This window comes from Cyanistes caeruleus, chromosome 1 (assembly GCF_971803275.1).
Source record: "Cyanistes caeruleus chromosome 1, bCyaCae1.hap1.1, whole genome shotgun sequence".
Classification (NCBI taxonomy): Eukaryota; Metazoa; Chordata; class Aves; order Passeriformes; family Paridae; genus Cyanistes; species Cyanistes caeruleus.
This window is the reverse complement of record NC_141701.1, coordinates 44401649-44473737: the sequence shown is the minus strand read 5'-3', so window position 1 is coordinate 44473737 and position 72089 is coordinate 44401649. Positions and strand designations below refer to the sequence as shown.

Here is a 72089-nt window from a genome sequence, read left to right as displayed (position 1 = left end):
TTTCAGTGTGAAGACTGTTATTTCTGTATTCTATAGGCACTGCTGCTGACAGGTCTGTGATGAAGGGTTCACTGTCTATGCTTCAAAATCCTTTCCTGAAATTAAACTATTAATCCACAGGGAAACTTCCAAGCAATATTGTGTTGCTTCTTTATTGTCATATTATGCTGCAATAAAGAAGGGAAACTCCTGTAAAAGTAAATTCTTTGCTTTGCTCAAAACCTGTAATTTCCACTGGGGAGCAGCTGTTTTGTGGAAATACTTGCTTCAAATAGTCTTTCTGCAGAATTTTTTTACATTCAAGTTGGACTTGTTGAAATAAAAAATATAGTAATAGATTTTCATTTGCTGATGAGTATCCAGTGAAGTGGCTTAATGTAATTATTCCTTCCACAAGGACCTTAAAGATCATTTAGTCCAACCATCATGCCATAGGCAGGGACAGTTTCCACTAGACCAGGTTGTTCAAAGTCACAATATAGTCTTGCTTTAAACACTTCCAAGGCCAGGGCATTCACAACTTCTCTGTGCAACATGTTCCAGTGCTTCAAAAATATCCTCATTGTATCTAGCCTGAATCTCCCCTCTTTCAGTTTGAGGCTGTTCTTCCTTGTCCATGTAAAAAAAAACATCTCCATCTCTCCTGAGGCCAGCTTTAGATAGTGGGAGGTGTTTTAAGGTCTCCTCAAAGTCTTCTCTAGTCTGGACAACTGCAGCTTTCTCAGCCTCTCTTCATAAGAGATTTGCTTCAGTCCCCTGATCCTTTTCCTGGACCTCATCTGGATCCACTGCAGCAGGTGTCCTTTTGTTGGGAGTCCCAGAACTGAGTGTATCAGACTTTCATGCAATAACAATTAGGGAAGCAGTTTATTTATTTCAGTTGATCTGTTACCTTTGAGTTAAACAAAATTTCCAAAAGGAAATACATGAAAATGCATGAAACAGGTTAAACAATGCTATTTTCACTAGAAAAACTGTGTTATGATGATAAGATTTGTTATTCCCCCAGACCTTGATTCACCTTGACTTTTTTAGAGCAATATATTGAAATCTTTTCCCAGAATCCCAACTAAGATTAGAAAGAGGATCTATATATTTAAATTAGAGTTGGTTACTGACACTCAGTGAAACAGCTGAATATAAACAACTGAAATAAAGTGGTTAGCCTAACCAGTATTGCAAAGATATGCATATCATGAGAGACAGGGATGGTAGTTGAAACCCAAGGAAAATTTAATTTTCAATACAATTCCAACATGTGCTGTTTCTATTTAGCTCTTCCACTGATAAAAATTTTATGAAAGTAATATATTGTATGGCTCTGTCTTCTAAAAAAAAAGTTTAACCTGGAGACATACATTTGGCAATTCAATATTTGTGGGCTGAGTAATAAGAATAGGCAGTGATTAGTTTCTGAAATATATTTTCAAAACTTTCTAAAACTATTGTAATTATGGAAGTGATAAAAACACTGCTGATTTGGCACAATTCCAAAATAGTTTAGAATATGCATTCTAGATTTGATCTTAAATTTCTCCCATCCTGGCACCTGGGAGGTAGTTTTATCTTACAGAATATTGTTCTTCAGTGGAAGTTCATTCCAATCAAATAGAGAGGGACACTAGATCATATCACCTATTAAATTATCATGAAGAACATTTTTGTCCCTAAATACCAGTTTATCATATTTTTTGCTCCTTTATTAGAAGATTCTGCTCCATATGGCAAATGTTATGGGTATTTTAATATTAAATGAACAGAAGATGTTCTGTTTATGAAGATGGATTTAAAAAATCAGTATCATTTGCTTTGCATTGAGAGATTTGGAGGCAACAGAAGTAATTATGAAACGCATGGAAGGCACTGAATGGCTGGTAAAACACTCATTTAAAACTGTCAAGATGCAGTACACAGAAAATTCTACTTAGTCCTTAGTTTTGCAAATAGCATAGTGTGAATAATAATATCAACTTTATCTAACTCTGGAAGGATGAGGAATATGGAAGCAATCTCTTGTTGCTCACTTGATGAGATGTTACTGAAAGATAAACAGTCTCGCATCCATGAAATGGAATGCTACTAAAAATGTATTTTTATATTGAGAAAACAACAATTCATTTTGGAGAGGTTTGACATCTGGATGCATAACAGGGAACTAGTTCTCAAAAGGGAAGTTCTTGCTGTGTTCTGAGTTTTTGATTTGTGAAAAACTGAGAATTAAAATGGTCAGAAGTCACAGCAACTCTGAACAGATATCTTCTTTCTTCAAAGTCTCCAGTGTCTGAGTAAGAGACAGTGAGCTGCCAAATAATGGTTTCCCTTGAGAGAAACCCTAAACCAAAACATAACAGTCAGTGTCAATCTTTTATTAAGATTAAATAACTTCTTTTTACAATGCTTGCCAAAGCAAGCTTTGACTTCCAAATATGTATGCAAATATATTGCACAAGCAGATGAAAATAATATATTCTCCATACTTCTTTTGCTCCCTACAAAAAAATCTTTTTTCAGCATGAAAGGACCAAGTTTCAGGCTCAGTTCAGCTATCCATCCTCCACTTGCTCAGGTGTACAGAGCTGGCCCTGGGAGTTGCACTGGCCCAGTGGCAAGGTAGGAGCAAAACCAGATTTTATCAGAGAGCTGGGCAGGCTGGCACACATATTCCTCATTCCCTCTGCAAAGGAAACAAGATACTAAAGGCAGGAATTAGCCAAAGCTGGTAGATCACTGTAAGTCTGATGTTATCACTTCTCAGGTTGGCCTCAACAAAGAAGGGAAGACAAATTTGGTTGGGGTTTTTTATGTTTTTTGGGGTATTTTGGTTGGGGGTTTTTTTGTTTGTTTTTTAAATGGGAGATTAGAGAGTTTGTGACTAGATTGTTTGACTCAACAGCAGGGTGCAGGCTCTCCAGTTTTGGAGAAACTTTACTTTCTTCATCAATATCACTCCTGGTCCTGGGAGACTGGGGACAGAATTAAGACATCCAAGTTCTATGATTAAACATACAGTCTAGTCAAAAATCTAAGATGACTTTGGAGGAGGATACTGGAGCTCATGATACAGCAGGATGGTCATTAGCAGAAAATCAGAGCTTACATCATGCAAATTCATTTGGTTAGTGTCCAGGAATAGCTGGCTAATGCCATTATAAATAAATACCACTTTGGCTGTTTCTTGATTAAGGCAAGCATAAGTTTGTACTTGAGGATGATTCATAGTAGATAAAAGTACCCTTACAACAATCATACCCACAACTATGAAAAAGCTCTGCCCTGTCTCTGTGATCATGGTTAGAGGATTTCTGTTCTTGAAACTTTTCAGCATATTGGTACTGAAGTGTTAAATCATCCTCATGGCCACTCTGACACTGTTATGTGGGATTCCCATTTATCCTGTCAAGGATTATGCTAGGCTTCCCCACCTAATCATCATTAGGCTGGCACATTAATTTCTTCTGAGATTGCTAGTAATCTCTAGAGGTTTTGCTTTCCTGTAGGGAGTTCCCTCCCTTAAACCATTCTGAACTCAGGTCTGGCATTTTTCTTCTCTTTCTGTGTCAGTTTATATTTCATAAAATCAAAATGTTTTCTTATGGGTAGGCTTTTTTTACCAAATGCACTCCATCATGTTGAATTCCTTATTTATCATACCACCAATGTTGTATGATAACAATGTTTGTGTTACATGCAAATTAACTCAGCAATATTTACTTCTAAATAATTTTGTTTTCCCTTACTGTTTGTACATAACTTCCTTTAGACTTTTTTTTTCCTTAACTTTAGTTTAGATTTTAGCAATACTTGAACAGAAAAACCCAGAAAAAAAGAATTATAATTATTTGGATTTATCCTGTGTGAGCACTGTGGCCATTCCTGCGTAGTAGCTGTTGTATTATAAGGTAATAGTAGGCAAGGGTTTCTTGCTGTGAATGATACATGCTGGAAGTCTGTTTTCTTTAATAGAAGACTGCAGTTCATGGAAAGGTTTAGTACCTGTAGAAACATTTATTCAGTAATTGTGTTTTCTTCAGTAGTGGTACCTGTGGTGTTCAGTAAATCATCTTCTATGTTTTTCTAAACCATTTAAGAAAACCATTAAAATAAAGCATATTTAACATTCTAGTTAAGCAATTTTTAAAAAGAGAAGGGAGATTTTCAAAATGGGTTATTTTTTCAAAGTTTTTAAATTAATGCATTCATTGTTTAATTTCTGGTAATGAAGAACCCAACCTGAACTTCTAAACACAGTAAATTTGCTCATAAGTTGTAGTAAAAGATAACTTCAGCATCTCTTGAATAGCTGATATATGTCATATATTAGGAAAAAGAAATCATAGGACCAGTGGTCTTTTATAGTTTAATAGGTGGAAACTGATTATGCTTAATTACCCATAATATTCAATAAGAATACAAGCTTTGTGTTCCCAGCTGGACCAAAAAGCAAGGACTAAACACCAGTGATTTCTTTTAAAAACAGAATTCTGTTTTTAGGAAAGAAATTCTATCATCACTGTAAGCTCATATTGAGAAGTTGCTTATCAACTTCTGCCAACTCTTTTTCTATAAAGAGAAAGCTCCACTTGTTTGCTTCAAGTCCCTTTGAATCTTCACTTGTGAAAATTCTTTGTGTTGTCTTTGGTTTACAGAAAAGTCGTCTTTTTTCTTCTCCTTATTTACTTTTTTTTAATTATTTTTTAAAATTTCTTTCCTCTGGAGATTGGCACTCCCAAAGTTTGTTTCTTATCATCTAAGACTTGAGTTGACCAAACTTTGTCATTTAACAGCTCTGCAGCTTTTCCAGTGCACATAGAGAGAGCTTGTCAAGAAGCTGTGGTTTTGTTCATCACACTTCTTTGGAAACTATCTTGTCTGGCTTTGAAGCCTGCCTCTCCCTGGGTGCTTTTTAAAAAAACTTCATTTTTAAGTAAGTCAACACTAAAAGAAAAGTTTGGAACAACAACATCATTATTATTATTATTATTATTATTATTATTATTATTATTATTATTATTATTATTATTATTATTATTTTAAAGTATATTTTCAGTTTTGTGCCTCCAGAAATCATTAAGGGCTTAACTGAGCCCTTAAGGTACTGGGCCATGCTGGAGATGGTGTGGATTCACATTCCTCCAGCAGGCACTCTGGGAGGCATTCTGCCTCTGGTAAGCACAATACCCTGTACAGCTATGGAGCACTGCCTGCTGCTCCCTTCCCTAATTGCTGCTCTCTCCCACAGCCAGCAGCTTCTGATGATTATTGAGTGGAGACCGTGACCCCATTTCTTCTGCACCCCTTTTAGAGCTGCTGCTGCTAGTAGCACTAAACAGAGGCTTTTTTATGGTTTATTTTTATTGTACATAAGGTACATGTCAGAGATTTGCACTGTTGTGGTTCCCTAAAAGGCAGTTCCTAAGAGCTTAGCTGATTCATTAGGGCATATATGTATTATTAGAGATTTAACTCTAGTACTAAAATAATTAGAGCTTACAAAACAGGAATGCAAAAGAGCCAAAAGATTTATTATTTTCCTTTTCCCTGCTCATTGCCTTGTAAGAAAAACAATATGGAAAATATCTGTGCTTTGAAAGCTTTAGGGTTTCTGCTTTCTGGGTAGGCATGGGGTTAAGTAACTTCTGAACATTCTCAACCTTTTTGATGAAATTTTCTAGATGATGATGCAAGCTGGGCTTTTTTGGGGTTGGTTTTTCTGGGGGTTTTTTTGGTGTTTTTTTTTAGTTCAACAGTAATGAATAAGGGTGTCTCTTTTTAGGTACTTTAGTCACCAGCCGCTAAAGAGGAAAAAAGTTAAGATTCAAACTGAAAGACTGTGTTTCTTTTCAAAGGCAGCAGAATTTAATAATCTTTTAATTCAGAAAATACATAATTCCTCTTCTGCTTAGAGGAAAAAAAGCTCTGTGGAAATTGATCAGAAAACAGCTGAAAATAAATAAAACCTACCAGATTTGGAGGTTTTGTTTTCTTGTGGTGGTTTCTTTGCTTAGTTTGTTTGGGTTTTTTTAAAGAGATTTGGGAATGTTCATTAGCTTTCCTAGTGCTTGATGTTTATTCATATTCTTTATCTCTTCACACAAAGGTCTATGGCATAGTTCAATTATAAACAAGAAAAAAAGGACTGAGGTACAAGAAAACTTAGCAGAGGCAAAATGTGCTTTAAGGACTTATTTTGTTGCAAAGAAAGAAGGGCTTAACACACAGCAGTATTGTGAATATTTCAAAGGGTGTAAGAATTTTATGATCAACTTTGGCATGAAAAAGAGCTAGATAAAAAAAAAAATAGATTTTACCACAGAAAATACTGAAACAAATCAATATAATATTATGCCCCAACTAGAAAAATAATGAAATCTCTTTCCCTGCAAGGAACTGTCTTTCAAAAAGAAACTTGTTTCCCATGGGAGATTATTTTTTATGTCTTTAAAAAAAAAATAAATAAATAGAAGAGAAATAATTGTGGAATATTTCTATATCAAGGAGCATCTGCAGAGTGGTGGTGGAACAGGCTGATGATCCAGCATTCAGCATTCATGGAAATGGTGCCAAGGCTCAGTTCTTTGCCCTTGCACAGGTCCCTTCTCAAGGGCTGCCAGTTGCTGCAAGCCCATGGTGTGCATTACACAGAGTCAGTGCAAGCAAGCACTTTGTGAATTGCCATGACCCAGGGAGAGAAGTGCCCTTATGGAGTTTTGTAGCAGAAGCAGTTCTCTGTCTTAGCTTGTAAGTGGCTGAAAACTGACTTTGAACTGTGAAGGGATGTTTGCTGGTATAGGAATGATATCCTCAGAGGAACGGTTCTCTTTGAGTGTAAATGATTGTTTTAATAATAGATTCAAGTTCTCCTCAGAAAAGATATTTTAGAACAAGTTAACTAGCTTTGAAGTCACAAATAGATACATTTTTGGATCCAGGTGTTTAATGTGGAATGTGCATTTAACATGGTAGATGTAGAGATAATTGAAAAAAAAATTAATTGCTCCCTTAAATCTTAAGTTTATGAGCAAAGTTGGTCAAACAGTTTTTCAGCATAATACATCACTTTTAATTTAGTGAGCCACTCTGCAATAATTCATTATGGTTCAGTTAACACTAGAGACGATAACTTTCTTCTCCCATGTGACTACTTTACTGCAATGATCACTTCTTCTAGAAACAGACATATTTCAAGGAGAAGCTATCAGATCTAGGATCCTTTTTTGGGGAACAAGAAAGGGGAAAGGATGAAGAGAAAAAGCAGGTGGCATAAATGGCACAGAATGAAGCAATTTCAAATTCAATTTTCTTGTTCCATCTCTTTCCCAAGTCGTTTCTTGAATGCATAAATATTTATTTGTGAATAAATAATAGTAAAAGGGAGAAAAGAAAGAGAACTAGACCTCATCTATTACCACAGGAGGATATCAGAATATGTATCCAGATTAAGGCTCCTTCTTTACCTTAGAAGAACTATGGGTAATGGCAATGAAGGAGTCAAACTCTCTCAGCAAATTTCCCAGTCTAATGTCCTCATGGAAACTGAAAAACTTTTGTATTTTCTCATCTACTTGCTTTCTAACATATACATTGGTATTATTTTCTAATATCAGAGGATATTTATTATGGGTTTTAAACATCCAGTCACTGCAATGTCAAAAAATTTATGTACATTTGAAGTTCTTATTGAAAGGCATGATTGGAATTTCTTTGTTAAAAATAATAAAAAAACACCAAAAACCCCTCAAAATAATTGGTCATTCATCAGCACATATAAAGCTAATGAAAATAACAAAACAAATAGTATTTCCAACTATATATGTGTCATGAAAATGTTTTACAATTTGGAAATAAAATTTAAGGACTGGAGGAAAATATGAATAGAAATAATTCTCATTGTTGTTTGCTTAAAGTCCTGAAAAAATACCCTGATTTTCTTCACCCTCAGCAAATTAACAGTATCTGCAGAGTGGTGAATGAAGATATTCAAAAGGTAGAAGATATAGAAACATATTATTCTTTTATGTAACAATTATTAAAAAAAAGAAAAAGCCACTTAAATATATAGGAATACATACCTTATTACATTTGCATATGTGTGTGTTTTTTCCTATATGGAGACTACACAAAAGTGAAACAAATATTGGGAGACTAACTGAATGAAATAGTCCCTTTGTATGGGGATAAAAAGCAATGGGCATAACAGAGTTCAGCATTGCACTGAATGTTTCTATCACAATTTTAAATACATATAACCATAGTGTGTTATTAAAACTCATATAAAACAACTATGCAGAAATTAAACAAGCGTGAATTTGTGATTTAAATGAGTCTCAAGAGCAGAAGGCCTTGTCTATGGTGGGTGCCTGGTTCAAATTAAGATTTGCCACACACAGATGGATTTAAGTGCATACACTATTATCCATCAACATCTCAGTCCTTAGCATCCTATGTCTGCACACTGGAAGCCTCTATGTGCAAATCAAATAACAAAAAGATATTTTAGGGTTTTTTTAAATATTGCTAGAAGGAAATTATAAGGAGTTTTTTCTGCTATAAAACTACTTTAAATTTTATTTTGGAATAAATTTCAGAGCTGAGACCCATCTCCTGGTTTCCTCTGGGATAATACAGTAATTTTCTCCACAGCTTAAATTAATGTGACTTTGGAATAGAACCTCCAGTAAATCATCAGAGAAATATTATCTTCAACTGAGGTGAGCCAAATTACCTCAAGCAAGAATCTTTTGCAGTGTGGATGAAGTTACAATTTAAATGCAATATCCTACCAATGTTCCCAAACTAAGTGGATAGAAATTATAGAAATAACAGCTGACATTTAGATCCTTATTTAGGAATGCACTGGAGGCAGGTTGCTCTAATTCTAGATGTTGTAATTGCTGTAATTGACAGTCTTGTGGTTTGTGGGTAATGTTTTGTCCTGTGAGAAGTAATGTTTAGTTGTGGTAAACAACAATATGTCTGTCTGAGTTCATGGAAACCCATACCACCTCCCAGGGCTAGATTAACTATATCAAGGGGGCTTGTATAGCCACTGGATGCCACAGTACCAAGCTTTGTTTGGAAGTCATGGAAGTAGCTGCTGCCTGTAAAGGACAGGATAAGCTTTAAGAATACCAAGGAGAGAGAACACTGAAACTTAAATTTAAGAAAATAAAAAAAATAAAAAAAATTCCCAACAAACAAAAACTAAAATCAACATTCAACAAGCTCCCTCAAACTTACTTAGCAGTGTTGAATGTTTTATTTGCATGGCCATCTGCTTTCTGCAGAGACCATCTCTGCCCTTAATAGTTCATACAGAAGATCAAAGAGTTAACTGTTGTTACCCCTAGTACATGAAAAGTGCTGGATTTTAAATGTGAAGGCATTCCTCCTTAAGAGCTCCATATTTATATGTTGAGATTAAACTAAAGTAGCATCACCATCTGTTACTGCGCCATGTTGTGATTCCATAACACCAGCACAGTGTCCTAGGGAGTGTCAGATAGGAAAACAGGAGGAGAAAGAGGAGAGATGCAGTCAGTATAGCAAAAGTACAAGTTCAATAAACCCAAAGCATGTTGTAATTTAAAGGCAGTCTTTTAAACTGAACTTAGAGCATCATGCTTACTGTGCTCTAAACCTTTACTCACAACCTTTGCAATAGCTGCTGGTCTGCATTAACATAAACACGTCTCTGCCTTGTTCATTGTTCTTAAAACTGATTTTTGTATAAGGCCAAGTACATGACAGGTGTCTCAGAAAGCCATGCCTGTAAAATTTTCATTCTACTTATTTTAATTGCCTCACCTAAAACTTCAATTCATGTTACTTTAGAATGTTGCTGAATTATGTAGAATACTTTATCATATTCTAGAATTTTTCATTAGATTGCATAACTAGAAAGAAATCATATACATACCATCAAATTCTAATGCTAAATAGATACTGTGGATAAAAAGAAATTGAGCAAAATTATCTGGTTTAATACCATTAGGTATATTGTGACCATAAGGGATGAATTGCATACTATTTTTTGTCTTTTTTTCTTTGCAAAGGATATATTTTAACTTTTTAAAAAGCATAATTTTATGGACATTGCAAGACAATTTGTAAGACAATTGCATCTCTTTCCCTTTGCACTGACGGAGGTATAAGGCTTCTAGCAATCCTTAGGACAGAGAACAGTGGATGAAAATCTGCCCAGTGGAAAAGGAGCTTGGGGTGCTGGGTAACAGCGGTTGAACACAAACCAGAGTGTGCCAAGGTGACCAAAAAGGCCAATGGCATCCTGGCCTGCATCAGCAATAGTGTGGCCAGCAGGATCAGGGCAGTGATTGTGCCCTGTACTCAGCACTGCTGAGGTCACACCTTGAATCCTGTGTGCAGTTCTGGGCCCCTCACTACAAGAAGGACGTTGAGGGGCTGGAAAGTGTCCAGAGAAAGGCAACAGAGCTGGGGGAGGGTCTGGAGCACAAGTCTTATAATGAGTCTCTGAGAGAGCTGAGGTTGTTCAGGTTGGAGAAAAGAAGGCTCAGGGGAGGTCATATCACTCTCTACAGCCATCAGAAAGGAGGGTGTAGGTGGAGGTCAGTACCTTCTTCCAGGCAACCAGTGACACAACAAGAGGACACAGCCTCAAACTGCACTAAAGGAGGTTGAAGTTGGAAGAATTTCTTCACTGAAAGGGTGTTTCAGCATTGGAATGGACTGCCCAGGGAGGTGGTGGAGTCACCACCCCCAGAGAGGTTCAAGAAATGCCTGGAAATGGCACTCAGTGCTGTGGTTAACATGGTAACATTTGGTCAAAGGTTGAGCTTGGTGATCTTGGACATTTTTTCCAACCTTAATGATTCTGTGATTCCATAGTACTTAAGATGGATTTGAATGCTGTCTGACTTCAGGTAATATTCTCTGTGTAGAATCCCCAGGTGGTCCATAAAAACAGTAAAAAGTTTGTTCAGTGCTGAAAATGATTACAGTCAATCCTGATCTATAATGTTCTCCATGCCACTCTTTTATGCATTGTATCCAGGGACAGTGTGCCAAAACGAAATGAGTGACATATATGACAGGAGGATATGTGAGCGAGAAGAATCAGCCTCAGTTTGGAAAAAAATCTCAAATTTACTTAGTGCTTAAAACAGTATGGTGACATGATTTTGCTATTTTTTCATCTCTGTGCTTTAAATAGTAAATGAAATTTTAAAAAGCATCCAGTGATTGATAAAGGAAATGGTAGTGAAAGTCAGAAGCACATGAAAGCTATCATGAAGCAAACATGAAGGAAATTATTACAGTAAGTGTTTGTTAATAGCTTTGATGTTAATAGCATTTGAAAAGAAGAAAGTTGCCAGTGTTCAAATTCTTATGTTCACCCTGATTATACTTTTCTAGCGGCCAGAAGGATCTACATAACAAGCTTTAACAAGCTCTGTGAAGTTTACCTTGAAATAAACTACATCTAAATTACCATCAGCTTAGGAACCTGGAATAGAAACAACTTCTGAATTGATTTGGATAACAAACCTGGAAGTATTTTCAGCTTTAAGAGTCTCAGTTGGCACCTGGGCAGGAAGACACAGGAGAAGAAAACACAAGAATAAGTTGAAACAGAATTGCCTACCAGGAAATCTGCTTGCACAGGTCACACTTTGTTTAAGGGTGAGGACCTGACAGGGACTCCCCATCCTTGGATATTAAAAACAAAATAGAAAAAGTATAGTTTGAAGCATGCTTTTACAGTGAGTATCCTGCTCATTCCAGGTGGAATCTAGCAGGTTGCATGTCTGAATCAGGATTTTTCATCACAAGCACCATTCTGAAATAAAGAGCATTTTCCTTTGGACTTCTACTACCATGGGTTCATCTGATAAAAAGCTTCAGTAGACTCTGTGCAGGCTGCCCTGACACAGTGCCCAGCAGGGAGTATTGCACCTACTTTGACCACATCTTCTAACTGTTGGGTTTCTGATGAATATCTCTAGCCATTCGTGAAACCTCCTACTAAAAGGTCAGAAACTGGAGGAGCTGGAGGAGCATCAGACTTTTTTTTTTTTTTTTTTTTAAGCAATGTATCTTTTCTGTTTGAAGTTTAGTTTGTTGTTTTTGTTTTTTTTTTTAAAGTCCCCACCAGCAGCCTAGGGTTTGAAAGCAACCTTAAAATAAAAAATTCAAAATAGTATGCAAATTTTGAGGAAGAAATGTGGTTGCTCTTCTGCCTTTGATTATGTTATTTAAAATAGATATGGGGAAATATCTGTGTTTTAAATGAAAATATCTTATTATTTTCTAGGACAAATACTTAGGTTACAATGAACTAACTTGTAGGAAATAAACCTTTCCGTAGCTTTTCCAACCTGCCAGGAAATTCAGCAGCCTGCTGCTCTAATTCCTCTGAGGTGTCCCTGAATTAAATGTTTTGCCTTAGTTTTGCCAACAGAACACATGCCAAATCACAATCAAAGAATTAGGAGATTTTTCTGTTGTATTCCAGGTGCACTTGAATAAAAGAATGGGGATTCTGCTTCAAGTCCTGATTCTGAACTTCTAGAAAAAGTTTTTCCAAAAACTGAGAGTGACTGCAATACTTCATAACTCCATTAGAGAGATGTGTTGTGGATCCCTTAAAAAGGAAATAGTAAATATCTACTTGTTTGGCCAATATATCAGGTAGACACAGGAAACAACTATCAGAGTTTTGCAGATGGATCATTTCTTTTCTATGTTCTTTGAAGTCAGAGGTTTAAAAATGAAACAGAAAGCATGGTTTCATGATATTTTCCTAATGGACATAATACATCTCTCTCAATTGTAATGTCAGAAATTTAAGCGAGCTGGCAGCCAATGCGCCAGCATAAAAAAGTGATGGGTTTGCCCTCCTGTCCATCACCAAAACAAAGCAAAAAAAATCTCACTCTTCTAAAATCTTACAGCTCTACTGCATTAGTTAATCTCTCCTCAGGTAAGTGTCTGATAAAAAAATCCTTAATATAAAGAATGTAATGAAGTAGTCCACACATACGTATAAAAGGTAAATCTAAGGATAATGGCTTTTAAAGATTAAAATATTTGTTTACAGATATTGACTCAGGAACTATAAATCTGTCTCTGTAAGGAGCTGACTGTAGTCAGGAATAAAAAACCAAGTCAGAAATCATTTAGTAGATGTCTGGGTTCCAGCAGTTTATTCTGTACATTATGGAGGAATAAAGAGCTGCAGTGAGCCTTTAAAGGTTTTGCAGCAGGAGCTGAAGGATTACACTGAAATTTTTAGCATTGATGTATCTGATACTATAATTTTTTTTAATTTTCCATATGATGTTAATGTGCTGTTCTTTACTCTAAACATAAACCTTATTTTTCCTTCTATTTTTCGTTCTTTTTTCTTTTTAATATCATGTTACCAATTTAAGGTGGTTAAATTTTAGAGGCCCAGCTGGCACAACTAGCTTGATGTCAAGAGTATATAATTAAAGTAGAACTTTGGTCTGCACAATCTTGTAGAATAACTAATATATTTCTTGTATGATTCAGCCATTATAATACACATAAATATCTTTATCTGAAGCATATCTTCAAGTAGCTTGACTGGAGTCCAACCTGCTAGTGGTTCAGTAGTGAATCCAAGAAATTTTGTACAAAAAATATGCTTTGTCCCATTATCTTCTTCATAAATCAAATAAAAGCAAATGTAGTGTTGTCAGAACAGACTCCGTTTTATCAGGTGTGGTCTAGTTGAACAAACACCACAATTATTTATTTCTGCTATGCAGCCTCTTGGTTTAATTGCATACTAAGTTTTAAAAGCTATGTCAGTTAATTCAAATGTTTGACCACTTCTGCTATGTCTGAACAGAAATCAGATCTTCCTGTAAGAAACTCAACACCAGGGAAAAGAAATTATCTGAACAAATCCTCTCCACATTTAAATTCTAACCAGAGAAAAAGACTGCTTTTTTAGAATGCCTTTTGCAGTTTTCTTTATTTCTTATCAGTTTGCAGTAATAAATGTGCATTTTATTTATTGTGTCCTGTCATAGTTTCTCTCTCCATCTTCCAAAAGGAGAACTGCAATTTATAACTTACCTCCAGACCACTTGCCATAGGGCTTACACTCAGACTAGCCAGTTCTGATCATTCAACAATGTAAGGCAATCTTGGAAAAACAGGTAAGGCTTTGACTACAGGGAAATTTTTTCTTTTTCATTTTTGTTCCCTAATTGATGATTCTTTCCTGAGCATCATAGGCCTAATCCTCTCTCCTGCCTCATCAATTTTGCATTGCTATAACATACTCTTTTGATGGTGCAAGTCAGAATTAATTCCAATTGGAAATTAATTTTTTTTCATATTTACATTTTTTTCATCTGATAGTTTGCTTTCTTCTTTCATGAAAAGCTGTTACTTCAGTGCCATACATCTGACAATCTGTTTAATTGTTCAGTTGAACATGCAGAGGCAACACAAATGGGGCAGTGGGAGTCGACAGACTTCCACTCATGCCCAGAATAACATATGGAACATATGGATCGTCAAGAGAGTTGAGAAGCTTTCATTATTTCCTGTTATCTGTTATCTGTCAGTTTTCACATTATAGGAACAGCTCATATCTAAAGCCTGTTTTGGGGGCTTTTTTAGTTGCGGGATTAAATTCAGGTTGTAGCTCCCGTATTTGCAGCCACTCAGCAGAAGTGTTTATGTGAAGAGCCCTTTGTGGACTCATCCTGGTTTGACTAGATTGCTACTGGAAGCTATCAAAGAGCCATAAAAACCTCAGCACTGGTTTTGCCTTTCCTGTGGGCATTGACCAACATGACAGTTGTTTCACTCCACAGCTGTAGCTACAGCTTTTCTCTTTCAGCTCCCCAAACCACTCAGAGCAGGAATAGCAAAACCTGTCTGCTCTGACCTGCAAAGCTTCTCTCATTTCTTGCTGTCTTTGTGCTCAGGAGAGGATCTAACACTGGTGCAGCCTCTGAGGAGAATGGCTGACTCCAGAGCAGAAGTGCCCAAGCCAGAAAAACATTGATTTCTAACATGTGGATCTGAAATCTAATCAAATTTCAATAATATCAGCCCATGACCTTTTCTCTTATTAGTGAATTTATGCACAGCTTAGTCTCTGACTCCCTAAGCACTTTCTGTGTGCCGGTGTTGCCTTCAGAGTAATTATTGGAAAATTTTGAGTGCTAATTGAGCATGATTGAATTTTGATATAACTCATGTGTACTGTATGTGAGAAGAAAAAGGTGCTTGTGTTTTTCTCAGAGTGGTAAGGGATTGGGAAAGCAAGATTTACCACAAGACAGAGAATTCTGATTTTTCATGATCTAGATATTTTTAATATAGTTCCATTACCAGGAGTCTGGTGACATAGCTCTATGTAGAACAGTACATGTTTCACTTAAAATCCATTAAATGCATAATCATAAGACTCCTTGCAGGACTGAACTGAAGCTCAGATAACACTGCCATTGATGAACCCCTCTATTTTCAGGTGTTTAACACAGTAAGTATATTTTGCTTCTGGTAGAAGCTTGACTAATTTCAAAACATAAAAAATACATTTTATAAAATTAGTTTTTACACTTTCTGAAAAATCTTGGTATTCCTTTCAGAAATAATACAAAGGTGATGTCATAGAATACTTTGCTGAGCATTTTGATGCTCAATCTGTGATCAAAGCTGTTGCTTTCTTTCACCCTTTTTTTCTTCAGAGATTATTTTCTCTTAAAACTGATTATTTTTGCACCTACTGGTGAAGATGCTTTAGTTTCACCACTGAATGCACATATTGGTTAAGTAAATTAATGTGATTTAAAATAAAAAAAAATTATGTTTTTTTTTCAAACATTCTCAATGAAACAAGAATTAGAAATAACAGTTTAATTCCCACAAAGTAAAATAATGAAAACCACTTTTGAAAGTATCTGTAAACAATCTATTTGTCTAAAATAATTTAGGAACACAAACTGATTCACAAGGTGTCTTTTGCCTAGTTTCTTTGAATTTTAGCTTATTAGCTAAATCTATGTTAGGTGCTCAAATAGCTTAGTTAATTTTTCCATGTGAACATTCTATTCTGTTTTCATTCTTATTTCAGATGCTTTGAAATTTGATAATATTTTTTCCCTTGCAATAAAGTTACTTTTAATTTGAAATAAGGGTGAATGTAGATAATAAATTTATAATTTTATAAATTATGAAAAGCCCAGGCTTGAACAAGTTTTTTAGTATAATCAAGCCTGAAGTGTGGATGAAAATATAAACTTATAGTGGTCTTTTCTAACATATAAGATTAATAACTAAACGGATAGATTTTAAAATACAGCAATAAATGTTATTTGTGATTCAAGATTCCTTTTTGTCCTTGCAAGTTAAATATCTAATTTATGAATGTAGGATTTTTAGCAAAAAATAATTACTAAGTACTTTAATTTTAAAGATTATTTTTCTAGGCAGACTACAGGTTCATCTAACAGAATGTATTATGGAACTCTAGTATTTAAAATTTCAAAGATAAAGTCAGCTGAAGCTCAGTCTCTCAAAAATTTGTTTTCCATTCTCTTTAAGGACAACATATGAATTTTTGTAAGAAAAACAGATGCTCTCTTCTTCTGCAAGTTGCAAAAGAGATAATGATTGTAAGAGAAGTGCTCTAAACCATCTCTTCAGAAATTTAGAGTGGATAAGAATTGCATATATACCTAAGAGTACGTGTATACTTCTAAAGAAAATTATTTTAAGAGCCTGTAATATGAATTTTTAAATCTTACAGCAATTGTAATTAGCAGACTGAAAATTACATGGATCATTCTTTTATAAGGTCAAATTAATCCTAAAGCTTTGTTTGGATTATGAGGAGAAATTTAATAACATCAGCAAACATGAAGAAATGTGAAGGTGGAATCTTTTCTATTTATTCACTTTTTCTTAGTTTCCACTACAAACTCAAGAAATACCCAGCTCCTACCTAAAATGCTGAATGATAGACATCCTTTGCAGATGAAGAATCTGTCAATAGAACATCTCACACTAATACTTTCATTTAACACTTTTTAATCTATTGGTACTCTGCTAAGACTAAGATTCCTGCAGCTTTATTTGTACTCCTGCATTTGCCACGAGCAATTCGTACCAGGAGGGCATTCAGTGTTTCTGACACCACAAGATGAAGAAAGTACTGAAGGCTAACTAAAATAAAAGGCAGGGATATTTGTCATATGTCTAAAGCTCTTCAACCAGGTGTAATGAAATTCTTCAAAAGAACCAAAATGCTTCAAATACATAGAAAAACTGTCTATAAAGGATTGGATTTTAGATGTAAACTGTGCTGTCCTTTGTCTTTCTCACATAATACAATTTAGTATTCCTCACACTAGCAGTGGCGCAGACAAGAAGCTTGCCTTCATCAGAAGATCTTAGAAGCATTTTTCCATCCAGTGAGGGATTATGGTTTTTTGTTGTTTTGTTTTTTTTTAACATGTGTATCTCATTTTTAAGTATATCAATACTTGATAGTGCTCTGGTGTAGCTTGGAAAAAAGAGGTGTAATTTCTCCTTATGGCAAATTTGTGATGACACCGAGCAAATTCTAGCACCTCTCCAGTGACCATCACTTACAGTCCATGACATGCAGGGGATGAATATTCTGGAGGATGAGCATTTCCATGATTTCACATGGTGAAGAGGCTGAAATCTGACTGTTTCAAACACATCAGAACTCAAGATTTTTTGCATCTTGCAGGGGTCCAAGGGAAGAGTAGTGTATCATTCATTAACGTGTAGATGACAAGGAGAGAAGGCAAAGTAACTATTCCTAAATGTAACTACAAAGAGTGGGATGAAACAGCATACAATCATTTTCTTAAGCCCTCGGGGAAAAATCTGAACTTGTATGACACAATAGAAAATATCATTGAGATGCAATTGATCCAAAAGCTTTGAGGTTTTGGGAATATAGTGTTATTAGCATCAGATAATAATAATGTGCATAGTATTAATATTCAATAGATGTTACAAAAATAACATTTAAAACTCATCATGAATTATTTGAGAACTTTAAACTTTAGGCACAGCCCCTTTCTATAGTGCTTTGTGCATCTAAATAGTGCTGCAGCTGGTTGCTGGATCAGATTGCACGTCTGGTAAAACAAATTTTCATAGCAGGGTATAACTGAACATAGAATCATAAAATAGTTTCAGTTAGGAGGCACCTTCAAAGACCTTCCAATAAAGCAGGATGATCAAAGCCACATTATGTTCAAGACAGGCCTTGAACAATTTCAGGGATGAGGCACCCACAGAATCTCTGGACAATATGATCCATTGCTTGCCACCTTAACCTTAAAGTTTAAAACCACTGCTCATTGACCTGTTGCTCCATCTGTGTTGCAGAGCCCTCTAATAGATTGGAATGCTTCACTAAGCTCTCTCTGGAGCCTTCTCCAGACAGACCAACCCCAACTTGTGCAACCTTTCCTCATAGGAACAGTGTCCAAACACTCTGCTCTTTCTTGTGGCTCTGCTTTTAAAAGGTCCACATCTGTCTTGTACTGGGAACCCCAGTGATCACCCATTCTATAATATTTATTAAGAGCCTTTGTTTAGTTTGCTTATAGGACAAAGGCAATGTTCTTATGTTATTAAAAAATATATATATATATATAAAAGCTCAATTATTTCTAGTAGCTAGTTACCTCTACAGCTGACAACATTCCTGCTGGACAGAAAATAAAAACCAGTAGATATCACCTGGGGAGGTTCCACAAAACTTTATCTTTACCATGCCTTTTAGTACATTTCATTTTCAGATAAATGTCAATTTATTTTCCTTAGGTTTACAGTGACCTTGTTATATTTTAACAAAATATTGCAGTATCAAAATAACTTCAGAAATACTATATCAAAGCCTTTGTTGTTAATTATTCCAGTGCTATAAAACAACCATCAACTAATGTGAAAAAGGTCCTGTTGCCCAATCTGATTAGAGAAAATAAAAAATTTCCCTAATTAGCAAAAAAACCCCAAAGATAAAACAACCTCCTAAAAACTGCTGTTGTCTATCGCCAAAGAAAATTATTATTTCCTTTTTCATTTCCCTTACAGTAGAAATAACTTTTCTAGTCAAGAATGCCTAAGAAGGAGAATTTCTCTTTACTTTCTCCAAATAAAAAAAGATAAAATAAATGGATATATTAAACTATGCCAAAATAAAACCTTATGAAAAGACCAGTACTACAATTTTTAAAGTTTACCTTTATGAATTTATAAAGTATCTTTAAATATATATGTATATTTATTTTTGTAAAGAATTCAGTAGGCTTTTGAAGAAAGATGTTTTTTCTAAAAAATGCAGAAGCAGAAATTATATATTTTAAAATATAAAATATTTAGTTTATGTTCTACTATCATTAGATCATCTCTAGTTTTCTGTTTAAGTAGGGGAAAAAAAACCCAACCAGAAAATTATTGTATGTCTTCATGAAATAATATTATTTGAGCTACATTTTGATATCACATTAGTCAAAAGTTCCAGTGTTTCTCTGCACTGCAAAGAAGTCTCCTTTTGAAAATTAAAAACAAATTCGAAGGAAATTGAAAAGACTCAAAGAGAAAAACTGTAGTAGTACTCAGAGCTTGTAAGATACCTAAGCTATCAAGAAATTAAAAAAAAAAATAATATATTTCTCACCAGTTCACTTTTATCATTGTCCTAGAAAAACCCAGACACAGGGAGCTGCTGACCTATCTCAGCAGCTACCCAAGGCTGAACAAGCATGGAAATGGAGCCTTGCTGGCCTTCTTTTCCAGAATCCTTTGGAGTCCAAAGATCAATCCATTAAGGTGGAATACATATCTGTTTCTTGTGTTTTCTTTTAAAATGGAATTTTTTGCAAGAGAATTTAGGGGAAAGTACTAAAAGAAAGCAGCCCACACTTTCCTAGGCACTGCCCAAATGTCTGAAGTTAACACCCCATGTTACTGGTTACCTCACTGATAGCTGGATCACTGTGGAGTCAGCCAAGGATTGTTGGTAATCACACACTGAGAAGGAAGAGGATGTGGCTAGAGAAGCAGTTCCTACAGAGGCAGGGCATCATTTTTCTGGGATAAATTTGCTTGTTCTAGTTTCTGGGGATAAGCACAACTCAATACTGTGCAAGTGCACACTTGCTCAGAGTTTAGACCCCAGGACCCTGGATACCCCAGCCCCAGCCAGACTTATATTAGAGCCAGGATCGGTGTTCTCCTTTTTCTTTTATTCTTTCCTTTTTGTCTCCCTCTCTTGAATTAATCTCTCTCTTTATTCCTATTTACCCTACCCCTTTATCCAAAATCCACAGCCGTATGCTTATACCAGGATGTCAGGGATCAACTTCCATGTCAAGAGTGTAATTTTTTAAAAATACTTCATAAGATTATGTGGGGGAAAAAAGAAAAAAAGAAGCCTCTCACTTTTGTAGTTCCTCTCAACCACATGCATCCACGAATCTTGGGTGTTCCCTGCCCCAAAAGGGTGGGACACCACAATTTGTGTCATAGAGGAAGTCACCGCTTTTGGCAGAGCTTGAAGATACCTGAAGGACTCTGCAATGTCTATACAGGATATATAGAATGTAGTTAGGTGCATTCTGTGTTTCTCCCCTTGGTATGTAAACCTCAAAATCTGTAGCATAAATATGGAAATTGAAAGAAGATGAAGATTTCTTTATTTCAGAGTGTACAATTCTGTCTTGCTATGGCGGTTTATTGGCAATGTCCTTCTGAGAAAAAAAATTACATAAGAGATATTACATCCAAAAGACTTCATTTTTTCACAAGAATTTCAGTTACTCTGGAATACTTTGATGTCTTAATTTCTGTGACAAGTTGAGCTATGCTTTCCCAGCAGAAGGAGCAGAAGGTCTGGAGCAACAAGGCTGCCTTTCCTTTTGATTACTCCAAGTGCTGTATTGAAATAACTTTAATGCTAAGTACACATTGAAAAATTGTTGTTTGAGCTTAGCTTTTTTGGAAAACAAACAAATCTTTTAAACATCACCTTTGTACATAGGTTAACATTAAATAAATTGTAAACTCCTTTATAAGGTATGGTTGCATAAATTGAATTCCTCGAAAATAAATTTTAAAAAAATACTAAGTAAGTTAAGTAGTTTAATGGGTTAAATCTCTTTACACATTATCACTCCAAAGTCAATCTCCTGTTTCCCCTCTGGCAAAATCACTATTCTTAGCTTGCTTTTCTAAGAGTTGTTGGAGTTTTCTCAGTCTGGAGGGAAGTTGAAGGACTAAGTGATGATTGGGATGGGTGACAGATGATTCACTTGTTTTACTCTGTTTGAGGCCATCCCCAGTTAGCACAGAAGATTATATATTGCATTTGATGTTGTACAGTGAATTACAGACCTGCCAATAAGTTATTAAGAGTTTTCTGAGCTGTTTGGAGGTTAGGGTATTTTCTGTCTCTTGTGTTGAGTTTTAAACAAGCCACCCTCTCCTGGCAATGTCCCTCCCATATCTATTCCCCCATGCCAGTGAGCCTTAAATCACTAACCATAAGATGTTATATCCCATTGCCTGTCCTCATTTTCTCATTTTGTGATTTTTTTTTTCACTAAGTGCAAATATCCTTAGGGCATGTTATTTCCTTTCTTTGCTTTCCCCAAGTGCTTTAGCCTTATTACTTCAGAGAAAGATTTTTTCACACCCTCCTCCTCTAGTTCTGCTTGCTTAAATCATGAAGCTGTACTTTTTCTTTCAGAGGATGTGCTTACTCTTTCTCTACCATCACAAACTGCCCCAGACAAACATTTATTTTCTTTTTGCAATATAATTGCTGGATAGTTCATTTTCTTCCAGCACTTTAGCTGGTTAATTTTTTCTCATTAAGGATTCTGAAGAAACCTTTCTACTTGCTTTGTGATGTCTGGAAAACCAAAGAATTATTTTTTTCCCTGTCTCAAGGACATGCAGTCTATCAGTCTTGGCACAAATTCATATTAGATTGTGTGTCTGAAAATATTGCACAAGATCTAATTTTTTATTCTGTTTTCTTTTCCTTTTTTATTTTTCACTTTCTTCTCTCAGGAGACTCCTGCATTTCCAGAGTAACATAGGGGAATATATTCCTACATTTTGTGCTTATTTAGCAGACTACTTCACAAAAGAAATTTCTTGAAATTATTATTGTCCAAGAAGTGCCTCATTGAAAGGTTAGAGTCTTGGAGGAATCTGCAAAATCTTCTGACTTTTTCCATTCTAAACTCTGGGTCAAAAAATACATAGTTATAAACAGTAATACATAGTGATATCTGCATAGTCCAACAGTTTCCTTGGGTTTCTGATATCATTACAGAGATTAAATGCTAATTCTGAATTTTTGTGTAAATGGAAATGTTCTGCTCATTTAATTTCTTTGGTCTATAGTGCTTATAAAACAAAGCAACCAGGCATAAGGATATTTTATTATATATGGTATATGGCATGACTTAGAAAGTCCCAAGACAAAGGCAGTATTGCTAAGATGTTTTTAATAATGCCAAGATGCTTATTTTTCTCTGAATTCTGACCATCAGAAAATACATTAGCAGAAATTCAAGTGTTTTACAGTATTTACCAGTTTCTGCTGGTTTACACACAGCAAGCAGTGAATTTTTTTCCTAACCAAGTTAAACAGTTGTTTAAGGAACAATCCAGACCTTTTAATTCCCTAAACATTGCCAGTGAGTTGGTTAGAAATGTTGCTGAGCACCTTCACAAAGTCTGTGTAACAAAATGTCACTGAAGAAATTCCTCCTCTGCTGAGTGTAATGATCTCTCCTTTTTACTACCTATCTCACAGGTAAAAAGGGTTTCTTCAAATATATTGATGAGGTCAGAAGAGATTCATGAGGGAGAAAAGCTCCCTGGAATAGGCCATAATAGGACAGGAAAGCACAAATGACATGCCACTGTAGTCAGCACTGAATAGAGAATTATGACAGAACTGACTACTTTAAAATATTGTTCTTGTCAGCTCTTCCTGCAGATATGAGAATAAAACTCCAAAAGAAGTGAAATATGGAAACTTTTTAAGTAACATTCAAGCACTCTTAAATTTTTTTTTGTCCAAAGCTTACCTATTTTTTAAAAAGTACTGAAATAAATTCAGTAACTTTTTTATCAGGAGAAATAAATGGGAAAATCATTGGAAAGAAAAGAAAAATAGAGTACATAAGAGAGAAAATCATAATTTTTAAAAAGTTGATTTTTTTTTCCAATTTTCTGAAATTAAAATAAGAATACCAGTTATGCTTCAACATCTCATTTTGAGGAGGTGATGTCTTGGTAGAGTAATGAGCTTTTTCAGCATCATGTGCAAGTCACTGATCTGTCTCAAAAGCAAAGGAAATTAAGAATAATGTTGTTTGTGCAGTTTATTTATAGGTTATCAGATTACACATGTTCAGGTTATCTGTGACTATTATCTTCTAAAAGAAGACTCATAAAAATAGGTAGAATCAGGCTTATTATTATTTTTTTTAACCTATGATGATTTTGTCACTTTAGTAGTACCTAGTCCATACCATAATGTCATATGGAGCTACTTGAGTGATACCTTTACAGTGGTTAAATGACAATTCTGAGTTTTTGTGCAAATGGAAAGGTCTTGCTCATTTAATTTCTTTGGTTTGTAGACTAAAGTCAGAGTATTTTCTGATATTGGTGCTAAGACAAGACATGATACATTAGCAGCGGGCATTATAAAGTTATTGGAAAGCATCCAAAATAAACTGCCTTGTGACATCGACCTCACATTTCAATTCAAATTAAAATCTTATTTAAAAGGAGCCCAACTTAAAACAGCTCACTTAGTTCCTTCAATTTACAGAACCACTCCATTCCATTAGGCAGCTAATTTCTACCTGTCAAATATGGAATAAAAGTGATCCCTCTCTGGAGGAAACTTCTTACCTGTAGTAATTAGGTATAAAGAACAGGGGAAAATGCCCATACTTTGATAGTAGCCCATGACTGACTCTCAAAGTGCATCAACCCATGGGAAAATGCAATTGAAGTGTCAGCTTCAATAGTTTAACTCTACAGAAGGCTTAAATGAGGTTATATATTTCATAATTAAATAACAAAATTACTTTAATTTTTCTTAGAGAATCATGAAAAGTTACCTTTGTGAAACCCCTGTCTATAAACCCCTTTTGTTGATTTATTATTCTAATAAGATTTTAGAGACAATATGAAGAGGTTTTGATTACTCTTAGAAGATAAGAGCCAGGAGAATGCAAGTAATAAATAACATCAAGGAAATAATAAACAACATGAAGCTAACAGAATTCTACAGATAAAATAAAATTGCTTCTCCCTCAATTCCCTATAGATTGCACCTCCATTTATCTGTTTACCTCTTACCTAGGAGCATGTAAGAAAAAAATGTGGGGAAATAAAACACATGCACAGTTTGCTGGAGGAAATGAAACACCATACTTGTCACTTAGAACTACTTCTCTGTGCTTGCTTAGACACAGTGCAGTTTTTAAGAAAAGAGGAAAACAAAATATCTTCATTAAAGTTCATATGGTTTTCATTGCCTGTTTGGTGTATGTATGGGTATAAAGATAACCCATTTCCGGATGAGATGGAGTTTGAGTTGACCATCCTTCAGTTTAGAGCAGACAGTATTTTACTCTTTTATAATGACATATATTTCATTGCAAGGGCAAAGGGGGAAAATAATTACAATCATTTAGTACATTATTTCAATTTAAATCAAGACAATTTTTAATTTTAAAAATTCCAAAATGCTGTAAGCTGATTTGGACGTGTATCAGTGATTTACGGGGAAGAGAGTTCTGGGAGTGGTGCAAAGATTTGTTTTATTATCTTGCTCCTGAAGTATCTTCATTTTCTTACAATGTGAGCATTAAGTTGGCTGTAAGTCCCCTTAGGGTTGAACACAAGCTTTGAAAAGTTTAAATAGGAAAAGCTCAGTAAATCTCGGTTAAGAAAACAAAAGCACCTTATAACTGTTTCCATATAATAGGAGGAAGGATAATTTTTATATTCCTGCAGAGTTCCTTTTATGAAACTGCATAATTATCTTGAAAGTAAGTTGCTAACAAGTGAATGCACACACCAAGAATTCCACAGCATACCTTCAAGAATGGCATATTTAGAAAACAGCAACCTTTATTTTATATTTTCTGCAATGCCTACAAGTAATTTTCTTAATGTTTTAAAATTCATTTAATCAGTAGGGGGTTATGATCTCACAACATCAAATTAGCATAAGCACAACCCTGTTGCATATAGTTGAAGACAGAAAGGCATTGTTAGGAATTTATGTCAGCAAGAAAAAATTGTTTTGTCCTAAAGGGGAACAAAGGTGTCTCAAAGGTGCACCCCAGTTTAGCAGAAAAAGTGGGGCCACCTATGCCACTTTTACCTGAACTCTTAACTTTCAGATATTGATAGAGATGATTTTAAAAAGTGATACTGGTTGGGATATAAATATAATCACTGTTCCTTTATAAAACAAATTGTGTTGCTATTGTGAATGCTGAAAGAAAGCAATTAAGTCCTGGTACATTGCATACTCCATGCAACTACATTTTACCTATAGAGATATTTTTTATTTTAAGCAATGCCTCAACCATTTTTATTTTTTTTAAATTTTTTTAATTTTTTTTTATTATTTTTTCTTGGTATGAATATGCATGTGTCTGCATCATGTAACTGTGTTGAAAATATCATTGTCACCATTTTCTTCCAGCAGGCTTCTAGTAGGCAGTGAAAAGAGAAATATGCATAAAAAAAGTCTCAGATTTCTAGACTTAATAATATGTCTTTAAAAAGAATTAAGATCATATTTGCTAGGCATGGAATCTGGTCCTGCAGGGAGTTGGAACAGCATTCCCAGGTCCTTGTCAGGTGTCTGAAAAGCAAGTATCATGGGAAGGATATATCCACTAGAGCAGCAAAGGGAAGTACTTCCTAGACATGTTGAAAATACGTTGCATATAATAAAAATACAGCTGTATAGAAATCTTTGCTTCAAGAGAAGATTTCAGTCTCAAAAAATGAATTTTAGATATTCCTCTAAAATAAATCCAGTATTTTCACATCTGATGAGTATCAGTTTCAGGTTGTTTGCCTGGCTTTTGAATGTTAGTAGCATCGGTTGTATGAATATATTTAGTTTTTTATATTATATTGACTATTTCTAGAGTACGAAGTGTTTGTCTCCTTTAAATCATATCTGCCCTTTAATGAAAATACAGGATTTTCTTTTTATGTGGGGAAAAATATCAGTTCTTCATTTTGCCTTGAAATAAAAAAAAATTCCAACACACTAGAAGATGGAGAGGGAAATGGAAAGGGGAGACACATCTTGCACCTTCTTACTGATGATAGATATTAGCAATTTGGAAATATGCTTTCATAAAGACAGCCTGAAAGCTGAGGATAACCCTGTAAAAAGTGACATGATATGGAAAGGCAAACTATAAAAACTGATGTCTATGTTTACTTTTTCTCATTTTAGATGGTTAAATTTATAGAAAGGATAGAAATTGCAATTGATTTCCTGCAAATTTAAAACAGACACTAGCAAATATCTTTGAATTTTATATACATCAAATTTGTGGAACCAGTGACCACTGTGTGCCATCTAAATAAAATAATTTTGTCATAAGTAATGGTACTAGAAATAAATATTGAAAAATTATAATGAAAACACATTTTTCAGATCATCAGTAAACAACTAAGTTCAGGGTGCATTTTCTGTTTGGGTGGGGTTTTTTTGTACTTCTTTTTTAAATTTTATTTGGGTTTTTTGGGGCGGGGGCAGGGAGTGGAGGCTGTGGTGTTTTGGGGGTTTGCTTAGTTGGTTGGCTGGTTTTGGGGTTTGGTTAATTGGCTGGGCTTTGGTTTTGGGGTTTCTTCGCTTAGACTTTAGGAATAATCTTCTGTGAAAATGATACAACTCGTAGTTTATATTCCTGTGTCCTAATAATAAGTGCTGGAAAGCCTTCACAATAGTAAATGATCACTGATCTATATTCTTACTTTTTCCATTATGTTCAAAATCTGTGTCAGCATCAAATAGAACCAAACACTGAGGAAGTTCCACTTTATGTCCCTCATTCATACCTGTTCCATCATAAAAAGTCACATATGCTCTAGTCAGGATTGTGGCAAGGAACAGCCTGACCTCCTTCATGGATATGGGTAGATGCCCTCACCTTTTCCCCAAACTTCTTTATTACTTTGGGGATTCTCTAAATGATAACTACCAAAAGAGGCAGTTTAGGGGCCAGTTTTAGTGGACAATGAGAGAAAAAGAAGATGAACTAAACTGAGAACACTTTGCATTTTTCATCTGAAAAAAAAAATGGGGGAAAAAGTTTTAGGTCTGTGTTTCCTGACTTCCTTCCTTTTCCATTGATTAGAAAACCACACCCAATGATAATTCTTTGACACTTTGCTCCTTGATTGTAGCCATAATTACATATCTTTTCTAATCCAGTACATTTTTACCTGATAGCTCAAAAAAAAAATACCCACAGATTAATTCTAGTAATCACAATTTACAATGGCTATTCATATCCTCTTTAAAGCTGTGTGCATAAAACTTATTTTTTCCTACAGCTTTATTGTTGTTCATTCAAATAGTAAACACATTATAAAGATTAGATTTCCATTTTGGGTCTTCTGACTTGTATACAGAAAGGATGTAATTTTTTAAATTCAAAAAATGACTTGCCTTTATGTCGACTTCTTCCCAGAAATTGGTATACAATAATAATTCAGTTAATCCTTCAGGCAGCTAAAACTCCTAGTGAATGATGTATTGTTCTTGTCACTAAAGTTTTCCTCTCTAAAAATTTTGGAAAATGTTATTAATTTAATCATGAAGTAAGAAATAATCAAATTGTAGGATGAAAATTAAAGGCCCTTGCAATTTAAAGCAAAGGTGGGTAAAGGCAAATGGTGAGCCAAGGAAATGAACCAACAGCTTCAAATCCCTAACACGTTTTCAGGGCCAAGTGCTTATTAATATTCTGAATAAAGTGATTAGTTTTATTAAAAGGTAGCTAGCTAAAGCTGTTTTTGAAGAAAATCTATTATTACGTTATACAATACAGCATAAAAAGCTATTTGCTTTAGTCTTTATTTTGTTAGTGGTCTCTTGAATAGATTTTGGGAAAGTCACCTTATGTGTACATTAGTTTTTCTACTCTTTAAAGGACTTAACATCTAGTGATATTAGCTTAGTTCTTTAATTCTTCCAAAATTTCCAAAATGTTCTTTGATGCAAAAGACAAAAAATCTCATGCAAATTTGACTTGCAGCAATGAGAAAGAATTTGTTTTTTTTTTGAGATGAGTTAAATATTTGTGGCTAGTCAAAAGGTACAAAAAGCTATTTTATGTTAGAAATGCCAAATAGATGTAAATGTTACCTGAATATACAGTACTGACAGTAAGAAATTATCATGAGATTTTTTCCAAAATAAGTCCACCTTCAATTAAAATTGGAGTATCCCTAGATATTTATCATCCTTGTGATATTTGAGTCAGAAGCTATCAAAAAACTGCAAATTTTTCATGTTCCAGAATCATCTCAAGCTACAGACAAAATAACAGAAATGAAATGAAGATAGATGCATCTTTTGATTTCAATAATGGCATTACTGGAGAAATGGCTACAGAGATATTTAGAGCACTTTAGAGAACCCTGATAATGATACAAATTTTAAATATGCAACATTTGTTCCAAAGCACCTGGATGCACAATCTGATTTATGTTGGTAAATATTTATAGCAAATCATTCCTTTAGATCAATGAGATTTTTTTGATTGCTAAGCCTTAATTAAAAAGCATGATGAATTAATTACAAAAGTTCATAAAAGTAGGTCTAAATATGATATTTGAAATCTGTTTCAGAACTGTTGTTAGACCTTCAGTATTCCACCTGGGCTCCCATGAGTGTCATTAAGGTCTGGAGACAGCATGTTTATATACTCAAGGATGCAATGAACTTTAACAAATCCTAACTTACTTCCATTTTTAAAATCAGAATAAAAATAATCTATGTCTAATAAAAAGCTTGCTATTAGCAGTCTTGTGATATGTTACATTTTTAGGGGTTAGTTGACCTAGGATTTCTGGAAAACTATGTTTGTCAAATGGACTTTTAATATGCATAAACTCACCTGTTTGTAAAGGTTTTAGGCATTGAGCTACTGTATCATTATGATTGCTTCTAAAAGTCAGAGTCTCTTAGCATATGTTAATGATAAATTGATTGTGTGCATTTATGCAAAACAGACTTATCAGTCCTTGAATGGTTTGAGAATTCTCGCTAAAATACAAGAAGTTCTTATTAGTCCTGTAGGTGAGATCTGGGTGAATGTCTGGTTTTGTTAACAGGAAAAATGATGACAGAAGCTAATCTGCTGAAAAAGTCATGTGTGGTCTAGCAAAGAGAAGACCAAAAAAACGTCTTTTGCAGTGGGTAGTAAGATGATTTATTTATACATCTTCAGGTATAAATAAGCAAGTTTTTGCTTATATGGCTTAGATGTAACAAAATTATAAACCAGAAGTAATTGTTATATCAAATTTAAATTTTTTTAAAAAATTTAAACTATTAAAAAAAAATTAAAAGGTATTCTAAAACTAAAAAACCTTGTATCATTTTCCAGTTTTGAAAAGACTTAGAGAAAAATGGAAAGATCATAGTAAATAACTTCAGAGAGTATTTTTAATGGAGATACTTTAAACAGTATCTCTAAACCAGCCACAATTAATAGAGAATGACCATGACAAATAATTCCTTTATAGTGGTATATATAAATCTATGTTGTCCTTGGTTTTGAGAGTACCAGCAAAATGCCAGAAGCCTTCAGTTTTTACAAACTTTTCAGGAGAATAAAACAGTGATTCTGATACTTTTGCAATAACTGGGAGGTTACTAGTGGTAACTAGTATTCTTCATATAGAAAAGACTGCTAATTGAGGAATAATCTGGAAGAAGAACATTTACTGTTGAATGAGATGCTGAGGAAGACTTATTTCATTGCAGTAGCATGCCATGTTCTGGATCAAAGTTTCAAGTACAGTTTTGCATTTTAATGTTTATGTATGTATTCCTCTAAGCTAACAAGTAAACATTCAAAATGAATAGCTTTATTTACCTTCTAACAAATCTATGACGGTCTTAGAACTATTTCTTGCTAAAAAATGCCATGCTGTTCATACTCAGCTGTCATTTCAGTAAACCATGCTGATGCCATGATACTATTTCTTTTTCTTAATCATATGAAATTAAAAAAAATAAAATGCATACATTTAAATGACTCAGCTTTGAAAATGTTTCAATACAATGATAAAATATGTAAATACCACCAGCATAATCATCATCAACATAATGGATTACAGTGGGTCATAGAATGATAGAGGGGTTTAAATTGTCTGGAACATTAAATGCCATCTAGTCCAAACCTTTCCTATGGGCAAGTTCACCTTCCAGTAGAGCAGTTTGTTCAAACCTTCATCCAACCTGATGTTGAATACTTCCAGAGATGGGGCATCCAAAATACCTCTCTCAGTTTAAAACTGCTGTTCCTTGACCTGTTACTTAAGACCCTTTAAAAAGCTTTTCTCCATCTTTCTTATAAGCCTTCTTTATGTACTGGAAGGCTTCAATAAGCTCTGCCTTCTCTTCTCCAAGCTGAACAGCCCCATCTGTCTCAGCCTTTCTTCATAAGAGAACCATTTCAGCTCGTTGGTTGTCTTTGCAGCCCAGCTCTGGACTCACTCCAACAGAACTATATCTTTCCTGTGCTAAGAACCCCAGAATTTGATGCAGTACTCAAAGTGATGTCTCACAAGAGCAGGCAGAGGGGAGGAATCACCTCAGCTGACCTGCTGGCCATGCTCCTTTTGATGCAGCCCAGGACACAGCTGGTGTTCAGCAGCATCCCTAAGTTCCTCTTGGGATACATGCCCCTGGTTCCACTGCCTGTGAATTTCCTTCTTGCATTTTATTTTGGCCAGGCGGTCCTTACTTACATGTGCTGGTCTTAGGAAAAAAGTGCTCTTAGAAACAAATCCTTAAAGAGCTGCCAACTCTGTTCTGATCCTTTATCCCTGAGTTTCCCAGGGAGTCTCATCCACTAATTCCTTAAGTAACTGAAAGTTCACTGCTAAAATTCAGGGTCTTTACTCATTGCCTGCCCTATATCCTGTGAGATCAAAAATTTCACTAGGTCATGAGAGCTGCAGCCCAAGCAACCACCCATCCTGACCCCTCTAATTATTTCATCTGTGTTGATAACAAACAGACCCAGCAATGTTTCTCCTTTGGTCAGGCTTTCTGTCTCTCGGATTTAGTCATTTTCCCAGGCAGAATCCAGGAGAGCCCTAGACTATTTACAGATTTTTTTGCTTTTCAAGAAGTGTTTAGGGTGAATGAAGTCCCGCAGCAGTATCAGAGCTTGCAAGCACAGTGGTACCAACTCCTCCTCTTTGCAATCCACACTGCATGTGCTGGTACAGACTGCAGTTGGTCTATCAACCGTATCATAGTTTTAGAGGAACAAGTCATAATTCCTTTGGGACATTTCATGGTTGTTTCTCTGTTGGTTCCAAATATATCAGCAGCTCCTGGATTTCCTGTTACTCGAAGTTCCATCTCTTTCCCCATTAAATCTATGTTAGTTCTTCTTATAAATCTGTCCATTTTTGTGTAAAAGACCTCTTGCTCCACTTTGTCATGTGAATTGCATCAGCTCCCAACAAATCTGACTTCTCAAAGGTCAATCCATGATCATAGAAGTCAAAACCATTGAGTATGGCACCAGCCATGCAACCAAGCAATCACTAGTTTAATTATTACCCTTCTTCCTGAACCCTCTTCCTCTGACTATGGAGACAGAGAACACCTGTTCTCCTCCCGTAAGGAGCTGAGTTATCATGAATAACTAATTTATTCATATATCATGAATAAATCTGCTGCTGAAATTCTCAAATATTGTGTTTCCTGTTGAACTCCCCTTGTTTGATGTAAGTAATCCTTGGTGGCTCTAATGTATTCATTGTATTCTGATAAAATGTTCCTTGTAGAATACAATGTAGCTCTTCCGTCATTACTAAGAATTGGGAAAAGGCCATTTGTAAGCCAACTCCTAGTAACTACTGTTTTTTAGAAAACTTTCATGAAAAACACTCACTTATTACAGAGATTCAAAGCAGGTTCATGAAACCTGTAATAAAGACTAATTTCTGACTACTGCAAGTCTGTAATACAAGTTGCAATAATTTTTATTTATCTAGCAAGTTGGTCATAAGAGTTAGTCCTGTGCAATATTACACTTTTTCTTTTAACATTTAACTTTGTCTGGTGCTTTCTGGAAACTAATGGGCCTTGATGATTTTAGAACTGAACATGTCTATATGATGCTGGAACAAAGAAGCTCCAGGCTGAGACCCTGGAGAGCTGATTTACCCATCACTTTCAACTAACTAAGAGAAAGCTGTTGACAAAAAAAATATTTCAGTGAGGAAGAATTTGCAAAACTGTCTATGAAATATGTTTTCTATTTTTTGGCAAGATACAATACCTCATCTCCTGGATGATAACATACATTTTTTTACCAGGCTAGACACTCAAGAGTTTTTTTGTGCATAAGTTGAATTTTAATAGCTCCCACAGGGAGACATTGCGGAAATTGTCACACCATGTTTGATCACTATCTCCATCTAGGTTTGACACTATGACAGGAAGGAGACATACCTGCTGCTTTAAAGAAAGATAAATCCTTCCCATTCTATTCCACATGATCATGTGTAATTATTATCAGACCTGTTTGCATAGGAGCTATCCTTTATGGCAAAAAGGAGAATTTACACTTTAAACGTTAAGGTTAGATTCTGTTTTATTGGGGGTATATTTTTCTAAGGCAGAAGCTAATAGTCATAAAACTGCTAATGCTGTTTAAAAAATCAAGTCCTTTTTATTTCCTTTAGTGTCCACTTATGGCTGTGAATCTTAGAATTTAACAGCAGACTGCATGGGGGAATACATACATATCTAGGTCAACAAACAGAAGTAATTTTTTATTGATGAAAACAAAAGAAAAAAGAGCAGTTTATTTTCCTTTATCCTTCTTTCAAGTTCTCTAGCTTTAAATTGCAGGAAAGGAGTGTTCCTTTTTATTTTTCAGTAATACAAGAGATTTATACTATCTCATAAAGTTTGTGCTGGAAGGCATAACAGCCGTAGCAGAACTGAGAGTGCTAGGAAGGTCACAGAATGAGTCTTTAATTTTTTTTCCAGTTAGACAGAATCAAAATAATTAGACTTTAAAAGATGGAGGAACATATTAAAAAGAGTAGGATATTCCTACTCATGGCTCAGATGCAGCTGGGAATGGAGACATATTTCACAGATTTCTGAGTTGGAAGGGACCCACAAAGGATCATCAAGTCCAAGTCTAAGTGAATGGCTCATACAGCTCTCATTTAAAAAAAAAAAAAAACAAAAATGTTTTAAAAGAGCAGGGAGATAACAGTATCTTCAGTTTAATTAAAACTCTTAAAGGTAAGCTCTAAGTTGATTTCAGAAGTCTAGCAGGATGAAAGCTTTTCATTTCCAGTCCTCAAATAAAATGACTTAACTTACTTAAGTATAGTTATTAAGTGTAACTGTGGAAATGAAAAAATGTACCTAATTTAGACATTGAAACTGAGAAAAAAAAAATAGAGATCTCTCTACAAAGTTCTGTGTAGTGGTGAAAGCATTTTGAGACCATCTGTCCTATAGAACTGTCAAAAGGGAAGAGGAACTTCTATACAATGCATAAACAAAGACTGAGTTTACCAAGGAGTTTGTTGTAAACAACGTGAAACATTGTGCCCCAGTTGCCTTAATTACACTGCTGCATCTGCACATGAACTTCTCTGCGTGTTGCAGGGCTCCTGTGGAGTTCATCTGTAACTCCTTTCCTGAGAAGTTTAGCAGTCCTGAAAGATCCTGGCATTCCCTCTGCTATGCCAATGGCTGTCCTGGCTCCTGCTGGCTGCAGGGACAGGTTGGGTAACTGGTGTTACAGCCCCAGTGCAGCTGGTGTCTGCAACTGCAGCCTTGCTGGAGTGAGCCTGACTGCCCTGCACCACCAAGGGTCACTCAACACCCTTGCTACACCAGTCAGGTGAAGGGTTAAACATGGGGGCTTGTCTGTAGGGTGCTATAACTCTCTGAAGGTGGAATTTCCTCTCAGGAGGCATTTTATCTGTGTGGAGCCTGGCGTGCTTGTCTTAATCCCTTTTTCTCATTTTCATGTGTTGCAATTACAAAGAATTCAATCAAGAAATAAGTGAGCAAGGAGGATACATATCACGTGGGTAGGACAGAGAAGACAATCGAAGCATCCCTGAGCTTTGAAAGTACATTTATTTGCCTGCTAGGTAGATAAGATACACATCTGAGCGAACTCAAGAACAAAGAAATTCTTGTATCTTCAGCCTCTGTTAACATGCTTTAGAATTTCAAACCAAGAAGATTTTATTGTTGTCGTTGTTGTTGTTGTTGTTGTTGTTGTTGTTTGATTTTTTAACGAAGTTGGACCAAGTCATTTCAGAGTTTTACCAGAGAGTGAGATAATTGTTCCACTGGGATTAGAGGAATCTTAAAAATTGCTTAGCAGCAGCCACCTAATGGCTTAAGGTCAAGCTGCCTTCAACCTCCTCTATAACCAATTATTTTGAAGGTGTTTCTGTTGAGTGCCAAAAATTTAATATCCAGCATGAGGCATAAGTGAGGTTTGGGAGAAGTGAAATCCGGCACCAGACTCCAGGCAGACTGCCCTCCAGGCTCTAGGGAATTTTTGAAGGGCTTGGCACTTTTCTCTCAATCTGCACACATCATCAGAAATTGAAGAGAAAAGAAAAACAAAAACAAAATGACAGACTTTGCTCTTTGGCAAAGTCCTAACTGTCTGCATACCCTTTTTTTTTGATATGTCACTGTAGAAAAGATGATTACAAAATATAAAATAGTCAGAGAACATGACTTTTTTTTTTTGTCTTTGTATGTCTTTTGAGAGTGTTTTCTCTCTTACCTTTAATTGTCAAAAGAAATATCATGTAAATATTAACTAACAAACAAAAAAATAAAATTGACCACTGAAAAGTATTGTAAACTGAAAAGATCCCCTATTTAAAGTGTTAGTAAACAAAACAACAGTTCTCTGTGCTGTAAGTCCGTTGTCTGATGAGCCATCACTTAGGAGGTTCAAAAATCTGACAGGTTAAGTTTATACAGGTTGCATTAAAGCAGTTAGAATATACAAGGGATTTTAGCACTTGAGCTTCCTGATAAATGGTCTAATAACAAGAACTGGTCAGTTTATCTCCTTTTCTGCCAAGTATTCACCTTCAGTGAAAGCTTTGTATGCATTTTAATTTGTCTTAAATTTATTCATAACTAGATTAGCAGTTTCTAGCAATCATTTGTTTTGCTTTTCTGCTTTCAGCCATCTCTTCTTTTTATACCACCTGCTGTATTTGCCTTCTGTTCAGAGTATGCTTTTGACAGTTACTAATAATGCAGATTAAATTTACTTACTATGACAGGCAAAACACTGTGTAAAACCAAAACAATAGAATCCCATTTTCTTTTTCTCAGTTTAAGTACTATCTTAAAAAGCCAACACAAATTTTTAAAAGCATTAATTAATTAACAAAGCAGGTGTCTTATAGGACTTAGATATTGATAGTGTGGAATGGTGGCTGTGGTGATATAATATTGCAAGGTTTTACCAGGCCTATATATCTCAAGAACAAAAGATCTACAGGTCAGTTTTGATTTTTTGGAGCTTGTTAGCATTTGCTACTAATCAATACAGAAATATTTCTATGGAATAAAAATTAGCTTACTTCAGGTATCTTATTAGTCTATTTTTTTAATTTTTTTTTTCTCATCCCTAAAATACCTGTCATTCCTTCTCATTCATGATTTTTAAAAAAGGTAGAAGAAAATTATTTACCATTTATTATGGTGATCAAGCCCAGACAGGCTTATTATGCATCTAAGATGTGTGGTTAGATGATGTCAGAAGCAGTGAGTGTATTAAATGACTGCCCTTTGCACCAGTGGATCATTGACCTACAGTATCCTCCACATGGCAGCCTGGCAAAACTCCTGAATTGCAGCAGTCTATGCCTTTTCCATATATTTAAATTGGAAGGCGCATAAATTACAGTGATCGCACAGAAAAAGCTATAGTGCCTCATGTTACATTATAGTAGGATTGTTCCATAATTGGCATTGTTAATGGAAAAAGATTGGGCTGTTGTTTTTTTTGTTTACATCTAGGTCATGATAGAATAAGCATGTTAGAGATAATTTAGCCCCCAGATGCAAATATAAAGACCCTTTTAAATGGAAACAGGAATCATTTAGAACATTAGAAAAGGTGACCTTCAAAGAGAGGAATTTCTGTAGAGAAATATAAGGTATCTTATAGAATATGTATATAATAGTGATTCATAGGTAGTCATCACCACAGAATTCCAAATTAGCTGGAAATTCACTGACTGATGTATTTTTAAAAAAGAAAAAAAATTATGTGAAAATAAAATTGAAACTGTTTAAAAATGTTATTTTTCTTTTCAGCTGGGGCCTCTTCCAAAGACTTTCATTAGACCTACAGATTGCAATGCATAATGTTCTTCTGTAACAAGGGGAAGGGGATTTTTTTCACGGTGTCTACATTAAACTCCTAATTTGGGAGACCGCTAATTGCCTAGGCTCATTATATATCCAAAGAATAAAAGTAAGCATCTCCAAAGGGCACCTCAGAGCATCTCAATTAGGAGGAATCTACCTTCATTTATTATACAGAGAACCGAGACTTTAGTTTTATGGAACAGTTTTCTGAACCTGTTTAGGGACTGTGAAACTTACATCGAGTAACCAGAGTTTTTAAGGAGGTAGATTTCCAGGAAACTGGTGATTTGTCACCTGCTGCGAAGAAATATCCGGGTTTCTCTCCAACTGTCATTAATAGAGACCTCAGCTAACACCAAGGAGCTCATTTAATGCATGTTGGTGAAGAAACAATAAAATCATCCAGACTTTAATAGTAGCAAGATGGGGATTTGCTATTTTTAACTGAGGATTATAGTGCAAATGCATGGAGGCAGCAGAGAGCATGGAATGCTACCAGGGGAGAGGAAGCTGCAAAAAGAGGGACTGCAGCAGAGCCTAGGGTGAAGGAAGCAAAGCAGAAGTAATGACTAAGTGTTTTGGTTACTGCCATAGAGCTTTCAGAGTTTGTGAAGGAGAAATACTTGAAGCATCTGCTTCAGTAGGCTACAGTAAGTGAGTGGGTTTGGGATCTCAGAAGCTGGCACACAACAGACAAAAAAAGAAAAGCGCTGGGAAAGAGCATTCACAACAGAGCTCTGCAACAGCAACCTCCACCCATCATTAAAACAAGTGGTATGGTGCAGTAGTGGGTGTTAAAAAGTTACAAAATTCTGACTTAAAAGAAATGGTAAAAGGATCATGGCTGCATCTGGTAGGAATAGAGTAAAACTCAGTAACTGTGTTCTGGTACGTAATTCCAGATTAGAAACTCATAATTACGTACCTTGTAAGGTACTGTGATTATCTGAAGTAGCTACACTTTCTCACTCTGAAGCATTTACAATAGGAAGATAGAAAAGGAAACCATTGGTGATAAATTAATACATATGGGAAAATATGTCAGGGAATACTGAACTTTAAAAGGAAAAAAAATATCAAGAGACATCAGGAATGATAAAGGAAGTGCTGAATCTGACATATGTAGTGATGACACATCTAAAAATGTCAGAAATGCTTTCTGGTAACATAGGTGGGAGTGACAAAGATGCAGAATAGAAATTGGGAAATAAAAGCACAAAGGAGAAAAACAAATGTACCTCCTGAAGCAAACAGATCTGTGAATTTAGGCCTAAGCTAAAAAGAAAGCATATATTACTGCATATTTAGATAATTAAAAACTCATTTGTACTTGATACCAGGTGACAAAACTTTCTATCACCTAGGTCTATATGGACTGATCACCTAGTGCAGAGCATTTTGCTATGGCACCAATGCAGGTGAAAGATTGCAAGGAAACTGAGAGTCCCTCATGTCAAATGAACAGGTATAAACACTCATGCAACTCACATCAGAGAGTATTCTCATAATTTGTACTCTACATGCATTCAAAAAAAATTCTTCCTTCTCAAATCATAAGATTAACTATTGAGAGGTGCTACTAAAGAAGAACTGTGCCTTAAAACTTGACTGTCTACACTGAGAATCACAACAGAAATTTGGCACAGGACAAAACTGTGAGTCCAACACTTCTGAATTTAGCACTTGATGTATTCTGTGTGTTCATATGGATCATGAAGATATATATTAAAAAGAAATTAATCTATTATGTCAACGTGCATTGCTTCCACTGTCACTGAGTTTTGTTCACTTGTAAAACTATGCTAGTCACTTTATCTAGCTTTGATGGCAGCTATTTGGTATAGAGCTTTTATAAAATTTACTGATTCATTGCAAACCCTTTTTGTGTCCATGATTTTATATCTTACTTATTTACTGACCCAGACATTTCAGAGACTCTCATTTTCTCCTAACTAGTCTCAGTACTACCAACAGTTTTTTTGTGAATGCTATTAGGAACTATGAAACATTTCCAAAGAATTCTGTTTAACATGCTATTTCATGTTAGACAGAATATATGTAGGACCTGTGCTCCATGAAGTCATATTTTGTCACCCAAAGTCTTCAGTTCTTTAAAAATTATGCAGATGAAATCAGTATTATAAAACACATTGTTTTAATTTAAAACTGATTCACGGCCAGAGAATTAAATACAGTCTTTAAAAAGCTAAGATGTCAATTTGGACTTCTGGATCTCTGAAGTCAGAGAAAAAAGATGACAATTAGACAAAGAATAGACAAGATAGAGATGTTAGTAGAGCATTATGATTATTAATATCTTTGAAAGGAAGTCCAAACATGAAAGAAATCAGAGAAGAAGTGTTCAACAGTGCTAGCTTTTATCTTTTATTTGCTATGAGAAACATCCCCCAGAAAGAACTTGGAAAGATTCAGGCACAATAATAGTATGCTATTAATAAAAAATACAACGGCAAGATGAAGGAAAAATCAAGGGACAAAGAAAGGTACATGAAAAAAGAAGAAACAAAGGAGACAGAGAATGAAGCAAAGAAAAATAATTCATTGCAAAATTTAATTCCTATCCTTTTATTTTCCCCCATCCATCTTCCTTTGTTCTTTTTTGTGATATTTTGAGATATGAAGATTGAATTCCTCCTTCTGAACATTGACTAGCATGCTGTGATTGACATGTCATCTGACAAATGTTTTGCAAAAATTGAGCTATATATCATGTATAAATTGTTCTGCAGTTGGCTTTCTAAAATTGCTATGTTGCAGTTAAAAATCTTTGCAAAGCTACTTGCAATGGTAACATCAGTCCACAGATAAAAACTGAAATGTTTTTATTTCAGACTGCTTGATTCATCTTTCATAATTTTGTGAACAAATCATTTGCAGTTGGGTTGTAATAGACTCTGGTGTCATTTTTATTTTCTTTAATACCTTTCTTAGTCCCAGGGAAACATATTCGAAAACATCAATTCCAAACAGAACCATTTCATCTCCAGTATTAACTGCACTGGGTTCACACTAGTGCTCCATTGTTAAAAAAAAAAACCAAAAAACATCCAACCAATAATGAAAATAAAAAAACAAGAAAGAAAAACCCCCATTTAATAGCACTGAAGTTAAGAGTTTAGCCTTTAAAAACATACATCAGATCCATCATACTCAAGAAACCAACCTTTTTATACACTTCTGTTTTATTGTTAAGTAAGTCATGGAGTCATAGAATCATAAAATTGTTTAGGTTGGAAAAGACCCCCATGATTATTGAGTCCATCCATTAACTCAGCACTGCCAAGTCCACCACTAAAGATGTGCAACTTGTGTCCCCAAGTGCCTGCACATCTACACGTCTTTTAAATACCTCCAGGGATGGTGATCCAACCATTGCCCTGAGCACCTGTTCCACTGCTTGACAACACTTTCAGGCAAGAAATATTTTTTTAATATCCAGCCTAAATCTCCCATTGCAACTTGAGGCTGTTTGTTTTCGTCACATTTTACCTGGCAAAAGAGACAAGAAAAGCATGTTTTGTATTATATTGACTAACTCAAGATCCCAAATGCAGAAATTCACATTTTTACTTGCCAAAGTCTCAATTTCCCTGTACAAGTTTTAGCACACATTCACTGGCCACTTTCAAATAGATAAAGAAAAAAAATGTGAAGCTGGAACTACAATTTGTCCAGAATTCCCCCCTAAATAAAAAGACACTGAAAATCTATGACAGCTTTCAATTTTAGTAGATGTATAGATTGTAAAAGGATTCTCTAAACCTGCTCAGAGATCCTGTGGTCTCTGAAATGCCTGGGGAAAAAAAAAAAAACTTTACCTCAGAATAGGAAAGATCAGTGACACTGACACAGTGAGCTTGAAATCATATGAAGCTGTAGCCTAAAAATCTAACCCTTCCTGAATTAGACTACCAGAATAGAGGATTTTTTCTATTTTATTTTCTTAAATATCTTAATATTTTTTACCTATTGAAATCATGCCATTTGGAAAGCATGTATGATAATGCATGGAAAGACTCTTACTTGTGCTGGTATAAAAAACTTGGGGTTAAAAAGGAAAAAAATAAAATCTGGAATATAGGGGAAATGTTAGCTTAGTTAGCTTACATAACTCACTTTATACTCAAAATAAACTAGGGTCACAAAATGTTTATTTTGCTTTTTCCTCTATGTAAAAATACTATATACTTATTTCTGACAGTGAAAATTTTAATATCTTGAGAAATTATATTCTTTGAAAAAAAAAAAAGTTTTACTAATCTTTCTCTTTTCCCCCTTCTTTGTTTTTTGAGTGCAGAATTCCTTGTCTGAAAGTGTCTAACAGGGAATGACTACAGAACTCGTAGAAGTCAACCTGGCTGAATGCCATCAGGATAAAAAGACATAAAAAACATCATTATTCCCTAATTATAGTTGTATGTACACAGGCATCAGATGTCTTACGTCTTACCCTCCATTAAATGGAATTGTGTGGCACATAAAAATTTTTAGCATCAAACAAATCTTTGAGCTGTAGTAATATGGTTGTAAATATTATGTGAATATAGACAGACACTAACAATAATTTTAAAGTATTCTAATACTTTAAATCCCATTATACTTGAGATTTTCTTTAAAAACTTTCTATCAGGTGTTTCATTTATATTAGTTGTGTTTTGGGCAGTTTTGACTGATTTTTTTATGTATTCTTTACACATGTTTATCTTTATACTAGTGTCCATACAAGAGTTTATAATTCTTGAAATATTATTAGCCTGATACCAAGATTAAACTTTGGAAGAATCTAAATGTCCCTGAAAATTACCACCTAAAGTCATAAAATCATAAAATATGCTGAATAGGAAGAGACCCATCAGGATCATTGAGTCCAGCTTCTGGCTCTGCTCAGGACACCCCAAGATTCACAACGTGGGTCTGAGAGTGGTGTCCAAACCCTTCTTGAACTCTGACAGGTTTAGTGCTCAGGAGTCAGACATGAACTCTGCAACAAGTCACATTTTCTGTAAGTCTGAGCCTTAGCTTTACATATGAACCCTACCACACTACGAGTTATTCATAATATGCATTCAGATTCTCTGGTCCCATCGTTTCTTCTCTAGTGTACTCTTAGAAAAGAACAGGTGAGGGTATTAAAGTGCTACAGTCTGACTCTTGCAGTCTGAGTGCCCCATTGTGGATAACAATAACCCTTTGGAAGGGAGTTCTTTTTGCTCTTCAGAATCCTTTTGATTAGGCTGAAATTGCTAGTGCATAATTTAGTTCTGGTGAATGGTGAAGCGAGTATCTTTTGAAAATGAAAGAGAAAGAGAAAAACACTGATTTTCACTGAAGTGTATTAAGGATTTGAGCATACATACCTAGATTCTGATTTTGAAGTACATTGATAGTTTTCTTCTTTTGTTGAGCATACTCAGCTTCTAGTAAAATTCAGCTTAGTCTGCAGATTGTGGCAGATAAATGTGATTTTTGACAGGTTTTCCTTTAAGATCTGGCAAATATAAATAGTATAGGGTCGTAAACAAAGTAATAAATCTTCTGATTCCACAGCTCTCTAAAATGAATAATGCTGAAAAATATTTACAGATTACCAAGATTAAATGTGATTTATTATGAGCTTACCATGAAGAATGTTTTTTTTTGTCCTCAAAAGAAAAAAAGAGTTCAAATTAGGTATAGGACCTAAAAGTTTTAATTATTAAATTTTATGCAAAGAGTTATGTTCCTGTAAAAAATATAAATTTGTGCTCTATTTTGGAGAGCCTTTCTGGAACAGAGACAGCATACAAAATCACTGCAAAACTCTGCACTCCGTATTTCTAGATATTTTCTGAAAGTATAGCAGTTGAATACTTTACACAGGAAAGAGACAGTGAAAATGGATGTTATTTTCTTCTAAAGCTCTCTGAGAAATGTCTCTGAAATTGTGGCTCAGCAAAAACACAGAAAGAGGACATAAAACCCGTACCTTAAAATTTTCATAAATATGTGATTCATTGATTTGATTACTAATGATGGATTGACCTTGATTTCCTGCTCTAATTTATATGACACCACTCCAGAGTTATAAAGGGGAATAGCTTTTTGTTCCAGGGACCAAAATTCACTCACACTGCTGCTGCTTTTAAAGAGCAGTTGAAGCTGTCAGCTGCAATTGGCAAAGGAGAAAACAAATAATGAGTCCTTGAATTGGGTATGATTCACTGCTACGAGAGACTTGAAATGCTACAGAGTAGTATCCCAGTAGTGAAGCCTTAAACAGGGTTTGCAATGTTTTCTGTATTATTAAATGTCAGTATTTACAGTACAGTTTTGAAGTGCTACAATGCAAAAAGACTTTTCTTTACAAAGAGTAGCTTTGCAAACATCTCATTGCACTTGCATTAATCAGATAGGATACAAGAGTCTTGGAGTGGTAGAATAGCTTTGGGTTGGAAGGAACCTTAAAGACCACCCAGATCCAACCCCTCTGCCATGGGCAGGGACACCTTTTGCTAGACCCCATTGCTCGGTGAACTACATCACGATGTGATGTGTGAGCAGAGGACAAATGACACAATGAGTTTACAATTCCCACCTCCAGTGATGCTGAACCTCAGAGAATAAATACATCTGCATTCCCACTGAGTCAAAGCCTAAACCCCAGGGACTGAGATGCATATTATGGTGCATGCTCCTACATAAAATGTTGCCCCATGAAGGCTTTGACTGCTATATGCAACATTTCGGTTTACATGGGTGCTCAGAAATGTGGGATGGAAAATAAGTACAACAACTGAAATTTTACATAAACACGAAAGGCCACCTAAAAAGCATTCTAATTGAAGAAGGATAGTAAGAGAACCCTTGGAAGAAGTAGTCTTATTTAAAAGTTTTTATGTGAAGGTGGCAGGCATTCTTTCAGGTAAAATTAAAGTCTTTCTTAAGGACGGTTTTTATTGCTCTGTGGCACAAAAATTCTGCTGATTAAAAAAAAAACTAATGAAAAAATTGAAATAATGAAAAAAAAAAAGCTTATCTATCATTATTTGTATAGTTAGAGCAAGTTGCAATCTTTGTGATTTGCAGCACAAAAGCTTTTCTGACAATTGTCCTATTTGTCTTTTTGAAAAGAGCAAAACTATTAGACTAGAAGATTTAGAGCAGCGGTCTTAAAAATGCATCTAGAAGCTTATGTAGCAAAAAAGTTAAGAACATCTTTTAAAGTTATTAAAAACTTCATTTGAATAGCTAGAAGCTTCTTTCCAAGCTTGTTAAAAGACATTCAGAATTTGTGCCTTTGTTCCCACCACGCCTTGAAGGCTTACAATTTAATTTAAAATACTAAAGTTTTATTTTCTTAAGCTCAGAGGCTCCTTAAAGCCTAAGTAATTCATAGGACAATCAAATTCCCTTGTATATGACGTGACATAATTACTTTTAAGAAAATTTAAAATGATGCCATGAACTGTACTAAGTCTTCTGGCCTTCATCCACTCTTGCAGTAATTATCTGTCCCAGAAAAAGGCTTTTGGAGACACAAATTGGTTATAAATCACTAAAAGCATTCTTGTTGTACTTTTTAATTAGCTGATTTGCAGCACTTATTAAAAGATAACTTTTCTTTTTGGCTCCTGTCTGTCTGAAATAAGTTTGATTAGACAAAGGATCCTTGACACCTAGGAAGAGTTTTTTCAATCATTTTTATTTAAAATAATTGCTCTTTGACATCACAGTTAAATACATTGTGTTAGTTGTGTCAGAATAATAAACAGAAAAGCAAAACCAAACCTCAAAAACTCAGATTTCAGGGGTCCACTTCAGGTTTTATACAGAACCTGTTTTGATTCTGGATTGCATTTTAGGTTCAAGAGGTCAAAACATCTTTTGTTAACATGTCAGTGTATATAAACCTGAGTTTATTAAAAATCTTCCTACTTAATACTGACGGTGCCAGCTAACATTAACTTTGCTGCTAAAAAGGTGTTTATGTGAAATCCAGAGCAAATGTGACACTAATAAAACCTGCACTGTAATATACTGAATCTTTTAAGTCTGTTGTTTGTAAAGCAAAACTATCATTAGGATACAGCAAGGAAGTGTGCTTCATGCTGAAGATCTTTTATGATGATACATCAAAGAAACTGCCTGATAAATCTGATTCGTAGATGATAGCTGCGGAAATTGTGCCAAAGTCTTGCGTTATTTGCTATACCTTGACTAGAAAAGGATGTGATATGAAATTTAAAACTACTCAATAGGTGATGTAATTGGGTCTTTTTTGTTTATCAAATAAAAAATATTTTATAGTAGGAAATAGCTACTTTTCATTATCATTAATTTAACCAGCTAAGCTTTATATAGGAAGAATGTTTTGAGAGGCAATGTTTTCCTAAATTCTATTGATTCAATGTTTAAGGTACCCCCTGGACTGAGTTAATGTATTACTGGATATATTACTGGAGTCAAGGACATCTGAGATTAAGTATATCACAAATAAAGAGGCTTTGTTACAAAGTTTGGAGCCAGTATTATATGATATATCTCATATCAATAGTAAATCCATGCTAATGTAGCAGTCACTAGGGAGAGAAACAATAACAGGAGGAAATGTAAAGCAAATGGAAAGGTTGATTTTTGTTTTTGACAGATTTAATATCATTTCTTTGGGGAGTCCATTTCTCTTGCATTTTGTAGGAAGCAAATAGAGGATGCTTAGGAAACTGAGAATGTTTTTTCTTATCTTCATATGACTGCATACAATAGCTGTGACAATCCCTGATACATGTGCGGAAACACAGAGACCAATTATAGACTCAAAACTGATGGTGTGACTTATGGTTGTCTCTCCAGGAGAGAAAAAAAGCATTCCTGTTCCTCTTCAAAGGTTAGAGCTCAGTTGAGGTAATGCAGGTTTGTACTATGATATAAGAATCTCTTTCTTAATGACACTATTTTGCTTTTTCTGTATACGTTTCATTACTTTAATAGCTCACAAACAACTAACAAATGTGGAATTTGTGTCACTCATATGCTTGATATGAGTGGATATGGGGATATGATTGGAAACAACTGCAAACTCACAAAGGCAAACCTTTACTAAAAAAACTCACCTTCTAGTCACCTTCACTCTCAAATGAATTTATGTGATGTTGCATATATTTCAGTTCTCTGCATGTTTTAGAATAGAAATGGGAATTTGGACTTTAACTGAATGACTGTTACTATTTTCAAATTTATGTTTCTTTCTCCATATTCTCTTCTTGGCCCAAAATTCTGTAAACATGTGTCCACCAAGTGGCAAAGTTTCAAGAGGAAAAGCAGCAGTGCCATCCTCCTGACCTATTTTGCCAGCCATATATTAATATAAATAAATTACTCATATTCTCATGTATAGGAAAAATCAATCAAGCACTCTCCAAGGGTTACAGAGCAGTGGAAAAAGATGTCCCTTATCAATCCAGAACTAACAATCAAAGCTCTGGAGAAGCTGGTATACCAGGGAAATTTTTGGCATGTCTACTTGAGGCAATCAATAACCTTCTCACTCTGATAACAAACTACAAGCTGATGCTGGTGTAATGTGATGAGCTCAGGCATCCAGCCCTTGGGTGCAGATTCTGCTCTGAGAAAAGGCTCTTCAGGAGCACCACCAGCATGCCCAGCTTCCATCTGATGAAGTGATGTGTGATGTGTGCTGTAGATTCTTTGCATTCTGTCATATTTCCATGTTGTTTCCCAATTATGCCAGATTTTCAGTGTAGCCAGAAATGTAGGACTGTTGAAGCATTGCTTTGATTAGGACTGTAGAGAGCATGTTTTCTCCAATTTAGATAGGATGGAGTTGGGTGTGAATTTCAGTGAATTTTCTGTGACCTTAATCACTAAGTTTATTTTATTATTAGAAATTAGGAAAGAAAGGAAGAAAGAGGGATAATTAGATTTCTCCCTGCTTCAGGCTCCATCAAAGACACATTAAAAATCGAGCTACAAAGAGATATCTAACAGTACTTTTTAAAGATAGAAAACTAGTTAAACAAAATGGATAAATTCTTCCAACTTTCCCTAACAGATAAAGCCCACACTGAGTACTTTGAATTAATGCAAGAATGTTTTACATAAAAAATGAAACATAATATGAAGATCTAAGAATATGTTACTGTGCTTATCTATGTAAATTGCTTAACATCTTTCCTCTCTTGTAAAAGACTTACAAAAAAAAAAATTCTGATTTCACTGTATCTTATTTTCTGTCAATTCCATCCTTTTTGTGCCTTTTATTTACACTTTTCTAACCTACAAATAATGATAAATGCATCCAGCAGTCACAGCCCAGTTGCTCTCCTATAGAGAACTTAGAGAGTCCATTAACCTACAGAAACTTGGCCATGCAGCAGTGGCTCATCCAAGTGAATCTTCCTTGCAATTATGTATGTTGCAATTAGTATTAGTTGATCACAGCAAAATGCTAATTCAGAGGAGCTGTTTGATGGAACTAGTTTTTTTTCCAAGTCTTGGACTCTTTGAAGCAGAGGTGTCATACAGTTTCATGGCATTTATATCTTTTCTTTCTACCATTAGAAAACAACCTCATCAATTTAGATCAGGTTTTTATCATAGTCATGAAGACACTCAAGGCCATGTGCAATTGGCTGCACTCCCTGTACCTGAGGGGATACAGCTGAAGGACCTACTGGAGCACAGATTGTCACATCTCATTCTTTGGATGTGATTGACTGATGCAGTACCATATAATGCTTTAAAGAAAGACTTTTCAAAAACATGTTTTTCCTTAAGCAAATACATTAATTTTTAAAAGATTATGTTAAGTATTCTTTTCTTTTTTGTCTTGTTTAGGGAAAGAGAAAAAAAAAAACAGATAAAGAGGCATCCATTCTACATAAGAATTTTGATGTAAGGAAATAAACAAGCATTAAAAATGTCCATCATTTGCATTAATGATGCTATCTGCTACTCATTTTACAATTTATTCCAAAGAAAGAGGGGTTCTCATTCAGATCCTAGACACATTTTTCACTGTTCTTAACTGTTAGATTTGAAAAGGCTGAAGAGAAGTTATGATTACTATCAGATACAAGTAGTACTGCTGATTTCTGAAATAGTCTATGTGATTGTATTATTCTGTGATTCACTGTAGTTTTTCTGGGAGACTGTAACTCATATTGTAGATGAGTTTTATGCTTAGCTTTTGAGAGGAGTCTACTAATTCTACCTCTTTCTTGCAGCACCTAATATAGTTTGCCTTAGGATAAAAAAAAAAAATCAATAAGATTTGATTATTTAGGTTGCTGCTTAACAGAAACCAGTCCCTGGACTGGAGGGAGGGTTTAAAAAAATGTAAGAATTTGTGGCACAGATTTTTGTCTTACATCTTAGCTTGAATTTTGTCTCCACTTGTCTAACCTCAAGAGAAGATTTCAGTTCATGCCAAGATTGGGGGAAAAACCCTGAAGTTTTCGTTGAAGGAAATTCTGAAGGTCCACTTTTTACTTTATGCCTGTTTAAGATATTGTTCTACTCTCATGTTGTATCAGAATAAAAAACTCTAGAATAAATAAAGAACTTATAATAGTGTATATTTAAAAGTGAAAATTATCATCTTTAATAGTGGTCGAAAATAATTTGTTCTTTGAAGACTAACCTAAATTCCAAAATATTTAGTTGCAGTCATTCTGATCAACAGTTCTGTTTTAGTCATTATTCTGATAAGAACTGGAGGGTGCATCAAAGTGGAAGCTTCAACTAAATGTACAATTTTCATATTTGTAACGTTTACATTTTTTAAACTAAGATGAATTTTAATTTATATCATAGAACCATAAAATCATAGAATGGCTTGGGTTGAAAAGGCACCTTAAAGATGTAGTTTCAACCCCTTTTCAGTGGACAAGATTACCTTTAGCTGGACCAGGTTTCTCAGAGCCCCAATCAACCTGGTCTTGAAAACTTCCAGGGATGAGGCATCCACAACTTCTCCAGGCAACCTTTTTCAGTGCGTCACTACTCTGAAAGCAAAGAATTTTCCCCTAATATCTAATCTGCATATACTCTCCTTCAGTTTGAATCCACTTCCTTTGTCCTGCCCCTACAAGCCCTTGCAACCAGTCTCTCTCCATCGTTCTTGTCGGCTATTCTCAAGTACTGGAAGGTCAAAGCCTTCTGTTTTTCAACTGAACAATCCCAATTCCAAAGATAACCTGGAGAGAAAGAAAGAAATACACAATTTAGTGTGGATATCTAAATTTGATTAAAAATTTCCAGTTTCAATTTTTCATTTGATGTAGCAAAGATTTTTCCGTTTTGAAATAAAGGGCAGATATGACCCATATTATCAGGTTCTTCAGAGACCTTATAGCAAAGAAGGTAGAAAAATGTTAATAACTCTTTTCCATGCAAAATTTATGTCTTGCAAGAAAGATTTCATTTTGTTTTCTCTTGCTATCTCACAGAAACAAAGGTTCATGCACATTTTAAAAGCTATAATGCATTTGCTATTTAAAATGCAGTCATTATAATGACAACATATCACAGATGGCAGATAGTAAAAGGGACAGTTTTGCAAAAGAATGTTCCTAAACTACATTTATGCAAACTGACAAATAAATACAGTCACAAGGTCAGTTTGTATATTCCCTGTTCACATTTATGAACGCTCACAGACATAGAAAGCACCGTTATAGTCAGTGAGATAATTCTTCTAGATAGCTCTCAGAATCTGCAAAAGATTAATAGCCTGATAGAAATCATTTTATAAATTATTTGACAAAGAGAAAACATGGATTACAAAGGTACAAAATTTACAGCAAATAATTTCATCAGTCTCACTTTTGGGGAAGTGGTATTTTATGAAAAATGAAACAGGGTTACTGCTTGGATAAATAAATAATAGCAAAGGACAAAAGGGGACATTTGAAGGAGGATATAAATCCACATATCATAGTGAACCAATCGATCTGTCACTGAATAGTGTCCATCTAAGCAAGCTCACTGATACTTGGGGAAGCTTCTCTTGGCATTGGCTAATCATTTTTATCAGAGTAGGCAATAAACCCTTGAAATTATCTTCTCTTTTTCTGCATCTGTATACTCTCACAGAATCACAAAATGATTGGGATTGGAAGAGACCCCTGTAGATCATATAATCATCCACTGTCCCTCCAGCAGGTTCACCTAGAATGGGGTGTTCAGGACCATATCCAGGCAGGCTTTGAATATCTCTCCAGGGAGATTCTACAGCCTATCTGGGCAGCCTGTTCCAGTGGTCTGGAATGCTCACATTAAAGAAGTTTTTCATCATACTCTGATGGAATTTCCTGTGTCAGTTTGTGCCAATATTGTTCTTTGTCTTGTCACTGGGCACCACTGAAAAGAGCCTGGCAACCTCTTCTTGACACCTGCCTTTAGGATATTTGTATGAAATTATAAGACCCCCTCTCAGTCATCTTTTCCCAAGAAAAATAGGCCCAACTCTCTCAACCCATTGTCTTCCCATAACAGTAAATAGAGATTATACTTTTGTATTGAAAGGTCTGCCTCTCATAGAGAATGACAGCTTCACTCTGTTAACAAAAACTCTTAAAATTTACTAAAAATATGACTTCACAAAATCAGATAAACAAAAGTAATACTTTATTATGTTCACATTTCAAACCAAATTTTCTAGGTTTTTTTCCCTATTTTTTTTTTTTCTGTATTTCATTTAATTGCAAGCAATTATATATATATATATATATATGTTTTGTTTTCTGAGAGCAATAGTTCAAAGTCATGATGATTGACTAATATCTGAAGTTTGTGTTCAGACAGAATTTGATCTTACCTCAGACTCAGAACAAGTTATGCAGGTCTGCTGGCTCACTGTATTTTCTTCTTATATTTTGCACACAACAACTCTTGAATTATATAAAATTTAGTCCAACAACTCTTTCGTTATATAAAATTTTATTCCCTTGTTTTCCTTGTTTCTAGGAACTTACAATGATATTGACTCCTACTGAAATTCAGGATTGCTTCTCTCATTCTGCAGTAATGGTTTAGTACATATTTATTTTGCTGAAACTACTGTACTCTTTGCTGAAAATGTAGCTAAAACTTACAGGGTGGGAGACCTTTCATAAAGACTGACCTAAAATATCTGAAGTAAGAAAAATTACTGCAGGTCTCATATTTATATTCGGATCTGATATCCTCAGTTTAGCTTCTCCTACAAAGCTAAAACAAAAAATCTTATAATCATGGTTGTTTGTTAGTCTGGACTGCTGAACTCTTCAGAAGCAGAGCTGTTTCCTAGGAGAGCAACAAATGCCCTGGGAATTCAGCCATCTCTACAAGGAACTGTGAGGTCTTGGGCCTTTTCATGGAGACTGTAAACATGCCTGTTCTCCATTTGGACTTAGAGTGAAGTAAAGTATAAAAAAAAAAGATAATAAATCTTTTTAAGAAATAAAAATTCCACTTTTTTTCCTTTACCTCTCTGTCTCACACCCACCCCTAAAGAACATAGATAATTATTGCTGCAGGGTGAGCAGGAAGAAAGTGAAAGTTGTTAAGAGTTTCTATTTTTACACAGATATAAATGATACCCAGTGGGACCATAAAAGAATCTAGGTAGATAGACATCAGCAGTCATGTTACAAAACTGGAAGCTGTAAGATTATATCCAATGAAAATTATGAGAATATTTTATCTATTAAATAATCTTTTGAAACTGATTATTGCACAGTAATAATAGAGGTGCACAATAATAATAGAGGGAGAGGGGGAATAGGGATGGAGTTTTTTCACAAGTGACAAGCCAAGCAGGAATAGATAACATTAACTTTCAAGAAACTACCATTCTATTCCTGAAAAGCCATTAAAATATTGACCCAAATGTGTCCTAAAATCAGTATAAGTACATGAGTGTACTGTAAATAAAACATTTTGAGAGCTGAACTATTTTTGGACAAATGAACATCTTTTGAAATTTTAAAGGATTTTTTGAAGACTCTCCAGATCAAGATCTGCTCTTGTTCTTGCATTGTTTGCATTCCCCTTTTTGTTGCTTTTGGTACATCTTCACTTTGATCCTAAGCCTACATTTCAAGGGAATTATTACCTTACAGGACAAACACCATCTAGGTTTAAGACAATGAATTCAAATGTTGTTGCTGCTATAGCAGAAAGGCCAGTCCAGGCACCTGGGTTCACCAGCATCCTGGGACAATATTCGGGCAGCTGTATTGATCCGAGACCAGTGCAGTCTACTCACTTTCAAAGCTAACCAGCTGAAAGGAAGTTTGGATAAAGCCAAAAAATCTGCACTCATGACTGCTTTTGAAGCTGTTGACATATCTTAAAGATAGTATAATCTTACACACGATCCCTAGAAGTGTTAGCTGTTCTGGGCAAAAATCTCACAGGAACAGCGCATTAGTTTTGACTTATGAACCATCTAAGTAACTCTTACAGAAAAAGCCACTCAACTGGTCTGAAAAACTGATGCTTTGTAAATTGCATTTACAATCAGAAAGACAAAATGATTGAGTCTAATCATTAATTGGGAGATCAGTTCTCTGGTGTTAGATTTCTTCTGTAGACAAACTTGGAAATATATATATTTAGTAACCTCAAAATATAACACTTATTCAAGTCAAAATTTCCTTGGGTTTATTTTCTGCAAAATGTAAATGCTTCCTAAGGGTTGGTCTTTTTCCCTATGAATATTTTGGCATAGTATTCCTGCTAATAGAGTTTACAGAGAGAGTGTACTTTCAGAAAGTGAGTTTCTAAATTATAGTTCCCAATGATGGCATTGTAAACCTGAACCTTTACACTTAAAATAATAGTAACTTACAATTTACAAGCTTACAATTACAGTAATAGTCAGTGATACCTGTGTCCAGTAAAAAAATTTTGAATTTCAAGCTAGGCACAGCCAATAAATATCCTAAATTACATCCAAACGCACCCAGATATTTTTTTTGAAATCAAATAAATTGTATCTCTATGACAATATTGAAAGATGAGAATCAGACCCAGTGGATTGACACCTAAGAAAATGAAATCAGAATTTAGCTCTTGCACAGAATGAACCCTCAGCAGGCACTTCTAGTGTTAACATTTTCTACAAAACCCTGCAGATGGAGTACATCTCCTGCTTACATTGCCACTTACTCCAGAAGTCCTTCTCCTACTGAGTTACTTCCTCTCTTTGTGTTGCACCCCACAACCCTCCTTTTTCTCTTTACCTTGCAACCAAGTCTTCCCTCTGCTCAGCTCAGCACATCTCCTCTGTGCTCACTTTAGGCTGAAGGAGAACACTGGCATCTCAGCCCTTTAGTCTTTTGTGTGCTTATTCTTTTACTTTTCTCTATCCCCATACAGTATGTCATTTTCTCCTATCTATCTGCATGAGTGTAGCTTTTGCTGGTTCTGTAAAACATTTGTTCTTTATTCTGCCTCTCTTCCTGTAGAACACTTTATCACAGTTTTCATAAAGGCCTTTACAAAATAGGGAGAAAGAGAAGCAGTCTCTCTTCTATTCACTCCTTCAAACTGAAAGCTGAGCATATGCTCACACTTGCCTTCTTTGAAAGATGTGATGAGAGATTATACCTGCCATATGCACAGAGTCCTATAAAGTTGATGGAAAGGAAGGTCAAACCAACTTTTCATGAGCTCTGCACCCAACAGAGCACCAGGTCCATTCACAGTGATATTCCCAGCATTAATAGACTGCAGAGATTCACCTGGCCATGTGATTCCTGCCAAGGGATTTTTACCCAGAGCCACGGCAAACATTAAGCCTTTCTTGTTCACTTTTACTGACAATGAAAGATTCGACTGCATCCTGGAACATCAGTGCAACAGATAATGTAAATGCAAGCAGAAACCTCTGAAAAGTTCCCTTCTCTCTTATAACTCATTATCTCTGATATTGTCTCTTTGTATTATTATGTGTCTCCCCTCTGGCCACCCCTGCAAGCTGCTTAAGCAGTAAAGAGAACAGCTTTTCCAAGACTATTTAAAAATAAAAAACAAAACACTTCTATAGGTTTATGAAAGAAAGAGAGAGCTCTGGATCCTCAAATGTGACAGTTAGCATGGGTTGACTTGAACTTTACCCATATAACTTATTGAAACTGATGCATTAAATTAAATCAATACACTGGATATCACTTTGCCATCTACTATTAAATCTAGGCTGAAATGATCTGATGTGGAGTGAATTCAGGTGGGAGTGAGATGAAATATTCTATACCAGAAGGCAGAAATTCCACTTGTTAATTGATGGGTTGTTAGCAAGACTTTAAACAACTTGGCAGCTGGCTGGCAGGCCTTGTTCAGTGGGTGAGCACATATGATGTATTGATATTTAAAAGGATATAACCCACTTACAATCCATATAATCACACTTCTTCCTCACACTTTTTTCTACCTAGTCTTGTCACAGTCAAGAGCAAGGAGTTATGGCAATGGAAGAGATAAAAACAAAATGCTTTCTGCATTCTTTCTCTTTATTTAGCCTGACAGCATTCTGAAAACAGTGAATTTCATTATTTGCCCTGTACAGTTCTAGCTGAAGGACTAAGTTTTGTTTGCCTAGAAAGGAGACCAAGTACCCCTTTTCACTATCACAAGTTCTTTTTCTAGTTTTCTAACATAGTAATGAGTTATAAATAAGAAAGTGCTACTCAGAAAACTTAAATTCATCAAGCAGACCAAGAGTAAGAAACATTTCAGGGCTTCTTCTGCATTTATTTCCATACAGTATTTACTACACATTAAGTTCACTATTGTCCTTTCATTCACTACTTCATGTCTATATGTGTTGTACAAGACCATTGGAGTGGTATAAAAGTACTTCACAGTCTTTATCCTTACAACTACTGTGCACAGAGGGTATTTTACTCATTTTATAAGTTATGAAATGTAGCACACAGAAAATAAATTACTTTCTCAGTGTTAGAGAACTGAGAAACTTGAATCAAACCTTATTGTTCCAAAGGTGTGTACAAACCTGGAGTCTGTGTTTCACTGGCATTATAGAGGTCTATAAAGGTCACAATTTCATTCTTCCCTTGCTTCAGATCACTCGTTTTCCAGAGTACATCTCCTCTTTGATGCCCAGTGAACCCCTCTCCTCACCAGGTGACTACCTGCTTTACTGCATCAAGTTAACACTGTACATGAAAAATTACTAGATGTCATCTGAGATGCTGACCCACGTTTAGTGATAGTCTCAGGAACAGAATCACCCCATTTGCACAGAGTTGCAAAGACTTGCTAAATATGTGGTAAGTGCAATGTCACTTGTGTTTACTTCTGCTGTGCAGTTCTGTGGAAATACAGACCACCAGCTCTGAGTGTCTCCCTAACCCCCATTACATCCAAATCAGGAACCTGCTCCAAAGGAGACTTATCCTGCCCTACCCTACATGTTTAAGTCACATTATGGAAATGTCTGAACTGAGTTGTCTGGATGATATTCTCCAAGAGCTGTCTTCAGCACTCCTCACAGCACCTCACAGGACAGATAGAGCTAGCTAGCCTAGTGCAGCCCCCCCTGAAATATACCTCAGATGGATACTGGCCATCAGCACCTGGTGCTTCTGACTTCAGATTAACCTCTCTGCCACTGAACCACTTGATTAGGTAGACCAATCTTTTGGTAAACCATGAACTTCTTTTTTTTTTTTTTTGCAAGATTCAAAAATTTAATGAGCACTTACTTATAGGTCTAGATAATATGGCTCTCACATGGATATTCATGGCACAGTCTGAATTAAAATGGATTCCCAATGACAACTTTTTTAAACAAGCTTGATTATAAACACATTTGGGATAGAAACGTGAGAATGATAATGGTTCTTCCAATCTAGCATTGCTGGAGAATGACAATGAGTGATCTCCTTCGCCTTTCCATTGCTTTGGGATAATGAAATACATTATTGTAGCAGGATGCTCTGCCTAAGTGGGGGGTGAAACAGCACTGGGCTTACACGACTTATGGTCTTGAAGAATGCTTGGACCAGCCTGACTCTGCAATCCTAAAGCTAAAAATTCTAAGAATGTGAAAAATAGTGTTTCCGGACAGAAACTGACACTGAGGGTATGGCAAAGATCCTGATGAGGGAACCAAGAAGTGATAGCACAGATCTTATCTAAAACTGCTGAGATAAAGGCTGCTGAGCTGGCATGTGTAGCCTAGAAACATTTGATTGACACTCAACCACTTTATACTATAAAAGCTCAGTCCCACTGTTTTACAGCACTAACCTAACACATTTCTTCTGGAGGTGTGTGTGGAGATTCCTGCCTTGAGCAGGGACACCTCAAGGTTAATCCCTGAGGTCAAGTGAGAGATTTGGCCACAGTCATTGGCATGAGTAGGTAACATAAATCTCTACTTATTAATTATTCATCTAGCTTTGAAATTATTGATTAAACAAAAATGGCATTATACTATTATTTATAACTATCTAGACTGTGTTAATTTTGATTAATGTCTTTTCAGTCTAATTGTTATAATAAATTTAAATGAATTATCTTTCTACCAACATATTTATATTTATATACAAATAAATATAATATTTATATGTTTGTGTTAATATTCATAAAAGATAAATTCACATAAAGGATCAATTATTCCTATAAAGTCCTTTAAACATAAATTGCTGACCAAGTCTGGGACTCGGATTGGATCCAACCATAGTTAGACTCCTCTTTGAGAAGGAGTTTAGAAAGAGAGCAAGAAGGTTGAGCTTCATGACTCAACTGGACTGCTGCCCTCATAAACTTTTCCTATAGCTTTAATTCTGTTTGTGACAGTTAAAAAGAGGAAAAGCATGGTCATGTTTCCATTAGAATGGTGGGGGATTTTGATGCTAGCTACAAGGGCTGAATATCTTCCAGAAGCCCTAACATATGGCATGCTCAATGGAAGTTCCATGTTCAGGGCATCTCAAAATTTATCTTGAGCCATTAAATATGCTGGAAATCTCCCTTGTGAAGAATAACTGGCACTGAGGAACTCAAAAAGCTTAGAAATAATATAAGATTATTAATTTTCTTAATTTACAGTTTTATGATGCAATTTCTCACCCAAATGAAAGCTCCACTCTTTGAGGTGAAATGTTTAAAGATGTCTGCACAACTGCAATAAAAATATTCAAGGTGATGAAAGACCAAGAATATGATGAGGTTATTGTAATTATGGCAGAGCTTGCAGGTACAAACCATCTGGCAGAACTGCTAATTTCATAGCAGCATATTCTCAGTGTGCTAACTTTGTCAAAAGCTTTGAAAGTCAGCATCCATTTATATTCTTAGCTACTGTTTTCAAAGGTCACTCTCTAAAGTGTTCACACAAAGACAGAGAGAATAGAAAAAGCCTGACTGTTTATTCACATTTTACTTGCACATAAAAGGCAATTCTGAATTTAACTGGGAGAAGAAATGTGGCATGCATTCAACAGTTAAGAAACATCAAGCTGTAGCACTTGAGAATGTCTTTAAACATACTGATGGGACAGTACTATCTTATCCTGGAATTATTAACACCATCTCTCCTTTAATATGTAGTATTACTTTTTAATTATAAGTATTTAATTTGACTGATGATACATATATTTGCTTTCTGGCAATGGATACTTCACAGGACCAGTGGCCTGACATATTTTTTTTTTATTTAAATACTCTAATAATTCTAAAGAAACACTGTAGTTATCATCAATTAATCCCTGACTCCCCAGAGACTGTTTTCTCTACAGACCACAGAGCTCCCGAGAGAGAGACTGAATAACGATGTAGTCAGGATCAAATTAGAAACTGTTTCTGCTTCCTTGAAATACATATTCTTCCAATTCATCTGCATGCAAACACATTTTGTTCTTTACTTCTTATCTGAGGAATGTAAATCACATAAAAGGTATTAATTCGTTTCTGGTAGAAAGGAAATTTTCCTTTTGCAGAAATCTCTGCTGATAGCAATAGGCTTTTATACTTTATGGCCAAAGTAGAAGAGATGTTTAAGTATTTCCTTTTGGGAACTTTATATTTGGCATATAGGTTTCATTGGACAAGCACACAAACAAATCCCATGACAGTTTTTTGCAGTGATTTTGCAAAGTTTATATGCAGTTTACCGAAACCAAAGGGGATTGTATATGCAACTAATTTGTTTGTTTGCTTGCTCTTGAGATTACCTATTTATCTCCCTCCAGACAATGATGAAGACAAATACTTTTATCCTTGGCACAACGTGAATATTTCACCCCAAAATGAGTTTGAAATATTCAAAAAAAAGTTTATTTAAAAAACTTCAGTAAATGCAGATATTTGCCATTTGTAAACTGTATGTTTCAAAGATCTGTCAGCTGGTGTTCTGACTGCTGAGGAGAAGAAAAAAAAAATCTTCATTTTTCTGTGCACAAGTTGCTAAATTTAAGACTGCTATACAGCCAATATCCATATCTGAAAGGCTCATATGTAGTGAAATATATTAAGAAGTATCACTCAGAATTAGTAACAGTGATTTTTTTTAACAGAAATATCATATTCTGCAGTGCATATAATAAATTCCACACAAGCAAAATTTTAAAAGTTAATTTCAAGATAAATGTTTCAATAAGGTTTGAATATGAATAAAATTTTAGAAGAAATACACTTAAACATATTTTTCACCTCTGCTGTGATAGGTTTGTATTCATGCATATTGAGGAAGTATCTGAGATTATACTTGGAAGATTCCTGACAGGGAAAGCTTGTAGGAGTGAGAAATACAAACAAATAAGATATATAATGAGAAAAGGAAGGGTTGGATATATAAAGGATGAATGGCAAATATCACTTGGATAAACAGAGCGTGTTTCCTTAGTAAAGCAAACCATAAACAAAATGGAAAACAAAATGAAAGAAATTCAGAATGGACAGAAGGATAAGAGAAAGAACAATATGTGTGGAACAAGTTTAGGAAATAAACTCAGGAATAAAAGATAAAAATAGGACAAATTGTGCTTAGAATTCTCATAATTTTTTAACTGGCCAAAAGCCATGTATTTGATGCCATTGGTTGTATTCCTCTGAGCTAGAATCCTTTTTGCAGGTTTTCTCAGGTCTCACCCTTTTGTCTCACATGAAGCCATAGTCCAGGGCTGTTAGGAATAAAGTCCAGCATTAGTTTCCTCTGTAGTTTTTACTTTGTAACTTAGGGAAATTGAAATTGGTTCAAAAATCTCAGATTGGAAAATCTATGGGGGTTATAACAGCAATAATTTAACGGAGTAAAAAAATAAGAAATTTAAAATGCTTTTATAAGTGTTGTGGCCATATCCATTCATTGCAAAGCTCTTTTTTCAACACATATTCAGCTTAACAGAATATTACTTCAGGGAAAGTTTTTTGTAAGAAGTAGTTTGAACCATTAGGTTTTGATTTGATTTATGAGATTTTAGCTCAATTCTACTGGGCCTGCATTGTCCTCTATTGACACAAAGGATGTTCAGAAATAATATAGAAAGTGTGGAAAAGCAGAAAAACTCTGCCCCTGTATGTGTGAGAGCAGAATGATGGTTAGTCAAAAAAATAGAACACAAAAAGCTAGAGTTAAAATAACAGCAATAAATATTTTTTTTAGGCTACTGATTTAAAGGCAGCTGTGGCCCTGTATTCAAGGAGAGTGATTCCATGGAATGAAAAAGACAATTCTTTTATAAGAATAAAGCCCTAAAAAAGTTTGCTAGCACTGTTGCTGCTCCCTAAAGAACCATGAGGGTTATATTTGCAAACAGAATAATAAGGAGAGAAATGTGAATGTTTATAGGCAGACCTGGCCAACTAACCTTGGCTCAGCTTTGGTAAGGCACGAGTGGTTATCACAAAAACAGGCAGTATTAATGAGTAAAGTGACCCTGAATGAGTGAGAATATGGCAAATTTTTCCTCAGGGAGGATTTTCTTTAAAAGAGGTTGGAAATCACTACCTGTAGGACAGCTGGTTATCCCGGTCAGATACAATTCAATTGTTCTGTCCTTTGATTAGGAGTATACTTATCATGTTGTCTAGAGCCATGCAAAATCAGGTTGTCACACAAAAGTTATGTCATTCTGAAGAAGTATGTTAAAAACAACATGACTTGAACAAGTCCACCTAGTTTTGGGAAGTTTAGATATAGCAAAGCAAACTGCAAAAATAAAATGTTGTGATGGAACTCCGTAATTTTCCAGTCATCAAAGTGGAACATTTGGTTAGATTTAAAACCTAATCAATTACACAGAATTTTACAGGGGAAACAAAACAAAACAAAAAGCAAACCCAAACTGAAAAACACTCTACTAGTGTGATGAAAAGATGGTTCATGTGACTGTTGTAGCATCCTATTCCAGTAATAATCAAATTGAAGATTAATCTGCAAAGAAAGCAACAAATGGCATGCATTCAGGAAAAGGACAGGAGAAAGCAGTGGAATTCTTTCTTTCATATATGCAGAATAAATTAGAGAGAAAATATTTCCCTCTTCTTTACAAAGAAGACAGATAATCTTCCAGCCAGTACATTCCAAGCAAGAAAGAGAGGACCATAGAGAAGCTGATTGAACTTTGTGGCTGACAGAAAAATCTAAGAGGCCAAGGGAATATGGAGGAACATATAAGAAGGAAGCGTTTTTACACAGTGTGACAAAAGTAGTAATTACAGTGACAGTAATAAATACATTCTAGGCAGGAGACTGTCAATATACAGTTGATTTGGGCGTGTTGGATATTCTTAGAAAGAATTATCAGGTAACCAGCTGCTTCTTAAAGCTTTTGTCAGAATTTTTGGAAGGTTGTTTTAATACGAATGGAAAAAAGGCACCATCAGTGCTTTGCAGAAAGTGCTTCTGAGAGTTACAAAACACCAGATAAATTAATTCTCTGCTGGAAATGAAAGATATGAGAAGCTATATACTGCATATGAGAGGCTAGATTTGTTAAAAAGAACTTCCAGTAGCTGAAGAAAAAGAGCATAAGTTATGCAATGGAGACCAAGTAAGTTCCTGATGTGACTAATGTAAAACATAAGCATAATTAGTAAAAAAAATATGACAGCATTGGTTTTCCATGCTGTGCTCTTTTTGACAGAGTTAATTTTCTCCATAGTAGCTAATAAGGGGCAATGTTTTGTATTTGTACTGGAAATAGTGTTGATAGCCCAAAGATGTTTTTTGTTATAGCTGAGCAGGGCTTGTACAGCATCAGTGCCTTTTTGCCTCCCCCATCATGCCGCCAATGAGCAGTCTGTGGGTGCACAAGGAGATGGGTGGGGACACAGCTGGGGCGGCTGATCCCCAACTCACCAAAGGGATTTTCCATTTAGCTCAACATAGAAAGACTGGTGAATAAGAGGAAAGGAGGGACTTTTGAAGTGATGGAATTTTTCTTTCCTAGTCATTGTATGTGATGCAGCCAGATTTTCCAGGAGTTGGCTGAACACCTCCCTACCAACAGGAAGTGTTTAAAAAAAAATTATCTCAGTCCATGAGTTATTTTTTATTTTTCCCATTCTGGTTCTCCTCTCCATCACATGGGGGGAGTGAACAGGTGGCTGTGTTGGGTTTAGTTGATGGTTGGTATTAAAGCAGGACACATACATGCCATATACAGACACCCTAGCTGTGCAGAAAAATCCTCAACAGCTGGGTGTAGTCCCTTGTTGTCCTTATTTGTAGGAAAGGGACCTACCTACTTTTGGAAATTATTGAAGAAATAATCAACTCTGAAAATTGCTGCAGAAATTCAGTATTGATAAAAAAGGAAAAATATTGTTAAATCTATACCTTTTTATGAAACCACTGAAGTACAAAGGAAGAAAAGAAATTTTGTCATGGATTGTACTTACGCATTTCATATCATATTGTTTTTTCAGAAAACTGCACCTGGATGGAGTTGGTGAAAATATTCTAAAAATTACACAAAATCTCTGTGGAAATTCTCATGAAAAAAAAAAAAAAAAGTTAGAAAAGTAATTGGTTTAATTTGAAGATAAGTAAAAATAAATTTCATAAATTCCACTGACCCTCTTTAACCATTAAAATAGCCCAGAAACTTAAAAAAAAAAAAAAAAAAAAAAAGACTAAAAGGAAAAAAAAAAAAAAAGAGTGTTATTGTTACTACTTTCAAGGAGTAGTCATCATGTCTTGATAGGTGATATTTCCCTGAATGGGCATTACATGGAAATTTCAGCAAAAAAACAGATAAAATTTAATAATTAATTCTAAATGTATCTGAAAGTACAAAGAAAAAGAAAAACTTTCTTAAAATCATTGCAACTCAATGCAAAGATTTGATGAATTATGTTGAGCTCTTCGAATCCAGTACTTTGTGACAAAATCACCAGAGATGATAATTATTGTGAGAGAGTAACTCTCAACTGGTGCTCTTGGGAAAATCTGCAACATTTGTGACATGCATATGCCACCATATTCTTGTCTTCTTGTGCAGAAGAAAAGAAGCACTTTGTCTCTGGAATTTGTGTACGGGTGTAGAGATGAGAATAGTAAGAGACCAAGTGTCAAGCAGTTTCCTGCCCTGGTGTATCATTACTCTCAGATATTATAAAATCTATGCCTTACCTTTGCAATTTATCACTCTCTCAAAGTTGTTGTGGAATTGAGAGATGCTTTATGTACAGGTACTGAAAAAAACCACTGCAGTTAGTCATTTACATCAACTATGTAAATTTTTGTTGAACAATTTAAATTCAAAATAGAATCGTGACTATAGAGATAATTTATTCAGACTGCTTTTGTCCATGTAGGAATACTATTTATGCTGTACTGTATTTCCATACACTGTTTGATTTGTAAAGTTAAACATTTATGTCCTTTATTGATATAATCATTCGTGTCTTTGGAGAATTAGTGAGCACTGATCAATAGTTTGGAGGTTAATCAGTACTTTACTCCTTCACTCCAGTTAAATTTAGTTCAATTAAACAGAATTGATGCTAATTACTGTCCTGATTGAGCAGTGGTTATTACCATATTACCATTCACTATCAGAAAGCTAAATCAGTTCCCCAAGAGGCAGCTCAATAGAGCAGTTATAGTGACATAGCATGCCCCAATTAAACCATCTATATTGTGACAACATATTTATGTAGAAATTTTCATGCTGATACAAATTAGAAACTTGTATTTCAAGACTAGACAGCACATAGCCAAGACACAGATGAGTGCACCAGTATAAAGATGGAAAAATGTAAATATTGACCCTAAAGCAATGTTCCATTGCACCTGTGAATAAAAAAAAACATAGTTATTTCAAGGTTCAGTTCAGGAATAAAGAAACCTCTGCTCACCTTGTGGAGGAAAAATTGAGAAACTGCTTTTTCTGAAGCATTTAAAAATATAATTTTTGCAAAGTGTTTCACATACAGACTATGTTCTAGTCCTTTTCCTCTCTTTCCCATATTCCTTCTCTCTGTTTAGGAGCTGAAGAGTAGATGTAGGTGCTGGGATTTAATCTGTGCATGAGGAGTTATTTGTGCAACACTTTTAACTAAATGGGGTAAAAATTCAGCATTTCTTAACGCTGTGGCCATACTTATTTTTAATTTACAAAATAAAAAAACCGACATAGAGATGCATACAGAAATGTTAAAAAAATATGTATCACAATAGTATTTGCTGAATTATTTATTTCATCTTGTTGCTTTTCTCCCCACACCTGCCAGTTCAGTTCCTGATGCTTGGAAATCCAAACATCTGTAATAGCTAACAGTGATAAAGGTGTAACACTTTATGTTTTTAAGCTAGGTATGAAAATTAAATAATTAATCCTTGTATGAGTGTCTCTTCTCTCTTAAGTTAGAAGGGTACAACTATTCAGTGTATTTGTATTCAATGTGTCAGATCATCTGTGAGTACAGCTCTGCCTACCCAAATGTATATGCTTAAAGCGAGATTAATTTATCAAATCATCACAAAGCCTATACATAAGAAGATGAAAATATTATTATTCTCCCTATGATAGCCCTCTCAAAAGTTATGCTGTCCTAGGAGACCTTCTTCTCCACTTTCTTTGGATCAAAACCTTTTATCTTTCAATATTTATGAAATATGTATTATATAAGAGTACAATGCTGATATCTGTGTGGCAGGGGAGAATGCTTGATTTGGTTGGGGTTTTATTTAACTTTGTTTAAATCTTTCACATACAATATTATCTTTTGAAACAACTATTATTTAACTTTCAGGTCTGATATAACTTGCCAGGCAATAAGTTACATCAGAGTTTATCTGAGTTTATTAGCTAAGTTTCTTAAGGGCAGACAAAGAAAGTAGCTGTGTGCCCTTCGTCAGCCTTCTTCCCCATACCTTTTCTTCAGAGAAATCATGGAAACCAAAAAAACCCAAGAAATAAACCTAAATCTTTCTCTGATCACTCTCTTCTTCCCAGGCTTTTCTCACAGTTTTATCTATTTCTTCCCCTCTAGATGAGCAGCAGGATAGGGCTTATGGGCTATGGTGAGTTAGTCACAGGTCTGCTGTTCCTTCCTCCTCCTCCTCCTCAGGTCTCATATTTTTTCCCTGTTTCAGCATGGGATCCCTTCCGCAGGAGATGGAAACAAAGATGTTGGTTTGATTTGCTCAGGTGCTGTAGGTAAACATCTTTGAGGCTTTGAAATCACAGAGAGGAGCCAAAAAGAATAGGTAATAATTTGTTGTTATTTTATATGACTAAAATGTAGTCTTCGAATCCTGTAAATATTTAAATCACATCTAAAATTAATTTTGTACAAGTACATTGAAGTGGGACAAAATATGAAATGTAAAATACGATTCTAAGAGAAGCCGATGTTTCGATTTATACAAAAATTCTTTCTAATTCTTTCTCCATTTCCATTTTTACACATCATGTTTCATACATATTTTTGGTAAATTTCCAATGTTCTTAAAGTATTTTGGTTTTGATTTTTAATATATTTTGTTTTCAGATTGTTTATATTATCCTGCTGTTTTATCCAGAGTAAAGAGACAAAAGACACCTTGCAAATCAACCCAAATGCAGACAGAATCCTTGCCAAGAGACACCACTGCTCCTTTTGAAAATGATTATAAAGGTGGTCCAAAAATGTTGTCACAAAGGAGATACCAGTTTGGATCCCATTTCTGCAGTCTCTCTGTTTAAAATACATAAGTTTGAAAACCAGCTAATAAAGCAGAAGTGAGCTTATTGTAGTGCAAATCTCAGCTCTTCCTTCAGAAAGAACCTATGACAACAAAGAATACAAAATAGACCCATGTCTTCCTCTCTTCTTGTGAAATTCTACTGGAAGTCAAATTCAAAATGAAAATGCCATTCACCTCCCTGCCACCAGTTAACTGTTTCATTTTAGAATTATGTAAGAGCAACTCTATGATAAATACATGCATCAAGCTCTCCATAGATGGATCTGGCATAGGTTTAATCAAGTAAACCAGTCTCAATACAACCAACTCTCTTTCTGAAGCATGAAGAAGATTTTTGTTTGGTTTCTGGTCTTCACTTTTACTTTGACAGCAATGGCAAAAAACAGATTTGAAGCCACCCTATAAAACCAGGTTTGGATAAACTGACTCGATTTGACTTTGCCTGTCAAATCTTTTTAGAATTTTCCTTACATCTGAATAAAACCAGAAAGTCATTGGCTGAACTTCCCTTTGTAAAAAAAAAATTAAAAATAATTAAATATACATATACATATATATATATATATATACACACATATATATATATATATATGTATATGTATATTTAATTATTTTTATTTTTTTTAATATATACATATATATATATATATGAAATGTTACAGTTATGCATGCATAAAGATGCCAAGTGCTTAATTTAGGGAATGTATTCATGTTAAATGAACACAGGACTGTTGGATAGGCAGAATAAATGGAGGCTCTCTCAAAAGATTTTCATAATTCACATAATCTTATAATAAGCATTAGTTCCTTTAGATGCTTAATTTTATCACAAGCAACTTCTGAACCTAAGGAGGTGCACACAGCACAAACTCTAGCCAGAATTCTTCTCTGATGTTTAAATAATTTAATTAATTACTATAAACCTGCAGGAGCTTGATGGATTTATAAGAAAAATATGTATCTTTAATTTAACACTTACACCCCTGTGGGATTGTGCTAGTGAATTACTCTTTTTATTGGCAAGATTTACTTTTTTGAGTAACTAAAATGATTTGCTGGTTTCTGAAATGATTTTTTTCTCCTACCACCACCCATTTTGTCTGTTTAGGATATACTCATAGCTGATAAAAGTTTTTTTTATCAAAAAAAAAAAAAAAATAGAATAGAAGCTGGTTAATATAAAGCTGTGTAATTAAAAGTTATTGTTAATACTTGTGGTTTTGACACATTACTCTTCTTATATGGGGTCAATAGAACTGCATTATTATCCTTCAGAATGAGAGCAATTAGGCAAGAGGGAACACATATTTGTATATACATACATGTGCCTTGAGCACTTGGCAGAGTTACTGAACAACATTTGTTGGTTTTTCATGGTTTACATGCATAATTCTTTATCCTAATCTAATCTAATAAAGCAATAATTCAATAGTTTACAAAGAAAATGTAACAAATACAGAAAAACTGCCTGATAATGGTGAGCAAGCAGATATGACAGACTTTTTTTGCCCCCCAATGGTGTATTGTCTTCCTTTGTTACCCTATAAGGGTTCTAAAATTCTTCAAGGGCTCCTCAATAGTGTTCTGGCATAGAGGAGAGATCCATATTGGCAGGAGACTGATTAAGGTATTCTGCAGTCTAGAGGTTATGAATAGGAAGAAATGCTGAGATAAATTAGAAGAGCTGATGGTGATGCTCTGATTTATGTGGGGACTGCAATAGACTTCAGTCTCTAATATTAGAGTACAAGAATAAGTCAGTTATGAATGCATTTTTCTGTTTTTCTCTTTTTTTGTTTGTTTGTTTGTTTGTTTGTTTTTGGAGAGGCTTTGGCTGGTTTGTTTGTTTGTTTTTTTCCAGGACATTCTAAATCTGTGGGCATAAATACCAAAATGTCAGTGAATAGAGCTATACAACATTTTGTTTTCCAGAATAACATTACATCTTATCATCATCCTCATGGCCCTGGTTAGATCCAGAAATAAGTAACTATGCAGTAGGTGTGTCTATATTTTTTACAGCAGAGGGTTTAATTTCTGGATAAAGTGATAGTCAACTGTTTTCTTAACTAACATATTGATTATATCATGCCTTTATATGCACATTTAATTTCAAAAACATCTTAAATCTATTAAGTGCTTATCTTTCATTAATTAAGCTAAGTTCTTCATGTGGTTATAGTTTATTCCAATATCTATAAGATTTCAACAACATCCTAGTGATGTGTGTGAGCACCTCAAAGAAATATGCCTACAAACACAAACTTTTAATAAGAAAAAAAAGAAAAAAGAAAAAAAAAAGGAGCAGATGATTCAATCTAATTGCTCCTTAGATTATGCTGGGCACACAGTCCACTTATAAACTACAGCACCATGAGGCTTCCCACTGGTCAAAAAGCTGTAGGTTTTACCATTTTAAATTATGTGCAGATTTTCAAATCAGTTTGACTGTGATCTTTTGTCAAATCATTTTGTCTGTGGCATTGCACATCTTGGTGTAAGAGATGAAAACCGTAATTTTTGATGCTCTTATCATTTCAAGGAACATTGGTTAACACAATTTTTTAAACTTGAAGACTGTTTGCACAAAAAGGTACTCAATTATTAAATCTTGAGAAAAATAGCTCACCTTTAGTAATTCTGGGTCCTTGTAGTAATGCAGGCCTTCTGCTCTCTAGTAGCAGTGGAATGAAGTGGTCCCCTGTTCACATTCCTCCATTCTGTTGAGAAATCTGGGACAATATTTGAAAACACTGTGCTGAAGAACATGTCAGCTGAGGCAGCAGCACAATTAGTTTAACTATTTACACTGACATTAAAGGACTAGAAAAATAACTTCCCTTCTTGAAAGTATTAAATGTATAATACACTCCCAGGATATGGTGCTCTGAAGATATATAGACTACTCCTCTGAAATGTTTTGGAAAAGATTCAGAAAAAAAGAAATCATATGTAAAGTAAAGTACCTAGAAAACACATCTTTAGGTGGGCAATGACTTCTATACTTTGTATTTATTTTCATTTGCATAAAATAAACCGTAGAACCATATGATAATGATACACTTTTGTGATTTATTTTTTTTTTCCTAAAGAAATTTCCACTCCAAAAATAGAGTAGCAGGGGCCAGGAGCTTCCTGAGGGCTAGGAGCAGTGAGGGAACCCCCAGGGCCACAGAGGGAACCCACCCCACTGCCTTGCACCAGGGGCAGTCCCAACCCTGGCCATTGGGCAGCTTCCTGGGGATGGGGATAGACCCCCATCCCTTTGTAAAAAGGAGAAAAAACAATGTTTTCTGTTTGAAGGACAGTAAACTTTAATCCAATTTAATGTCCCAGACCATGCCAGGGGGGTGGAATAAATCCTAAAGCTTAATGTAGGTGGCCCAGGGCCCTAAACCTTAATCAGAGCATATCAGAGTCACAAGACAGCTTCTGACAAGCACATATCCACAAAATACCATAGATCAGAAACCTCCACAGCAACCATTCTGTGAGGGAAAGCTTTCCATCTGCAAATAGGCTTCATCCACCATAATTTTGAGAGGATAAAGTAGGTTCAAGTGCACAGATATTATTAACCTATGAGAAAAATGTAACTTTGTATAAGTATAAAGCTATTCCAGTGTCTATGCATTGAGACTAAGCTTTGACAGGTCAATGCAAACTGCATTTGTTATAAAAATTATAGTACTTTAAGACTGTATAAAAATATACACTAGCTGACAATTTGAGATGGGAATTCATCAGTATTGCTGCAATCTTGGAGACTACTGCAATTCTAATACACTGAGCTGTTACAAGATTTATTTAGACTCAATGGTAAGGAAATGACTAATAGCTTAAGAAATTCTTACAAAAAGGTGGGTGACAGAACCATAAATGTTCATCCAAATACATTAAAAGATCTCTGAAAACATAAATTTAAGAGGTTTCATTCTAAAAACTTTAAAGTTTAAAAATCTCCATCCACTATGGAGAGTGAAAGGAAGTTATAAGTTTGATAATATTTAATATGAACAGGGTTCCCCAAAAACATGAGACCCATATATGCTGCAACTTACAGTTTCATTAAAGTTGTTGTATTGGAAAAATATCTCCATTGATTCAATGGCTCATTAATCCAGTTTCTGACAATCAGTGGAAGCTACACTGGTGTAATTACAACTGAGTGTATATGGATATTGGAAATCAGGGTTGAAACATTACTCCATCGAATTGCAAAACATGCAAGTGTCACATTACATTGCTGTAAAAGCTGCACTGATTCTGGTTACATTTTAATGGATCCTTGTTATTTTATTAATCTGAAAGCAAAGCAAGCAGAACCAGAGTACAGATTATTTAGCTGAAGTGAGCAGGGTTCTAACATGCATATAATCTAACATCTGTTACAATCAAAATATGAACCTCGTGCCTATTAGTGACTTACAACAAGTGATTGCGGGTTTTGGATGTTTTAGTTATCTTTTTGTATCATATGTTTTGGAAGAGTGATTCTATCCACTTTGGTTCACATGTTCCTCATTACGCTTTGCTCTTTGTCCCCTTCTTCTTGCAAGCCTCATGGGTGTGTTTCATGACATGAAATGATGCATGTTTCACATCACAAAATATGTTGACTTGGGATTGGTTAGCATTATTGTGGGCAAAGTATGTTGCCCCAGCAGAATGAAACGTGTCTGATCACCAAGTGATTATTAAGCATCTCTGAAAACAAAACACCTGTGTTTAGATGAGTGTGGAAAGAGATGATTAAAATCAAAGTGATGATGAAGTATGTTTATTTCAGTTTGACTGCCTCAATTATACATATATATATATTTGACTAAAGCCTGGCCTAAGATTTTTCCCTCTGATGTCTACTCAGCCCTGATGAGGCCACATCTGGAGTGCTGTGGACACTGCACAGGCTGGTTCTGGGCTTCTCAGGTCAGGAGAGACATGGAGCTCCTGGAGTGGGTCGTGTGGAATACAACAACAATGATTGTGGGGCTGCAGCACTTCTCATGACAAAAGGTTGAGGGAGCCAGGCTGTTCAGCCTTGAAAAGAGAAGGCTGACAGGCATGCTCATCCTTGGACACAATTATCTGTTGTCAAGAGGATGGAGCCAGGCTCTTGTCTTTGGTGGCAGGCAATAGGACAAGACGCACCAGGCAGAAACTGAGGCACAGGAAGTTCCACCTGAACATGAGGAAGAACTTTACTGTGCAGGTGACCATGAACTGGAACAGATTGCCCAGAGAGGTTGTGGAGTCTCTCTTGCTGGAGATAGTCGAGGAGAACCTGGATACAATCCTGTGCAGTGCACTCTAGGATGATCCTGCTTGAGCAGATAGGTTGGATGACAAAGCCCACTTTGGTCCCTTCTTACCCTCCCTATTCTGTGATTCTGTGCCCATACGTAGCAGGGCACAGACACTGCTTCTCTTAAGGATGGTCTGTAGCTGCTTCGTGGGATCTGTTCAAGCTACAGAGTCACATCAGCCTGTTATAATGTTAATTAGGGATAATTTAATCCTAGTCTAGAGGTAGGAAAAACACCAGTAAAACTGTCATCTCAGCCTAGTAGTTGAAGATAAAACAAGACCAAAAAAATGAAAGGAGAATCTGAATAATATATTCAAATAGAACTTAGTTTCACACTTTTAAATTAAAGCAATTTGCCAATAATTATGGTAAGTTTTTATTCCTGACAATTTTAAATGGTGATTGAATGCTTTGTTTGTACTGTCTAGTTTAAATATGAGTTACTTGAAGTAATTCCTGTGCCTTTTCTTAGACAAGCAACTAAACAGACCAAGTAGGTCCTCTCCAGTATATATCTCTTTACCCTATTTCTCTTCCTGAAAGAAGTGTCTTTGACTATGCAAGAGCTTCTAGTGAAGAAAATGCTATAGAGGGACAAAGACACTTGAGATAACTTACTCTGTCACAAGCTAAAGGAAATGTTCCCACCTGTTACTGTAAATATGAACTATGTGTTTGTCTACAGAGGCCAGATAGAAAAAAAAGAGCCTGCTCCTCCTGCAGGAAAGTTGATCACCAAAGTGATATTTACTCTGAAAATTGTGCTTTATCAGAAGAGCTGAATTATTAAGCATCACCTACGGGCAGGATTTATGAGTTTTACACCTGGCAGTATTGCATGGCTTCCAGGCAAAATCTGGCTCTTAGCATGCATCCTTAAAGTTACATCATATATCTCCCAGATTTATATCCCAAATTATGAGAAAGATGAAAAGAAAAAAGAAAGACTTTTCACTGCCTGTGTTTTCAGACTGTCCTTACCCATAAAAAGATTCACAAGATCAAATTAGCTCTATGAACTGGCTAGCATTTCAGAAATTTTTGTCATTAAAAAACCCAAAACCATTGCTTTATATATGATATAAAAACGTCAGTTCAGCTGCATAGAGAAGGAAAATTAAATTCCTCAATGAGAGGATTTTCCATCCCTCACACTGCCACAACTTGGAATAAAACACAGATATTTTGTATCTCTGTAGGAAAAAACTTGTACCTCCAGCACCCAAAACCCTAGCAGATCTCATTAAGAAATCCACTTTCTTAAATCCCATGTTCTGGAGTAGACCCTTGGACAGTACAGTATTAATTCACAAGAGACTTTGAAACCATGTAGGATTTGATAAATCTTAAAAAAAATTAAAAAGGTGGTGGCTCCTTTAAAAGACAGAAGACAACTACAGAGTTTGTTGAAGTCAAGAGAAAGACTAGTAAATATTGGCTATAAATGTCTGTAGCATGTGGCTTTAGTATTTCTAAATTCCTGCTGTGGGTTTTTGTCTTTAACTATATCCAGCGGGCAAAATATTAACGCAGATATAAATTAGAAAAAGATGTTCTTGTGTAATTTCTATTCAAATTACATGGAAATCTGATTGCCCCTGGAATATGCATATGCTGAGAAAAAAACACCCTCATATTTATGGCTTTAAGACTGCAAGTCCAACAAAACACAGAGTGATTCATTACAAAACTATCTTCAACTGAAAAGCTTTGATAATTTATTAAGCGATTGATTTTTTCCACGTATGTCAAGAGACTAAAATAAAGTTTTTCATCTATACTGATATTTTAGGTACAACAACTACAGCACACAGACTCAATGGCTTTGTTCACCTGGGAAATGCTGTAGAACAGTCCTTTGCTGAGAAAATTAAACACCT

General features: G+C 35.1%; 1 long non-coding RNA gene across 1 annotated transcript; it reads right to left on the bottom strand.

Annotated features, from left to right (window-relative positions):
- Positions 1 to 39591: 39591 nt before the first annotated feature.
- Positions 39592 to 67615, bottom strand: LOC147655468 (uncharacterized). Its single transcript, XR_015279289.1, has 4 exons — positions 67531 to 67615; positions 48645 to 48945; positions 42109 to 42239; positions 39592 to 40240 (listed from the first exon to the last, which is right to left on the bottom strand). It is a non-coding gene; the product is annotated as an uncharacterized LOC147655468 (long non-coding RNA).
- Between the last annotated feature and the right edge of the window lie 4474 nt (positions 67616 to 72089).